Source organism: Eulemur rufifrons, chromosome 6, assembly GCF_041146395.1.
Source record: "Eulemur rufifrons isolate Redbay chromosome 6, OSU_ERuf_1, whole genome shotgun sequence".
NCBI classification, from domain to species: Eukaryota; Metazoa; Chordata; class Mammalia; order Primates; family Lemuridae; genus Eulemur; species Eulemur rufifrons.
Genome location: NC_090988.1, coordinates 104,063,710 through 104,131,377, shown reverse-complemented (window position 1 = coordinate 104,131,377; position 67,668 = coordinate 104,063,710). Strand labels below are relative to the sequence as shown.

General features: G+C 67.1%; 1 protein-coding gene across 1 annotated transcript; it reads right to left on the bottom strand.

The window, feature by feature from the left end:
- Positions 1–18,618: 18,618 nt before the first annotated feature.
- Positions 18,619–51,763, bottom strand: LOC138385049 (mucin-6). Its single transcript, XM_069470676.1, has 55 exons — positions 51,691–51,763; positions 50,187–50,261; positions 49,133–49,192; positions 48,616–48,877; positions 48,180–48,294; positions 47,642–47,732; positions 46,132–46,241; positions 45,801–46,014; positions 45,584–45,709; positions 45,260–45,377; positions 45,009–45,147; positions 44,141–44,251; positions 43,944–44,013; positions 43,727–43,864; positions 43,484–43,648; positions 42,922–43,016; positions 42,488–42,614; positions 42,131–42,386; positions 42,004–42,056; positions 41,614–41,714; positions 41,211–41,362; positions 40,823–40,961; positions 40,572–40,685; positions 40,322–40,501; positions 39,510–39,749; positions 38,988–39,144; positions 38,516–38,644; positions 38,191–38,353; positions 37,261–37,304; positions 36,983–37,171; positions 34,613–36,384; positions 34,290–34,517; positions 34,074–34,205; positions 33,775–34,013; positions 33,451–33,609; positions 29,983–32,549; positions 26,593–27,150; positions 26,136–26,335; positions 25,527–25,701; positions 24,907–25,157; positions 24,614–24,797; positions 24,047–24,254; positions 23,491–23,669; positions 23,057–23,144; positions 22,269–22,372; positions 22,137–22,168; positions 21,636–21,807; positions 21,329–21,430; positions 21,052–21,089; positions 20,409–20,531; positions 20,234–20,332; positions 19,943–20,062; positions 19,716–19,771; positions 19,515–19,667; positions 18,619–19,194 (listed from the first exon to the last, which is right to left on the bottom strand). Exons 1-55 carry the CDS (start codon positions 51,761–51,763, stop codon positions 18,930–18,932), a joined length of 12,210 nt encoding a protein of 4,069 aa, XP_069326777.1. The 3' UTR covers positions 18,619–18,929.
- Between the last annotated feature and the right edge of the window lie 15,905 nt (positions 51,764–67,668).

Genomic DNA, 67,668 nt, shown 5'->3' with positions numbered 1-67,668 from the left:
GCTCTGGGGGCCGAGCCCGCCCTGGAGACGCCAGCCCTGCCTACCTGCCGACACGGGCAGCTGGGTGTAGATGGAGTTCACGAACACGCCGCCGTCCGCCTGGATCCGGATCACCTGGCGAGGGGGAGGGCGGGGTCAGTGGCAGCGGACCCCCTGTCCTGACTGAGACGGGGTCACCCGGCGTCCCCCGCGGGGAGCCTGAGTGGGTTTTGGAACCGCCGCTCAGGGCTTGGCTTGTGGGGTTTGAGCAGGGCCGAGGCTCCGCCTCCTGCCCGGGGCGGCCCTCACCGTGTCCCCGCCGCCCAGGTGCAGCGTCACCGATCGCAGGCAGTTCTCGTTGTCCGTCAGGCCGCATTGCCACAGCTCGGCCAGCACGGTGAAGGTGTCGTCCGCGCATTTCTGAGGGGCAGACCCCGTGAGGACGTGGGACCCAGGGCGCCCATGTGGGGTGGCTCCGTGGGGAGTGGCCGCTGGCACCTTTATCCCCTGCCCCCCGCCCCGGCAGCCTGTCCCTAGGCCTGGGGCCCCGCGGCCGCGCACAGCCGGTGAGTGTGAGCCGGCGATCCCTCGCGAGTGGGGGCGTCTCGGGGCGGGACGGGCGTGGGGTGCCCGGCGCGGGGCGCACCTTGGACAGCACATAGCTGCAGTCACCGTGCAGGTCGTAGAGCTTCTCGTCGTAGGTGGAGATGTGGGCGCCGCCCAGCACGGAGCAGGTGCCGGGGCACGGCTGGGCCTGGCACTGCCACAGCCCCCCGGAGCAGGTGCTGGGGGCGGGAGCAGAGGGGAGTCGGGGAGCTGGGCCCCCCCTACACGCACCCCCCCGCCCCGGCGGGGGCTGCCGGAACCTACCAGGAGCTGCAGCTGGTGGTGAAGGAGTCCCCGGGGGAGTAGGTGCGGCCGCCGTGGGTGCAGGGACACTGTGCCAGGGCCAGGCAGCCGGAGTGCGTGACGTCGTCCAGCACGGTGCCTGCAGGGTGGGGGCATGAGCTCAGGTGGGGACGGCGAGGCACAGGGGGTCCCCTGCCCAGCCTCTGGGAAGACCCCCGCCTGGGGGACAAGCTGCCTCCTGTGGGAAGGGCCCCGGGCCAGGCTGCTGCCTGTGTCCTGAGACCCCTGCTGTAGGGGGACCCTGAGCGCCTCTGTGCCTCGGTTTCCCCTCCTGGCCCCCAGGACTCGTGACAGCTGGTCCTGCTGCCTCTGCCTACCAGCAGGCCCTGGCAGCCAGCGGCCACCTTCTGGGCTCTGGGGACCCCTGGGTGAGGCTGTGCTTCTGGGCCACCAGCTGGGGTGGGGGTGCACGGGGAACGGCCACGGCCGTGGTGCTGGGGGGACCTGCCTGGGGGGCAGAAGCAGCCGTCCACGCAGTGGTCCTCGCACAGCTGCGAGCGCTGGGGGTTGGAGCAGGTGTCCACGCAGGGCGAGCCACACTCCTGGTGCTCCGTGTTGAGGGGGCAGGTCTGGGCTGCGGTGGCAGGAGGCAGGGCTGGGCCCAGGGGTGGCTAGGCCCCAGCCCCGCTCCCCACAGTCCCCGTGCTGGCCCGTGCTGGCCAGCTGCCACCGGCTGCTCCCCACTTGCCGCCTGCCACCTGCCACCAGGGCCTCTGGACGCTGGGCCGGGGCCTGGAACAGCCCGGATGCCCTGGTCTTGGGTGGCCCCAGCCCCGGCCGTCTCCTGGGCGAGGCGCAAGGTGAGGGGATGGGGCCCTCTCCCCCTGCCACGCCCCCCATCCCCTCTCCCCGGCCACCCTCTGGCTCTGGCCCGAGGGGCAGCCCCTGCCCTGTCTCCCCCGCGCGACCCTGGCCCAGATGGGGGCACTCACGGCAGAGGTCGGGGCCCCTCCAGTTCTGCGGTTGGCCCCCGGCGTGGGCACACTGGCGGGAGTACTCGGCGAAGGTGGCGCACGGGCAGGTGGGGCAGCGGCACAGGTCTTGGGCACAGGCGGCCAGGTACGCGGAGGCGTCCACCAGCGAGTTGCACTGGGCGAAGGCCGGTCCCAGCAGGGTGCTGCGGCAGACGCCCTCCTGGGGGCACAGCCAGGGGGTCGCCAGGTGCACGGACCGGCCCCTTCCTGCCTGCGAGCCCTGCCCACCCCCCAGCCCCCGCCCGGCCGGGCCAGGACGTGCCTGCCCAGGTGGGCCCAGGGAAGGCGCAGACCCCGCCCCAGGGGCGGATCCGAGAAGGGGCAGTGGGAGGCGGCCGTCAGCCGTGGCCCGCAGGCTCAGTGCTGCCCCTTGGTGAAGGTCCTCCCCGCAGGGCCCAGGTGGGCTGCGTGAGGGGACAGGGACCCCAGCCTCGGCGACTGCAGCTCTGGAGGTCCCGGATCTTCCAGGCCACATCCAGAGGGGAGTCCTCCCCGCTCACGGGGGAGGTTCTGGTCCTGGGCTCCCTCGGCGTCCGCCCTCGGCCTGGCCTGGGCCCTGCCTTGTCGCGGCCCCCAGCACGAGCTCAGACCTCGGCCCGGCTGTGCCCGTGTCCGGGAGCAGACGCTCACCCTGTCCGTGCAGTTGCCGGCCGGCTCGGGCTGGGCGTCCGGGCACTGCTCTGTGGGCCCGTCCAGCTTCTGCAGGTTCCCGAACTGCAGGGGACTCAGCCTGGTGTCTGTGGAGAGAAGCACCCGTGTGGCGTGGAGGGCGAGGCTGGCCGGCAGGGGACCCCAACACCCCAGGGCTCGCCCTCCGGCCTCCCTCCCAGCCCCCCCTCCACCTCCCTGGGACTGTCCGGGCCACGGTGGGACGGGCACACTCGGCCACGGCCCCAGCTCTGGGCACACTCACTGTGGGCGTAGAACTCGTTGAAGGCCGGGAGGCCGTTGAAGTCCCCGCACAGGCCACAGGTCTGGTTCGCGTACTTGGGGTCCAGCTCGAGCTGGGGGCAGGGGAGGGGCAGCTGCTGCCTCGGAGCCTCTGCCCACCCCAGTCCCCACGGCCTCTGCCAGCCCCCAACCCCCTGGGCCCCTCCGGACAGGCCGGGAGGGGCTGGGGCCCCAGAGGCCCCCTCACCAGGACGCTGTCCTCTCCGTTCCACAGCAGGGTCAGGACCAGCCGGACGCTGACCTTGACGTACTCGCTGCTGCGCTCCACCAGGAGGCCGGCGCGGCTGTAGGGCAGCTCCTCCCTGGGCGGCAAGGTCTGGTTCTCCCGCGGCCGTGGGGCAGCGCCCAGAGCCCTCCCTGCCGCCTCAGCCCGGCCCTGGGACTGGGGCCAGGTGGGCCCGGAAGGCCGCGCTTACCGCTGCCCGTCCACGAGCACGGAGCCGTTGGACACCTCCAGCACCAGCCCAGGGGCCCGGAGCATGATGTGGGTGACCGTGGGCTGGGAGCCCGCCAGGCCGCGGCGCAGCTGGATGTTGAAGTCCTCGTAGGCGGCACCGCAGTGCGCGGACAGCACGTAGTTGCAGAGGCCGGGGAAGCGGAAGACGTCGCCGTCGAAGGTCTTGTAGTGGAAGTCGCCCCAGGCGCTGCAGACCTGCCCGTTGTGCGCCAGGTTCCGGGCTGCGGGGAGGGCGTGAGGGGCCGCCAGTGTCCAAGCCTGCCCCACGCCAGCTGCCCGCCGTGCAGCCCCCTCCGGGCTGGGTGCCCTGTTCTTGGCGTGAGGAAGCTGGTGGCGACCGGCCGCTGTCCCTGCCGGCTGCACCTGCCTGGCTGCCCGATGCCCCCGAGACCCCGGGCCCCCCGCCCCCCACACCTGTGCTCAGCCCCCAGAACTGCCCACAGGGAAGGCTCCGGCCCCCAACCGGCCCATGGTGCCGGCTTCACTGCACGTCGGGGCCCCCACCCCTCCAGGCGGGCAGGGCCGGCGTCACTCACCGCTGCTGGGGAGGACGGTGATGGGGGTGACGAAGCTCAGGTGCCGGGTGGGCGAGGACGTGGGCCGGGCTGTGGGCAAGGGCCGGACCACCGCGCCAGGTCACTGGGGATGCCCTCCAGGGTCCCCCCTCCCTGGCCACCCCGGGGCGACAGGGAGCCCAGGGCTAATGGACTGGCCTAGGGCAGGGCCGTCCTGTCCCCGCCTGTCACCCTGGAGCCTCCCGCCCTGGGGGTTCCCATCTGCGTGTGCACACGCGTGTATGCACAGGCGTGTGCTGCCTGTACATGTGAGCCTCTCCACTGTGCACCTTCTTCTCATTTAGACACCCCGTCCCCTGACGCCTGCACTGGCCTGCGGGGACCTGGGGGCTCTGTGTGGCGCGTGGCTACGTGGACTCCCCCAGCCCACTCGGTGCTCGGCCCCCTCCGCCTGGGCAGGAAACCCCACCGGGGCCTGGGCTGCGTACCGCCGTCCGCCCTGCGACTGTCCGCGGGGGGCCCTGTGCTCCCCCAGCTCCGCTCCGTGGGGGCCTGGGTCTCTGTGGGGGAAGGGCTGGGAGTCGGCCAGGGCCACACGGGCCGCCCGCCCACGCCCGCCCGCCGCGCACACTGTTTGCGTCTCTGTGCCCGAAGGGCCGGTGCCACAGGAGCTCGCTCTGGCCCGAGGCCTCCCGAGGGAGCCGGACGGGACTGGGTTGAGCAGCCCCAGCTCTGCCGCCAGGCGCCCCTCCCCTGCAGACCTGGGGGGCCGGCGCCTGCTCCCCCGGGCAGGGGAGGAAATGGAACCAGGAAAAGGCGTCACCGTGGCCACCTCAAGGAGGGGGCTCAGCCCCGTCCACACGTCCCTCGGAGAAGGACAAAGACCGGCTTTGTCGGGGAGGCGTCCAGGCGTGACGGAGCAGAAACCCAAGACTGGAGCCATCAGTCAGGCGGTGCCCGGGCCGCGGGGCATCGCCCGGCGTTGGGTTGGCGCTGGGATGGCGGCCCGAGGCCTCCAGGCTGAGGGTCCTGGGAAGGGGCATGTGCACCCCCAGCCCCCGGCCTCTCTCTGCCCGGCTCAGGCAGGGCCACTCCCTGCCTGTGGCCCTGGAGCTCCTGTGCTTGGTGGGCGGTGGGTGGTGGGCCGCCATCGCCGTGGCACAGGGTGGGCCAGCCCTGCCCCCACTCCTCAGCCCAGGTGTGGACACAGCCGGCCGAGCCGCCCGGCTCACAGCTGCACCACGGCGCCCACTCTCCCAGCCACGCCCACTGGCGTGTGAGGAGGCCGGGACCGGCTGGCGTGTGGCTCTTCTCTGGAGGGCTCGTTGCCTGCCTCTCCCAGGAGCGAGGCCACTCCATCCGTCCACCCCGACCCAGGACACAGCGTGGCCGCCACCGCCCGCTGGCCCCGCAGCCCCTCGTCCCCGGCCCCGTTCCCGTGGACACCCGCTGGGCGCAGGGCCCTCCTTGGGCCGGCAACTCGGGCTCCGTCACTCAGCCAGAGAAGTGCCCACTGCCGCCCGCCCGTCACACTGCGGTGGGTGCCCGTCCCCCGACGTGCAGCCCAGGGCCCCACGCAGACGCAAAGCCCCTCTGTGGGGCCCAGCCTCACCCCCACCGGCCACAGTGTGTGTCTGGCGGTGACAGAACCGGCCTCCTGCCTGAAGGCTCCGTAGGGGAGGACCAGGTGGGGCCCACAGCCCCCGGGGTTCACAGAGCCCTGGCCACGCCCAGTGCCACCAGGTGGGGGACACGGCCGTGCCGGGGAAACCAGCGTCCCACACCCACGGCAGGAGGGGCCTCCCTGCCCCAGCCCTGCTCACACCCTGGAAGGGAGCGCGGGCAGGGGCAGCGTGGGCAGGGGCAGCCGTGGGCAGGGGCAGCGCGGGCAGGGACAGCCGCAGGCAGGGGCACTTCCAGGTGTCGGCAGCGGCCCTGGGGCCACGGCTTTCTCTGTTGACAGTAAGTATTAGCGCTCACGGCTCCTCCTGGGACAGCTGACAGGCCAAGGAAACCGCTGGCTGCGAAAGCTGCCGTGGGTGTGGCCTGCGATGCCCGGCGGTGGCCCAGGGCACCTCGCCTGTCCCTGTGGCCCCGGCCCTGTCACCTGCAGGCCCCCACCCCATGTGGGCTTGTTGGGGTGACCTAGGGAGGTTGCTGGCGTGGACGCCTCTGCGGACGGGACAGTCTGGCTGTGTTCCGGGTGCCGAGGACGTTCCAAGCGTGGGAGGAACTGAGGACAGTTTCTCTCCTGGGGCGGAAGCTGCTCCGGGCCGCGGTCAGGAACGTCCAGCCTGCATGGAACTGGCCTGGTGCAATCCCAAATGTATGTTCCTATTTTGTCTTAGGCTAGAAATAGCTTTGCTGCGGTGAACGTGCACCTGGATATCTCAGCCTTCATCAGGGATCTCTGAGCCTCACCCGAATGCCGTGCACCTGCTACCGTGGTCTATTTGGAAATCATTAGAGCTCGTCTGCCTGCGGGATGGCTACAGAGCAGTCATGCCTGTATGATCTAGGATGATCTTATGGTCTTAGAATGAACAGACACGAGGGAGGAATTCCTCTCGGGACTGGTGGTCTGGAAAGCCTTGCGTCCCCAGCCCCACTGTTTCTCCGCTATTGTCTCGTTTGTTTCTCCTGCGCGATGCCCTGTCTTCCCCCCGACGGCTGTGGAATCTCCCGGCAGGGGCAGCCCTGCTCGCTCTGGTACCCGGCCGGGGGACCCCAGCACGGCCCTCGGCCGGCACCCACTCCCGTCCCACCCCAGGGGCCCTGCCCCGTGGCCAGGGGAGGACACCCCGGTCTAGCAGGGCCCCCTCTCTCCGTCTCTCGCCGGCCTCCTTGTGTGCAGATGCTGCGTCACCCCAAGTGCACACGGACCGAGGTCGGGGGCCGAGGTGTCGGGATGTCGCCATGAGCACGGCGTCCGGAGGGCCGGGGGCCTTACCTGCCTGCCGCGCCAAAAGCAGGGCCACGAGGGCCCACGCCAGCGCCCGGCACGCAGCCCTGGTGCCCATGGCGGGGCCGGCTGGGCGGGCGGCGAGGAGAGAGTGGCCGGTGCCTGCTGCCCCGGGGGGCCTCGGGCTTATGTAGCCGGTGGCCTTGGCCCGGCGCCCAGCTCCTGGCCACGCAGGGCGCCCTCCTCTCCCCGGAGCCTCCACGTGTGTTTGCTCTCAGGGAGGGGCCGTGGCAGGGAAGAGGCTGGAGGAGGAAGGATTTGCAGCTCTGGGCCCCGGGACCCAGGACGCCCCCACCCCCCGCGGCTTCTGGCTGTGGTCGGCGGGGGGAGGGGGCCGTCCCACCCTCGCCCGGTAATGCCAGTGCCATCCTCGGTGGCAAAGCCCCGAGGCAGGGCTGGCTCGACCACCCCGGCTGCAGGGACGTGGTCTCGAGCCCGCCAGGCTCCCGGGGGTGGCCGGCTGGGGAGAGGGGCTGACGGAGAGGAGGCTTCAGCCCGGGAGGGCCTGGGCCTCAGTACAGGCGCTCAGCACCCGTCCCATGGAGCAGGCGTCGTGCGCTGTGCCAGCACCGACCCCGCAGTGGGCAGCCCTGGGGCACCTGCGCAGCTTGGGGCTGTGCTTGGCTGGCACCAGGGCTGAGGACGGGTCTGTGTGTCTTGTGGGGTCCCGGGAGGAGGCTGCATGTCCAGGGACCCCAGCCCAGAGGGCAGAGCCCCTTGAAGGCTCTGGGAGGTCTCTGGGCTCCTCTGCATTTTGAGGTTCGGGTTCTAGGGGAAACTGAGGCCAGCGTGCTCACTGGTGCTCAGTGCTGCTCAGCCCACGCGAGTTGGGGCAAAGGAAGCAGCTGCTCCTGGGGGCCGATGGGGACCCCCGGGAGGGACCCCCGGAGGGTGCGGGCGGGGGCTTCCTGGGGCCACACGTCCTTCCCTGCCCGGCCACAGTCAGCGTCCACACACCCTCCTGTGCCACACGCCGTCCCCGGCGCTTCCCCGCCCGTCTGCCGTGCGTGTCGATGCCGTCCTCTGCTCTCGCCGACAAGCCCTGTCCCGGGCCCTGGCGGGACCCCCGTGCCCGCCTCTCCGAAGACAGATTCCCTAGAGGGGGAGTCGCCGCGGCAAAAGGAAGGCCCCTCGCAAAGGCTCTGAAGCCCAGCAGGACGGCTGCTGTCCAGCCAGCAGTGACAAGCTGGCAAGGGCACGGTGACACTGGAGCCCCGGCTGCTGGTGGGAATGTGAGGGCGCGGGGCGGGAAACCGGGCGCGGGGCGGGAAACCGCGGGGCGGGAAACCGGGCGCTTCCCCGAAGAGCTGACCGCTGAGCTCCGTGACGCTTCTGGCCTCGGCGCTGTGGCCCAGACCCGCGTTCTCGGGGGGCCTTGGTCACAAACGCCGCAAGGCCTGGCGGGTGCCTGGGGCAAGCGCGGCTGTCCCGCCTGGACGCTCACTCAGCCTTGGAGGGACGCCGGCTCTGACGCGGGCGACGACACACGTGAACCTTAGACGCTGCTCCGTGAGCTACGATTGCCGCAAAGGACGCACCGTGTGGCCCTGACGTGAGGTCCCAGAGTCGTCAGGCCTGTGGGGACGGGGAGTGGGTGGTGGCCGCCAGGGACAGGGAGGGGCGGGAGTGCGTGTGCAGCGGGGACAGGGCCTCGGTGTGGGAGGACGAGGCAGCTCTGGGGCGGGCGGCACCGTGAACGGCTGAGCCCGCAGACACAGCTGGGGCCGCAGGTGTTACGTGTTTTTGCCACGTTGATAATTTCAAAAAGGTTTTGACACGCTTTGCAAACCTCACCCTCCTGGTGGCTGTGGCAGGGCCGGGCCCCCGTCACGCGGGGCACCCTCGGGCCAGGTCCCAGCAGAGCTCGGACCCTGCTCCGGTCCAGGGCTCAGGCTGCCCCAGCTCCTCCCGCCAGGGGACGTTTCCAAAGCAAAGGGGGCCGGCGCCTTTGGTCCCCCAACTCTGGCGCAGCTGGAGGGGCCTGGGGGAGCGGCTGGGCCCGGGGACCTCAGGGGACGGTCAGCGGGGTGGGCCAGAGCCCCTGGCAGACTCTCCTCTCTGCCACCTTCCTGCCTGCCCCGGGCACAGGCTGGCAAACAGCTGGTGCTCAGTGACGCTGTGGCACCTGTCCCCTGCCCAGATCCCCTGGCCTGCGGCTCCCGGGTCCCCTCCTGGCGCCCTCTCCTCCCCAGTCCTGCCTATTCGGGGGCAGCCCCCTCACCCCGGCTCAAGCGGCCCAGGTGCCTGTGTTTCCTGTGGGGACCCCGAGGTGGCTCAGTGTCCCCTGGCCGTCCCTCTGCACCCCAGCCCGGAAAGGGAGTCCCACAGGCAGGGCCCTGCCACCGAGCACCTCCAGGGCAGAGGGCAGAGGGCAGAGGGCAGGACAGGGCAGACCCGGCGGGCCGAGGCGGTGGGGCTGACCGCCACGGTGGCCTGTCGGGTTGCGGCTGTTGAGACATCCCGGATGTGGCCGGGGAGGGCGGCCTGTTTGCTCAGCCTGTTTGCGGAGTCAGCTCTTCGCGACTGACGGTGCTGTCAACAGAGGGGGGGACAGCGGTTCCTGCCGGGAAGGGGGGCAGCGCCACAGCCTCCTGGGGCCTGGGGAGCCTCCTGCCCGCGTTCCCTGGAACCTGCCCTGCGGCTCTGCCTGGGCTGTGCTGGCCTCAGGCGGCCTGTGTGGGGCTGGTCCTGCCAGGACGACCCGCCCAGGACCCTCAGACCCCTCCCGGCCCTCCCTGCCTCCCGCCACAGCCGTGCAGGCTGGAGGACGGGGCCCTAGGGTCCGTGGGCCTTGCGCATTTATTGAGTGCTGGCTGTTTGCCCAGCTCCACGCTGGGCAGCACGGAGCCCCCGGGAGGCCCCGGGCATGGGCTGGCTGGGCTGTCGTCTGCCAGGAGCCCACCCTGGGCAGTGCTGGGGACGAGACATGGGGTGCCACACACCAGCTGCCTCCTGCACCCCAGGGGCACCTCCCCTCTGGGGCGGGGGCTCGGCGCCCTCATGCCCCTGGTGGGCTGAGGGGCCCCGTGTGTGCCCAGAGGGCCGTGGGCAGGGCAGGCCCAGGGCTGGGTGGGCCCCACAGGGAGGGTGGTCCGGGCATCCAGCCCCCTGTGCGGGTGGCCCAGCAGGCCCCGCCCTCCCCGGCACACTCCGGGGTCTCCTGCAAGACGCGGGGGTCTCGCACGATCTGGACACCGGGGCTGGTGCCTGGTGGGCCGTCACGGCCCAGACCCTGGCCTGTCCAGCAGCAGGGCCCGCTGGGTGGGCTGAGTCACCTGGCGGGGGGACATCCTGCCCCCTGAGCCACCGGGCTGTGAGGACAGCTGTGCCCACTCCCCAACCCCCCACCCAGGCTGCCAGAACGTGGGGCCCCCACCCCAGGGCAGCCGCTGCCTGTGCCCCCGCCGTGGCCCACCCACGGCTCTGCGGTCTCCTGGCCTTCGCACAGGTCCCGCTCTCTGCCTGCTCCCGCCCTCCCTGCCTGCCTTCTAGCATGTTCTGGGCGGCTAGCTGTCCTGGTGCTGCCCTGGGCGTGGGGCCTGACGGGGAAGGAGGGAGCCGCAGCCTGGGGGTCTGGGAGGTGCAGATTGGAGCACTGTAGGCGGGAAAACTATCGGGCGTGGTTTTTTTGTTGTGGTAAAAGGCACATGACAAGAAATTTACCATTTTCACCATTTCTAACTGCAGTTAAGGGGCATTAAGTACTTCATGATGTGCAGCCAGCGCCACCGCCCACCTCCAGAACTTTCTCACCCTCCCAGCTGACGCCCTGCCCCGTGGACACGAGCTCCCTGGCCCCTCCCCGGCCCCGCACCCCCATCCGCTCTGTCTCCATGGGACGGAGGACGGGGAGACCTCGTCGAGTGGAACCAGCCAGGGTGTGTCCTGTGTCTGGCTCTTGCGCTCAGCGCCGCGTCCCTGGGGTCCCCCACGCCGCGGCCACACTTCCCGTCCCGGCTGTGCCCCGGCCCCGGCTCCTCTGCGTCTCCACCAACGCTGGCTACTGTCCGCTCCCCCGACAGCGGCCAGCCTGGTGGCTGGGACGTGACATCTCACTGTGGCCTCCCGTTTCCCAGAGGCTGTGCTGGCTGATGCGTCTCCTCGGGAAAAACGTCCACGCGCGTCCTGTGTCTGAGTCTGAGTCGGTTGTTTCGGTTTTTTGTTGCTGAGTTTTAAGAGTTTTTTTTTTTTTGAGACAGAGTCTCACTCTGTTGCCCGGGCTAGAGTGCCATGGTGTCAGCCTAGCTCACAGCAACCTCAAACTCCTGAGCTCAAGCAATCCTCCTGCCTCAGCCTCCCGAGTAGCTGGGACTACAGGCATGCGCCACCATGCCCGGCTAATTTTTCTATATATATATTTTTAGTTGTCCATATAATGTCTTTCTATTTTTAGTAGAGACGGGGTCTCACTCTTGCTCAGGCTGGTCTCGAACTCCTGACCTTGAGCGATCCACCCGCCTCGGCCTCCCAGAGTGCTAGGATTACAGGCGTGAGCCACTGCGCCCAGCTGGGTGTTGAATTTTGGCAAATGCTTTCTCTGCATCAGTGGAGATGATGGTTTTTTATAGTCCTCACTCTGTTAATGTGGGCATTTCACGGATTGATGTTTCATTTCTCGAGCCATCCTTGCATCCCGGGAATAAAACCCGTCGATCACGGCCTATAATCGTTTTACTCTGCTGCCCACAGTTTGGTAGTGTTGTGCTGAGGATTTTTGCATCAGCGTTTATGAGGGATATTGATCTTGGGTTGCCTTTTCTCGTACTGTCTTTGTCTGGCTTTGGCGTCAACGTCACGCTGGCTTCGTAGAATAATTGGGAGTGTGTTCCCTGTCCTCCAGCTTCTCTGGAGAGTTTGCAAAATGCTGGTCTTAACTCTTTAAATGCCTGGTCGGATTCAGCGGTGGAGCCACAGTCCTGGGAGGGTCCTGGTCACCGATATAGTCTCCTTAGCTGTCATCGGTCTGTTCAGCTTGTCTGTTAGATCCTGTGGTTTTGGGAATTTGTATTTTTCTTCTAAGCTATCAAATTTGTTGGCATGTAAGTGTTAATAGTATTCTCTTATAATCATTTTTGTTTCTGTGAAATTGGCAGTAACATCCCTTTCATTTCTGATGTTAGTAATCTGAATCTCCTCTTTTTTTCTTAGCAAATCTAGCTAAATATTTCTCCATTTTATCGATCTTTTTAAAGAACCAGCTTTTAGTTTCATTGTTTTTTTCTGTTTTTTGTTTTTTTTTTTAAATTCTCTAATTTATTTATCTCTGCTGTAACCTTTTCTCTTTCTCCCTGGTGCAAGCTGTGGGTTTAGTTTTCTCTTCTTTTTCACCCCACTCAGGGCCAGGGCTTGGGCGGCTCACGCGGTGTGCAGGCGTGGCCCGGGCGGGCAGGTGGGGAGGATGTGGGGCGGGTGTGGGCAGAGGATGAGCCAGGTCCCCGCCATGTTTGCCCGGGATTAAGACAACACGGGGGGGAGCACATGGAGGGGCCCGCAGTGCCCGGCCGGAGAGCGCCAGCGGGCAAACAGGCCCCCCTCCCTCCAGGAACCCCAGTGTTGACGCAGCGCCCAGGGCCCGCGAGCCCCACACGCTGCCACCTTCCCTGGCGGCCCGGACCAATCCAGCCGGGCACCGCCCCCGGCCCTCAGCCTCCGGCCCTGCAGTGACGGGGCGGCCCAGGCTCCAGCGTGACCCCTCCCCCTGCCCAGGCACCGTCCGTCTGCGCAGCTGCCTGGCCAGGGCCCCCCCCCGGCCCCCACGTCTGGGACGGGCCCAGGCTCGAAAGGTACATGTGGCCTGAGCGGACCACGGTGCTCCTGGGGCCCGAGTCAGAGCTGCCCCGAGCTCAGCGGTCAGTAAGCTCTGAACTCTGGGCTGCACCCCAGTTCAGAGAAGAGGTGTGCCCAGCAGGCGTCACGGGTCAGGGTCGTCCGAAAGGCCCAGGGGACTATGTTTGTGGGGCCGAGGGGGAGATGGTCAGACCCAGGCCTCACCCAGCGCTGCTCAGGCGCCCTGGCCACAGGGACGCAGGGGCTGCCTCGCCCACGGCTGCCCTCAGAGCCCAGGGCCTGGCGGAGGGTGGCGGAAGTGGGTGGGGTTCCTGGGTCGGGGGGCTTCTGCCCAGGTGAACTGCCCGCCCGTTTCCAAGGCAGGGGCAGGACCCCCAGCCCAGGCGTCCACGTGTGCCTGGGCCCGGCTCTGTGGCTGCACACACACTCCCACGTGCAGGGTGGGCAGCAATTGCTCTAAATTCTCCAGAAACTGAGTTTGCAAAACCAACCCGGCCATCTCTGCTGCAGACACCAGCTGGCCCCGGGGGGACAGCCGTCTGGGACGTCGCTGGAGAAGAGGCCAGGCCAGGGCTCAGTGGAGCTGCCAGTGGCTTCCTGAGCCCGGCCCAGGCCCAGGGTCCCACTGCGGTGGGGGGGCTGCCGGGAGCAAGGCTGCGGAATCTCGGCTCGGGGCCAGGGCAGGTCCTGCAGCAGCGGCTTCTTCCTGGACCCCGTGGGGCTGGGGCCAACGTGTCGGCCACCAGCTGAGGACGGGGCTTGTTTGTGGCAGGGCCAGCAGGCAACTCGGCCAGCTTCCTGCAGGGACGGGCAGGGCAGGGCTGCCCTGTGGGGCACAGGAAGGGACCCAAGTCCAGGCAGCAGCACCTCCTCCTGCCCGTGTGGCAAGCTCTGCCCTCACAGCCTCTGTGGGGTCTGGGCCTGGGGTGGCACGTGGGGGTCGAGAGCAGAGAGAGCTCTCGGGAGGTGACAGGAGCTGCCCCCAGCAGCAGGGGCCTCCAGCACGGCCCAGAGCGTGGCGGCCAAGCTGCTTCCCTGCCTGTCTGGAGGGCAGAGCCAGTGTCCCGCACAGCTGAGGCCAGGCGCCCTGGGGGGCTCCGAGGGCTGAGGAACCCAGACTGGGAGAAGGGGGGCCGGGCAGGGAGGGTCAGGGGAGGCAGGTGAGATCGTGGTGAAGGGGGCAGGTCACCCTCAGGTAAACCGAGTCACTCTGGGTGACCGTGGAAGAAGAGAGAGTGTGAGAGGTGAGCGAGCGGGTCCCTCCCGCCTGGGCCGCGCCCCGAGCCCCATGCCCGCCCGCGGCCTCTCTGTAGACGCCCGCCCTCCTGCCGCCCAAATGGGCCTCGCGTGGGGCCTCGGCCCACGGCTCCGTCCCGGAAACCCGCCCGCCCCGTCTCTGTTCACCGCAGGGTCCGCCGTCTGCGCTTTCGGAACCTCAGTCGTAAATGCGTTTTTCTTGGGGCCCAGGACACAAGTGCTTTCTCACGGTTACTCTCAACGGTGTATTTTTTATTCTGTTTTGTGAAACGTAGAAGCCTGGCGCGGCCCACGAGGTGGACCGTATGGGCCGGCCGGCGCCGCCACGGCAGTGGCAAACACGCAGGGACCTCGCCGTGCCTCCGCTGGTCCCCACGGCCCCCACGGCCCCTCCGCGCTCCAAGTGATGCCTGGCCTGGCCGCCTGTGTCCAGCCACCCGGCGCCTCTGCCCAGGGCCGTCCCCATCCCGCCGTCCCCAGCGGACTCCGGACGCTGCACCCACAGTCCCAGCCGCAGCCCGGCTGCCAGATTCACCTCTTTGGCTTTACTTGGCCGCGTGGCGGCGGCAGGTGAAGTCTGCTCACCGCGCAGGGTGCACCGCTGGGATCAGGGTGAGTCCTCGGTGCCCAGGCCGGGCGCTGAGTCCCCAGGGGCCTCTTGTGTGCGTGGGCCCCCACTCGAGTGCCGTGTCCGCGCTGGCTGGGTGGGGAGCTCCCCGCTTGGCAGGGCGGTGCACGCCTGGCTCTTCCGCTCCGAGGGTGACCCGGATATTTGAGGACCTTCGTTGGTCCATGTCGATTCCACAGTGAGTTTGCCAACTTCCTCCGAAACCTCCGCTGCGGCCGGCCTGGGCCGTGTGGAGCGCAGAGCCCCGCCTGTGTCCCCGTCCCGGGCGTGGGCATTCTCTGCCCGGCGGTCATTCACCCGCGGCTTTGACGCAGCCGGAGCTGCACTGCCGCATTTGTGTGACGCTTTCCGGGTGCTCAGGGCGTGGGCAGACGGCAGTGATGCAGGCGGCTCTCGGGTCCGGCCGGCGCCAGGGGCTGTCTGCACCGGTTGGGTTTTCGGTATTGGTGGCCGTTTCTTCTGCAGCTTTCTGTTCTAGCCAGGTTTGCCACTGGCTAGATGTGCCCTGGGTCTCGCCCAGGGACCAGCCCACTGCAGGCACGTTGCCGTCCTGGAAGACCCCCTGGTCGCCGGGCACAGCTGGGGCAGGGCTGCGTGTCCCACAGTGGGGGCTGTGCCCAGGTGAGTGGTCGGCACCTGCCAGCACCCTGCTCCCCCCAGGCCGAGCAGCCCTCACCCTCTTGGCCCCTCTGTTCCCAGCGCCTAGCTGGCTGCCCTGAGGTCACTGCGTCCCTCTCTCTGTCTGGGCCAGGCCGGTGCCCGAGACACCTGGCTGCTCTGGAGAGGCCGACCTGCTGCCCAGGGCCCAGGTCGGTGCCTAAAGAGCTCCAAGCAGCCGCCTGTGTGCCCAGGACCGGGCTGGCCACTGGGGCCCGCATGGCCGGCCTCAGACCAGGCGGCCTTGCCCTGAGGGTCCGGAGCAGGGCGGGGCTGCAGGTTCCCACAGGGGAACGATGCTCGGTGAGAGGGCAGAGGTCAAGCCGGACCTGCACGCCACGGCCACAGGCTGCCCCGGGCCTCGTCTCCGGACCCTCCTAGTCCCTTAATCTGGGCAGAAGCTGGCCCAGCGCAGCCCCCAGGCATGAGGACGGGCACCGCGCCCCATCAGACGGGCAAGTTCTGGCCCGACACATGTGTGTGCAGCCCTCCTCGCGACCCTGGGGGGCCTCGGGACCCCTCCCCCAGCTGAGCCTGGCCCTTGGCCTCCTCCCACCAACCCCAGCGGGGCCGCCTGAGTTTGGGGCCACGCCCAGTTCCATGGCACTTTCTGGAAACCGGGGCTTGCATAACCCAGCTGGGGGTTGCGGTGGGGGTGGGGCGGCTGCTCCCACCAGGGACCCGCTCTCCAGTTTCTTCCTGCCAGGCAGGCGAGCAGGGCGGGGCGGGACGGCGCCCTCCCAGCCCTCTGGGGGTCAGCTGTGCTCAGCGGGGGGTGGGGATTAGTCGGCTGCGCCTCCCACCAGGGAGGAGGAGGCAGCTCCCCAGACACCGGATCCGCCCCGGGGGCAGCGAGCTGATTAGGGGTCAGTGGGCCAACCGGGCGCCGGGCGCTGGGGCAGGAGCCCCCAAGCTGTGCTTCCCACCTGCCCAGCGGGGGGGTGTGGTCAGGGGTCATGGCCGGGGAGCCCCCTGCCCCACCCGGTCACAGCAGGAGTCAGGCTCTGTGCAGCAGCGGCCGCTGGGGCTGGACCTGCCGGGCGGCCCCAGGCCTGAGCCCACACGCACGGTGACCTGCCCTCGGTGGAAAACCATAGCCTGGGTGGGCGCGGGGCCGGCTGTGCCCTCTGACCTGCCAGTGCCTGCAGGCGCGGACGTGACCCCCAGCCAGGAGGGACCTTGGGTGCCTTTGGGGACCAGCACCGGCCTGCACTTGCAGGACTGGCTGGACGGGGTGGGAGGAGGCAGGTCCTGCAGCTAAGCGCAGCCCCCGGCTGGTGGGCTCCCCTCACCCGGGACCCGCCCCAGGCCGCGGAGGTGCAGGGCCCGGTGGTGCTGCCACCTGGTGACGGCTCAGGGAACGCGGCTGCACTCGCGGAAGTGGGAGGTTGGTGCCGCCACCCCCACCGGCCCAGACTGCACCTGGCCTGGCCCAGGCAGAGGCTGAAGCACAGCCACCGGATTCCAGGGGGTGGGAAACTGCCCACCAGGCAGGGGACACCAGGCCAGCCTGCTACGGCCACCCTGCGACAGCCTTGATCCCCACCTGGTGGCCCCACACCCCTGCCCAGGCCTGCGGTCCCGAGGCCAGGCGGGACCCCGTGCGTCCCCAGGCGGCCGGCGCTGTCCAGCAGTTGGTGCCCGTCCCGCCGGCTCCTCTGCCTGGGGGCCATTTCCCCACCGGCCCACCCCAGCATTGGGCAGGGAGCTCTGGAACCCCTGGGCGTTCATGCGTGACCACAGCGTCCCCTGCCCCCTCCCTGCGCCGGCACTGTCCGGCTGTGGGGGCTCCCGGGATGCGGGGCGAGCGCTGCCCATCCTGGGACTCCGTCCTGCTGCTGCTGTGTGGCCAGGGCCCAGCGTGTCCCTGGGGGTGTCTGGGGCCTCCCCTGGGCCTCCGAGGATCAGGGGTATGGGGGTGGGGGTGGGGGTGGCAGTCACAGGGAAGACCCTGCCCAGCCCTGCAGAGAGACCCTGTGCCCACTGGGTCTCACTGGCCTCCGAGAACCTGCAGAGTCCACGCGCACAGGAGTCCACGCACACAAGTCCACACACACACGGCCACGCGCACACGAGTCCACACACACACAAGTCCACGTGCACACGAGTCCACGAACATGAGTCCACGCACACGAGTCCACGCACACACAAGTCCACGTGCACACGGCCACCTGCACACCCAGCTCGCTGCAGGGCCAGGAAGAGTCCAGAAGCTCCGTGGGCTCCTCACCAGGTGCAGCCCTCCTGCGCCAGACGCCCTCACCTGGGCGAGGTGCTGGGTTCCCACCCTGACGCCCGCCCTCCCCCCTCACCCACTCACTCACCCACTCACTCACCCACTCACTCACCCACTCATCCACTCACTCACTCACCCACTCACTCACCCACTCATCCACTCACTCAATCACCCACTCACTCACCCACTCATCCACTCACTCACTCACCCACTCATCCACTCACTCACTCACCCACTCATCCACTCACCCACTCACTCACCCACTCACTCACTCACCCACTCATCCACTCACTCACTCACCCACTCATCCACTCACCCACTCACTCACCCACTCACTCACCCACTCACTCACCCACTCATCCACTCACTCACTCACCCACTCACTCACTCACCCACTCACTCACCCACTCACTCACCCACTCATCCACTCACTCACTCACCCACTCATCCACTCACCCACTCATCCACTCACTCACTCACCCACTCACTCACCCACTCATCCACTCACTCACTCACCCACTCACTCACCCACTCATCCACTCACTCACTCACCCACTCATCCACTCACTCACTCACCCACTCATCCACTCACCCACTCACTCACCCACTCACTCACCCACTCACTCACTCACCCACTCATCCACTCACTCACTCACCCACTCATCCACTCACCCACTCACTCACCCACTCACTCACCCACTCATCCACTCACTCACTCACCCACTCACTCACTCACCCACTCACTCACCCACTCATCCACTCACCCACTCACTCACCCACTCACTTACCCACTCACTCACCCACTCACTCACTCATCCACTCACTCACTCATCCACTCACTCACCCCCTCATCCACTCACCCACCCACTCACTCATCCACTCACTCATCCACTCACTCACTCATTCATCTACTCATTCACTCATCCACTCACTCATCCACTCACTCATTCACTCACTCACTCATTCACTCACTCATTCACTTATCCACTCACTCATTCACTCATTCACTCACTCATCCACTCACTGAGCTCTGACCAGACGCCCCCTTGACTTGAGACTGCCACCAAGTCCTCAAAGGCCCCTGCAGGATCATGGTCACTTCCTGGGGACCCAAGATCAGGCCTGTGCTCCTCTCTGAGCTGACGGACGCCCTCCCACCACGTAGACGGAGGCAGCAGGTCCCCTGGTGGTCCTCGGGGCAGGGTCTGCCACCACCCTGTTCCTGGACTTCATGGACAAGCTCAAAGATGCACAGAGTCCAGGAATTGCAAAATGCTTAACGTATATTTATGGGACAGCTCGGCCATTTCCTGCGGAGGGGACACAGCCCAGGGCCGAGGTCGTGTGAGGCTCTACCTCCTGGTAGCCTCCGTGCAGCCGGTGGCCCTGTCACTGACAGTCATTCGTGAGACCCTCACGTGGTGCTTAAGTCCCGACACAGCAGGCTGGACCCGTGGCCAGAGGAGCCCCCAGCGGTTCCAGGTTCTGCCTGAGCAGGGTCCGCAGACAGGAGGGGCCGCCCAGCGATCGCCGTGGGGGACTGTGTTCCAGACTCGTCACCAGACAAGGGCCTTAGGAGCCAAGACCAAGGCCGCGGAGGACGTCATCTCTGGCGGGTCAGTGGTCCCCTGCTCGCCGGCTCCGGCCGCCCGTCTCCTGGCTGTGTTCCTCCTCGCTGCCCTCGGGCTCCAGCTCCCCCGCGTGGCTAGTGTCACCGGGCGAGGGGCAGCGCTGGCCCACGCAGCCACACTCCTCCACCACGGTGTAGCGGAAGGCCCGGCGGGATCCGTCGGCGCAGTGCAGGGTCACGTTCCGCAGCGACGTGCGCAGCTCCTGGCAGCACCTGCAGCTGTGCCGCAGCGCGCTGGCCTCCAGGGAGTACCTGCGGGCGGGGCCGTCAGTGCTGACGCCACGCGGTGGCCACGGTTGTGTCCCCACCCCCTCTGCCGGACGCCAGCGTGTGACGCCGGCTCCCGTGTGCGAGGTGCGAGGACTCCCCTCCGGGGCTGCAGCGAGTAGCCGAGGGGAGAGCCCGGAAATCCGGACCCGCGCTCAGCCCTGCCCAGACCTGTCCTGGGCCTCAGACCGTCCTGGGCCCCTTCCTGCCCCCAGGGCTCTGCCCTCATCTGCCCCCCGGCCCTGCGCCCCGGCCGCCTGCACCCGCTACAACCACGCGTCCGCCGGGTGGGGGGCCTCACGCACAGGGAGCCGGTGTCCCCGCAGTCGCCCTGGCAGTAGGCCAGGCGCACGGGCTCCGCGGAGCTGCAGTCCCGCTGCCGGATGAGCTGCTGCTTGTGGTGCACGGCGCAGGTCGACCCTGGGGAGGGGCATGGCGGGCAGGGATTAGGCGGCTCCCTGGACCTCGGCGGGCGGGTCAGGCCCCCTCCCGGCAGACACGGGCACTTACTGGGCTGGGGACAGAAGCGGCAGCAGCCGTCCTCGCCCAGCTGGGCCTGGTCCTGTGCCGGAAAGTGCCGGTCAGTGCAGGGCGGGGTGGGGGGACGCGCAGCAGCCCCAGCGGGAACAGGTGGGAGCCGCAGCCCCCACACGGGAGGTGACACCCCTGCTGGTGCTGCTGGGCTGGCCCCGTTGGGGACACACCCCGGCTGTGCCCGGGGCGCAGAACTCACCAGAGCACAGCTGAGTGGGGGACACGCCTTCCGTGTGGTCACCACCACCAGCCCATCCTGGCTCCTCTCACACTCGTGGGTCACGCAGTGGTTCCCAGGGTCCGACCAGGTCTCCCCAGGCTGTGAGGGAGCCGGGCCGTGAGTCCCCCGCGAACCTCCCTCCCTCCGTCTGTCCGTCCGCCCCAGCCCCGCGGTGCAGCTTCCCCAGAGCCCGGGGCGGGACCCGCCTGCTCAGAGCCCCAGCACCAGGCTGTGCCCGACGCTGCCCAGCCGGTGGCAGCCGCGACTCACATAGAAGAGGTGGGCGGGGCTGCCGCTGCTGTTGGCGACGCAGGCCACCTGCACGCAGGCGCCACAGCACTGCCCGCTCCGGGCCTGGTACTCGAAGCCCTGAGGGAGGGGAGGATGTGCAGCCTGAGCCCTGGTTGGCTGCGGGGCGGGGGCGGGGCAGGCAGTGGGTGCTCACCGTGGGGCAGTGGGTGTCGCAGATCTGGGTCTCACAGGTGACCACAGGTGTGTCTGCCTGGCGGCCACCGGCCACCTCACACCTGCAGGTTTCGCACAGGGTGGAGGAGACCACTGCACCGGGCTGGGGAGAGTGGGGGGCCAGGCGTTCGTGAGCCTGGCTGGGCGTGGAGGGGGGTCTGCCTCCTGTCCCCTCCAGGCCCCGTTCCTGCCAGGCTGACCCGCTCCCCTGGGGGGTCCCTGGCGGAAACTCCTGGCCCAGAGACCACAGCCCAGGGGCCCCGTGCTGAGGGCCAAGTGCACACTGCACCCCCAGCGAGATCACGCACTCCGGGCCCAGCTGGGGGCCTTGGCGCGTGCGGGATGGAGACGTGGTGTCCGGCCCGGCTGGCATGGTGGATGCTGAGGGGCGAGGGGCCCCGGGCCGGCCCTGGCACACAGGCGTCAGCCCTCCAGGGCTGTGGAGCCGGCCTCGGGCCTCGGCCACTCCAGTGTGCAGGCAGCACTCGCAGACTCTGTCCCCAGGGCCCAGCGGAGGAGGTGCCCGGCCACCCCCAAGTCTGCTCCGAGGGGCTGGCCGGGGAGCCAGGGCGGGCGGGAAGCTCAGCCCTGTGCTGTGGGGTCTGTGCCCAGCGGGCTCTCACCTGGTACAGAGTCCCGTTGACGCTGCAAACCGTCCAGCCTGCCCGGGAGAGACAAGCAGGCTGCGGCCAGCCCAGCAGAGACCCCCCCGACCCGCTCCTGCCACCTCCGGCGCCTGACGCCCAGCGCTGGGGTCCCAGGCCCCGCCCTGCCCAGGGCGCAGCCGCAGCCCAGCGGTGGGTGAGCTGCGGCGTTGCCTGGTTGAGCCCCGAAAGTTCGCAGCCTGGGTCCCCAGCCTGCCGCGCCCGACAAAGCAGGTGCCGGGCCGGCGACACTCACTGCAGTTCTGCGTTGGGCAGCAGGTCCCCTCCTCGTAGGTCAGGGTCGGGTGGGAGCCCTGGGGACACTCCGTGGGCCTGGGGCAGTGGCTGGCGTTGCAGGCTGTGGGCGGGAGGGGGGGTTGGGAGTCTGTGCCCCAGCCTGGCCCCGGGGCTCCCCGGAGTGCTGGCCAGCATGGGGCTGCGGAAGGTGGAAGGTTCCGGGCCAGCCTGGGCGGAGGGCCCCTCCCCCACACCGGCTCCAGGGACACCAGACAAGGCTGCGGGGTGTGGGGATGGGCCCTGTCCCCACCCAGCGAGCACCTTACCGCAGCGGTACTGAGGGCAGCACTGGCCGGCCCGAGCGGCCACCGGCACAGGCACCAGGCCGGGCAGGGGGCAGGCGGGGGGCAGCGGGCAGGGCTTTGTCCGGCAGGTCACAGTCCAAGCGGTCCCCTCGCAGCTGCACTCTTGGCAGTCGACGGTGACTGTCTGGCCCGGCTGCGAGCAGAGGACCCGGCACCTTCAGAAAGGCGTCCCGCGTCCCAGCAGGGCAGAGGGTCCGGGGCGGGGCAGGGTAGGCCTCAGGGTCAGCCCAGGCAGCCACCCCGGGGCGTCATCCCAAGGCAGGCTGGGCGCCCGGGACAGAAGCCTCCGGAGTCGCATGGGGCCTCCTGCGACCCCTCCTTCCCCGAGCCCGACACCCCGAGGAGGCCCCGCCCCCGCCCCACACGGGCCCCTTCTGGGGTCTTCGTGTCAGAGCCTCTCTCCTCAGGCTCCTGGGCCCTGGGGACGGGGACGGGCCGGGGCCGGGCTGGGCCTGCGCTCACCTCCATGGGCTCTCCGCGGGGCCCCAGGCACCCTGGGGGGGGAGAGGGACAGAGGTCAGCGCTGGGAGGACACTCGGGGACTGGGGCAGGCTGGGTCTGCCACGCCGCGCAGCCCACGCCCAGTCCACATACGGGGGCAGCCGGCGGGCACGCAGGCCTGGGTGCTGGCGCTGAAGAGCGTCATGCCTTGGGGACAGAAGCAGCCTTCCGTGATGGCCCCGACGTCCTGCAGGACCCTGCGGGGAGCAGAGGGTTGGCTGAGCCCCTGCCCCAGGGCGGGGCGGGGGGGGGGGGCGGGGCGGGGAGGGGGGCACGTACGCGGGGAGGGGGGCACGTACGCGGGGAGGGGGCACGTACGCGGGGAGGGGGCACGTACGCGGGGAGGGGGGCACGTACGCGGGCCGGGGGGGCGGGGCGGGGGAGGGGGGCACGTACGCGGGGAGGGGGCACGTACGCGGGGAGGGGGCACGTACGCGGGGAGGGGGGCACGTACGCGGGGAGGGGGCACGTACGCGGGGAGGGGGCACGTACGCGGGGAGGGGGCACGTACGCGGGGAGGGGGCACGTACGCGGGGAGGGGGCACGTACGCGGGGAGGGGGGCACGTACGCGGGGAGGGGGCACGTACGCGGGGAGGGGGGCACGTACGCGGGGAGGGGGGCACGTACGCGGGGAGGGGGGCACGTACGCGGGGAGGGGGCACGTACGCGGGGAGGGGGCACGTACGCGGGGAGGGGGGCACGTACGCGGGGAGGGGGCACGTACGCGGGGAGGGGGGCACGTACGCGGGGAGGGGGGCACGTACGCGGGGAGGGGGGCACGTACGCGGGGAGGGGGCACGTACGTGGGGAGGGGGCACGTACGCGGGGAGGGGGGCACGTACGCGGGGAGGGGGCACGTACGCGGGGAGGGGGCACGTACGCGGGGCTGGCGCTGTTGTTCCCGTAGCAGTAGGTGGGGTCGGCCGGGCCACAGGGCTGGTACACCTTGCCGGCCGGGCAGGCGAGCGCTGCAGGGACAGGGGCCACGCCTGAGGGGGCTCCGCCAGGAGCAGCTCGGGCCTGGGAGCACTGGCGCCCACTCAGGAGCTGCCGCGGCCACTGCGGTCCCACTGGGGACCCCTCAGGCTCCACGGCTGCCTGACCCGACCACCGCACCCCACACCCCAGGCCGTGGGTGCCCCGACTTTCTCTCGGGGGAACCGAGTGTGCTCTGCCCTGGGGTCGGCCCTCCTCCCCCTCCAGGAAGCCCACCCTGACCACCCAACCCCACGCTGACCGTCTGCCCAGCGTGCCTGTCCCCTCACAGCTGGCATGACCTGAGGGTGGTGGCGGCCACCGGGCCAGGGCACTCACGGCACGTGTGGTTGGTCCGGCCCCTCCAGTCGATGCACACGCCGTAGGTGGCGCACAGCGACGCGTACAGCTCCAGGCCAGAGCACACCACCTCCGGCTCGGTCGCGTGGCACTGGTCGAAGACGCAGCCCTCGTAGAACGGCCACGGGGGGATCGCGGCGTGGCACAGCTCGAAGACCCTGTGCAGGGGAGGACGGGGCGGTGGGCGCAGCCCCTGCCAGGCCCTCCCTGGCCTCAGCCCCTCCGCCCTGGGGGCCTCCAGGTGGTGCAGTGGGCGCGACGCCCCCTTGGGGGGCCCCACGGGCAGCGGGCTCTGGGCCTCTCAGGAGGACAGGGAGCGTCCACAGGGCCTGTGAGCACGGGGGGGGGGGCCCGGCAGCCCCCGACGTCCTGCACACCTGTGCTGCTGGCGCAGTGACTGGCGCCCCCACCGACAGGCGCGAGACTGGGGGACCGAGCACCCACCGGGCGCCCAGGGACGGCCCCTGAAGACCCGCTTCTTCCCACCAGCCCTTGGAAGGGGGGGTCGGTGGGGCCACCCCTCGCTCCGTCTCACTTGCTCAGAATGAGCTGGCAGAGTGGGGACGGCGGGCACGTGGCAGACGGGGGTGGGGGCCCCACGGTGGTGGGTGCCCGGCGGGGCCCGTGGCAGGACGGCTGGTCAGGGTTGGTCACGTTCCAGAGGCCGGACATCTTGGAGCAGGAGGTGGCCACGGCGCCCCCGGGCAGGCGGCAATCGTCCTTCTGGTCATTGGTGCAGGTGCCTGGCCAGACGCAGCACGGGTCAGGCCGTGGACAGCAGGGCCGGCTCCCCCCGGGGTCCACGTCCCCGCACTGGGGGATGGCCCTGGCGCCCCAGGGTCACCCTCCACCTGCACGGACGCCCCACCGCGAGTGCCGGCGGGGACTGGGCTCCTCAGGCCCCACGGCTGCCTGACCCGACCGCGCTCCCCGGCACCCCAGGCCGTGGGTGCCCCGACTTTCTCTCACGGGCACCGAGCGCGCTCTGCCCTGGGGTCGGCCCTCCTCCCCTGCGGGAAGCCCACCCCGACCTCACAGACGAGAACAGTGTCCCGGGCCAGACTCGTGCACGGCGCTGCCCGGGGGCAGCCCGGGGTCTCACCGCACTGGCCCTCGGTGTTGTTGGCGAACTTGCTGAACGGCACCTCCACCGAGAAGATGAGGCCGCTGAACATGACCTGGACGCCGATCGCGGGGATGGTCACGTACATCTTGATGCCGACTCGCGAGACCTCGATGCCGTTCTTCCGGAAGCCGGGGCTCACCACCTCGTCGTCAAAGATGACCTGGGTGCGGCACGGCGGCGGGAAGACGGGGCCGGGCGCTGTCAGTGCCGCCAGGGCCCCCAGGGCGGCCGCGCCCTGCCCCGCCAGGCACACGCGGGGACGTCCTCACCTCGTTGGTCATCACCCCGCCGACGGGCCTGCGGGTCAGCACCACGCGGTCCCGCCCGTGCTCGACGATGATGGACTTGGGGCAGGAGAGCCCGTCCTCCGCGCCGCAGAAGTAGTTGTCGATGAGCACGCGGAAGTGGCCGTACACGGGCACGATCTGCTGCACCAGCACATACGTGCAGTTGTCCAGGAACGTGTAGTAGGTGCCGTCGAAGGTGATGTAGTGAGGGTCTCCCCAGCCGCTGCACACACCTGCCGGGCGCCAAGGCGGCCTTATGGGGCTTTGCGGCCTCCCCCGCCACGGCCCCCCACCCCCGTCTTGCCACACAGGGAGCACGTGAGACCCCCACGGCATCGGAACACACCCCTCTGTCTGATAGGTTCCCGGCAGGGCCTGAGGGGGACAGGGACAGCCCCCTCCCCCGTCTCCCGCCTGGCAGGCCCGGTGCTCTGGGGGCTCGGGCGGGGCTCCCCTCGGCACCCTGGGGGTCCTGCCACCCTGGAGCCCCACCTGCTCCTGCCTTGATGCTGGAAGTCCTGCCTGGCGTCCACCCAATTCCACCCCGCTTTGGCCGAGCCCCTCTTCTGCCCCGGTCCCCGCTTCACCGGCCCCCAGCTCACACTGGCACTGGTAGTGCTGGCAGCAGCCGTCCTGGTCGGCCACCTTCAGGGCCGGGTAGCCGTTGGCGCAGGTGGGCTTCTCCACACTCGGGCACGGGCGTGGGTGCAGGGAGATGACGTTGCCGCCCTCGCAGGTGGCCTGGGAGCAGTTGGGCATAGCCCAGGTCTCCCCTTTCTGCAAAGCACAGGCAGCGGCAGGGTCTGAGCCCTCCCCAGCCTCTGGGGTCCCCTCGAGGGGACGAGGGAGGACGAGGGACCACGGCTGTGCTGCCGGGACCCCCATTCGAGCCCCCGGTCTCCTGGCCACCCCACCCCCGCCACCTGCCAACGTCCAGCCCGGAGCTGGCTGGGGGTCTCGGGTGGGAGCCGCATCCCCCTGGATGCCCAGCCAGGACTCAGCACCCCTGCCCGGGCACCCGGCCTGGCTCCCTGCCAGGCAGGCCCGTCCGGAAGGCCCAGGACGAGATGCCCCAGGCTGGCACACGGCCATCTCTGGGTCGGTGGGGCCAGTGACCGTCACGAGACCTTCAGGTGCAAGCCCAGTTGCAAAGACACTTGAGGTCCCACAGGAGCCCCCGAGTGTCCGGAGGGGCCGGAAGTGGGCGTTACCTTTCGTGGGGGAACCGCATGTGGGCAACCCTCTGCAGGGACGGGCTCAGAGGTGGCGGTGGAAGGGGATGTCACCGGGGACAGGGGCGGCGCGGTGGAGGGACAGGCACTGTCAACCCCTCTGACCACCTGGCAGTCCCGGTTGCACAGAGCGTAATAGCAGTGGCCCGCAAGGTCGGCCTGGCGGTAAATGACAGACCCTGCGGGAGGAAGGGACGCCATGGCCGTGAGCTCAGAGAGAGCGCCGCCCTCGGCGAGCCGGTGGTCCCGTGGCCAGGGACCCCTCCCACCCATGTAAACGGGAAATCACTGGACAGAAGGACTGCGGCCGCTGAGCACGGACCGTCAGCCTGTGCCGCGAGCAGGCAGAGACCTCAAGCCCATGACACGGTGGCTGCCCACGAAGGGAGAGCCGCGGCCGGGGCGCGGGGACCAGCCCTGCAGGGGACACACACACCTGCCGGATACAGCCGGTCGCCGACGCTGCAGAAGCAGGTTGGGCTGGAGGGCGCCACAGAGCTGGACACGGCAGAGCTGGACAGGACAGCAGGTGACGTCTCGGCAGGGGGAGTCGTGCGGGGGGTCACGGGGCTCAGGGCGCAGCCGTCAGGGGTCCGGCAGCACAGCACGCGCACCCGGTAGTTGAGGCACGTCTGCGCCCCCGCCTGGTCCCGGTTCCTGCACACCAGCCCCACGTCGCGGCTGCACCGCACCGCCTGGCCCAGCGCCTCCAGGCCCACGTCGGGGTGGTTCTCTGCGCGGCACTCGAGCCCGCTGATGTCCCCGGGCCGGTGGCAGATGCTCTCCCCTCTGCTGATGATGTGGTCGTAGGTTTCGACGTCTCCACCGTCGGGCCCGGGGGCCGGATAGTCCACGTCGAACCACTTGGTCCACGCGCACCTGGGCTGGCAGTCCCTGGGCTGGGAGGGGAGGACGGTTGTCCAGGGAGTAGGGACATGGACTGTGCTAGTCAAAGGAGCAGAGGTTGTGCTGGTGGTGGGGACAGGGCTGGGAGGAGTTATAGAACCAGAGGTGCCACTAGGTATGGGACCAGAGGTGCCACTGGGTATGGGACCAGAGGTGCCACTGGGTATGGGACCAGAGGTTGTGCTGGCTATAGGACCAGAAGTGCTACTGGGTATGGGAGCAGAGGTTGCCCTGGTTATAGGACCAGAGGTTGTGCTGGCTATAGGACCAGAGGAGCCACTGGGTATGGGAGCAGAGGTTGCCCTGGTTATAGGACCAGAGGATGTGCTGGCTATAGGACCAGAAGTGCTACGGGGTATGGGACCAGAGGTTGCCCTGGTTATAGGACCAGAGGTTGTGCTGGCTATAGGACCAGAGGTGCCACTGGGTATGGGAACTGAGGTTGTGCTGGCTATAGGACCAGAGGAGCCACTGGGTATGGGACCAGAGGTTGCCCTGGTTATAGGACCAGAGGATGTGCTGGCTATAGGACCAGAGGTGCCACTGGGTATGGGACCTGAGGTTGCCCTGGTTATAGGACCAGAGGTTGTGCTGACTATGGGACCAGAAGTGCTACTGGGTCTGGGACCAGAGGTTGCCCTGGTTATAGGTCCAGAGGTTGTGCTGGCTATAGGACCAGAAGTGCTACTGGGTATGGGACCTGAGTTTGCCCTGGTTATAGGACCAGAGATGGTGCTGGCTATAGGACCAGAAGTGCTACTGGGTATGGGACCAGAGGTTACCCTGGTTATAGGTCCAGAGGCTGTGCTGGCTATAGGACCAGAAGTGCTACTGGGTATGGGACCTGAGGTTGCCCTGGTTATAGGAGCAGAGGATGTGCTGGCTATGGGACCAGAGGTGCCACTGGGTATGGGACCTGAGGTTGCCCTGGTTATAGGAGCAGAGGTTGTGCTGGCTATGGGACCAGAGGTGCCACTGGATATGGGACCAGAGGTTGCCCTGGTTATAGGAGCAGAGGTTGTGCTGGCTATTGGACCAGAGGTGCCACTGGGTATGGGACCAGAGGTTGCCCTGGTTATAGGACCAGAGGATGTCCTGGCTATAGGACCAGAGGTGCCACTGGGTATGGGACCAGAGGTTGCCCTGGTTATAGGACCAGAGGATGTGCTGGCTATAGGACCAGAGGTGCCACTGGGTATGGGACCTGAGGTTGCCCTGGTTATAGGACTAGAGGATGTGCTGGCTATAGGACCAGAGGTGCCACTGGGTATCGGACCTGAGGTTGCCCTGGTTATAGGACCAGAGGTTGTGCTGGCTATAGGACCAGAGGAGCCACTGGGTATGGGACCTGAGGTTGCCCTGGTTATAGGACCAGAGGTTGTGCTGGCTATAGGACCAGAGGAGCCACTGGGTATGGGACCTGAGGTTGCCCTGGTTATAGGACCAGAGGTTGTGCTGGCTATAGGACCAGAGGTGCCACTGGGTATGGGACCAGAGGTTGCCCTGGTTATAGGACCAGAGGATGTGCTGGCTATAGGACCAGAGGTGCCACTGGGTATGGGACCTGAGGTTGCCCTGGTTATAGGACTAGAGGATGTGCTGGCTATAGGACCAGAGGTGCCACTGGGTATCGGACCTGAGGTTGCCCTGGTTATAGGACCAGAGGTTGTGCTGGCTATAGGACCAGAGGAGCCACTGGGTATGGGACCTGAGGTTGCCCTGGTTATAGGACCAGAGGTTGTGCTGGCTATAGGACCAGAGGTGCCACTGGGTATGGGACCAGAGGTTGCCCTGGTTATAGGACCAGAGGAGCCACTGGGTATGGGACCTGAGGTTGCCCTGGTTATAGGACCAGAGGTTGTGCTGGCTATAGGACCAGAGGTGCCACTGGGTATCAGACCTGAGGTTGCCCTGGTTATAGGACGAGAGATGGTGCTGGCTATAGGACCAGAAGTGCCACTGGGTATGGGACCCGAGGTTGTGCTGGCTATAGGACCAGAGGGGACACTGGGTATGGGACCCGAGGTTGCCCTGGTTATAGGACGAGAGATGGTGCTGGCTATAGGACCAGAAGTGCTACTGGGTATGGGACCAGAGGTTGCCCTGGTTATAGGACCAGAGGATGTGCTGGCTGGAGGACCAGAGGTGGCACTGGCAATGGGACCAGAGGTTGTACTGCCTGTAGGCCCAGAGGTGGCACTGGGTATGGGAACAGAGGTTACCTTGGTTATAAGACCAGAGGTTGTGCTGGTTATAGGACCAGAGGTGCCACTGGGTATGGGACCAGAGGTTGTCTTGGTTATAGGACCAGAGATGGTGCTGGCTATAGGACCAGAAGTGCTACTGGGTATGGGACCAGAGGTTGCCCTGGTTATAGGACCAGAGGTTGTGCTGGCTATAGGACCAGAGGGGACACTGGGTATGGGACCAGAGGTTGCCCTGGTTATAGGACTAGAGATGGTGCTGGCTATAGGACCAGAAGTGCTACTGGGTATGGGACCAGAGGTTGCCCTGGTTATAGGACCAGAGGTTGTGCTGGCTGGAGGACCAGAGGTGGCACTGGCAATGGGACCAGATGTTGTGCTGATTGTAGGACCATAGATGGTGCCGGTTTGTGGCGAGGAGGTTGTGCTGGCTGTAGGACGAGAGGTTGCCTTGGTTATAGGGCCAGAGGTTGCCTTGGTAATAGGACCAGAGATTGTGCTCGCTGCAAGACTGGAGGTGCTGCTGGTTTGTGGCGAGGACGTTGTGCTGGTTTTAGGACCCAAGGTAGTTTTCAATTTATGCCGAGATGTGGTGCTGGCCGTGGAAGCTGAGGTTGTCCTGGTTATAGGACCCGAGGTTGTGCTGGCTGTAGGACCAGAGGTGGCACTGGCAATGGGAGCAGAGGTTGTAGTGCTTGTAGGACCAGAGGTGGCACTGGCAATGGGACCAGAGGTGGTGCTGGTTTGTGGTGAGGAGGTTGTGCTGGTTATAGGACCCAAGGTAGTTTTCAGTTTATGCTGAGAGATGGTGCTGGCTGTGGAAGGTGAGGTTGTCCTGGTTATAAGACTTGAGCTTGTGCTGGCTGTAGGACCAGAGGTGGCACTGGCAATGGGACCAGAGGTTGTGCTGATTGTAGGACCAGAGATGGTGCTGGTTTGTGGCGAGGACGTTGTGCTGGCTGTAGGACGAGAGGTTGCCTTGGTTATAGGGCCAGAGGTTGCCTTGGTAATAGGACCAGAGATTGTGCTCGCTGTAAGACTGGAGGTGCTGCTGGTTTGCGGCGAGGACGTTGTGCTGGTTTTAGGACCCAAGGTAGTTTTCAATTTATGCCGAGATGTGGTGCTGGCCGTGGAAGCTGAGGTTGTCCTGGTTATAAGACCTGAGCTTGTGCTGGCTGTAGGACCAGAGGTGGCACTGGCAATGGGACCAGAGGTTGTTCTGGCTGTAGGACCAGAGATGGTGCCGGTTTGTAGTAAGGAGGTTGTGCTGGCTGTAGGACCAGAGGTTGCCCTGGTTATAGGTCCAGAGGATGTGCTGGCTGGAGGACCAGAGGTGGCACTGGGTATGGGACCGGTAGTTGTGCTGATTGTAGGACCATAGATGGTGCTGGTTTGTGGCGAGGAGGTTGTGCTGGCTGTAGGACCAGAGGTGGCACTGGCAATGGGACCAGAGGTTGTGCTGGCTGTAGGAGCAGTGGTGGCACTGGCAATCAGACTAGAGGTTGTTCTGGCTGTAGGACCAGAGGTGGTGCCGGTTTGTAGTAAGGAGGTTGTGCTGGCTGTAGGACCAGAGGTTGCCCTGGTTATAGGTCCTGAGATTGTGCTAGCTATAGGACCAGAGGTGCCACTGGATATGGGACCAGAGGTTGCCCTGGTTATAGGTCCAGAGGTTGTGCTGGCTATAGGACCAGAGGTGCTACTGGGTATGGGACCAGAAGTTGCCATGGTTATAGGACCAGAGGTTCTCCTGGCTATGGGACCCGAGGTTGCCCTGGTTATAGGACCAGAGATGGTGCTGGCTATAGGACCAGAAGTGCTACTGGGTATGGGACCAGAGGTTGCCCTGGTTATAGGACCAGAGGTTGTGCTGGCTATAGGACCAGAGGGGACACTGGGTATGGGACCAGAGGTTGCCCTGGTTATAGGACTAGAGATGGTGCTGGCTATAGGACCAGAAGTGCTACTGGGTATGGGACCAGAGGTTGCCCTGGTTATAGGACCAGAGGATGTGCTGGCTGGAGGACCAGAGGTGGCACTGGCAATGGGACCAGAGGTTGTACTGCCTGTAGGCCCAGAGGTAGCACTGGCAATGGGACCAGAGGTGGTGCTGGTTTGTGGTGAGGAGGTTGTGCTGGTTATAGGACCCAAGGTAGTTTTCAGTTTATGCTGAGAGATGGTGCTGGCTGTGGAAGGTGAGGTTGTCCTGGTTATAAGACTTGAGCTTGTGCTGGCTGTAGGACCAGAGGTGGCACTGGCAATGGGACCAGAGGTTGTGCTGATTGTAGGACCATAGATGGTGCCGGTTTGTGGCGAGGAGGTTGTGCTGGCTGTAGGACGAGAGGTTGCCTTGGTTATAGGGCCAGAGGTTGCCTTGGTAATAGGACCAGAGATTGTGCTCGCTGTAAGACTGGAGGTGCTGCTGGTTTGCGGCGAGGACGTTGTGCTGGTTTTAGGACCCAAGGTAGTTTTCAATTTATGCCGAGATGTGGTGCTGGCCGTGGAAGCTGAGGTTGTCCTAGTTATAGGACCCGAGGTTGCGCTGGCTGGAGGACCAGAGGTTGCCCTGGTTATAGGTCCAGAGGTTGTGCTGGCTATAGGACCAGAGGATGTGCTGGCTATAGGACCAGAAGTTGCTCTGGTTATAGGACCAGAGGATGTGCTGGCTGGAGGACCAGAGGATGTGCTGGCTGGAGGACCAGAGGTGGCACTGGCAATGGCACCAGATGTTGTGCTGATTGTAGGACCATAGATGCTGCTGGTTTGCGGCGAGGACGTTGTGCTGGTTTTAGGACCCAAGGTAGTTTTCAATTTATGCCGAGATGTGGTGCTGGCCGTGGAAGCTGAGGTTGTCCTGGTTATAAGACCTGAGCTTGTGCTGGCTGTAGGACCAGAGGTGGCACTGGCAATGGGACCAGAGGTTGTTCTGGCTGTAGGACCAGAGATGGTGCCGGTTTGTAGTAAGGAGGTTGTGCTGGCTGTAGGACCAGAGGTTGCCCTGGTTATAGGTCCAGAGGATGTGCTGGCTGGAGGACCAGAGGTGGCACTGGGTATGGGACCGGTAGTTGTGCTGATTGTAGGACCATAGATGGTGCTGGTTTGTGGCGAGGAGGTTGTGCTGGCTGTAGGACCAGAGGTGGCACTGGCAATGGGACCAGAGGTTGTGCTGGCTGTAGGAGCAGTGGTGGCACTGGCAATCAGACTAGAGGTTGTTCTGGCTGTAGGACCAGAGGTGGTGCTGGTTTGTAGTAAGGAGGTTGTGCTGGCTGTAGGACCAGAGGTTGCCCTGGTTATAGGTCCAGAGATTGTGTTAGCTATAGGACCAGAGGTGCCACTGGATATGGGACCAGAGGTTGCCCTGGTTATAGGTCCAGAGGTTGTGCTGGCTATAGGACCAGAGGTGCTACTGGGTATGGGACCAGAAGTTGCCATGGTTATAGGACCAGAGGTTCTCCTGGCTATGGGACCCGAGGTTGCCCTGGTTATAGGACCAGAGATGGTGCTGGCTATAGGACCAGAAGTGCTACTGGGTATGGGACCAGAGGTTGCCCTGGTTATAGGACCAGTGGTTGTGCTGGCTATAGGACCAGAGGAGCCACTGGGTATGGGACCAGAGGTTGCCCTGGTTATAGGACCAGAGATGGTGCTGGCTATAGGACCAGAAGTGCTACTGGGTCTGGGACCAGAGGTTGCCCTGGTTATAGGATGAGAGATGGTGCTCGCTATAGGACCAGAAGTGCTACTGGGTATGGGACCAGAGGTTGCCCTGGTTATAGGACCAGAGGTTGTGCTGGCTATAGGACCAGAAGTGCTACTGGGTCTGGGACCAGAGGTTGCTCTGGTTAGAGGACCAGAGATGGTGCTGGCTATAGGACCAGAAGTGCTACTGTGTATGGGACCAGAGGTTGCCCTGGTTATAGGACCAGAGATGGTGCTGGCTATAGGACCAGAAGTGCTACTGGGTCTGTGACCAGAGGTTGCCCTGGTTATAGGTCGAGAGATGGTGCTGGCTATAGGACCAGAAGTGCTACTGGTTATGGGACCGGAGGTTTCCCTGGTTAAAAGACCAGAGGATGTGCTGGCTATAGGACCAGAGGTGCCACTGGGTATGGGACCAGAGGTTGCCCTGGTTATAGGACCAGAGGTTGTGCTGGCTATAGGACCAGAGGAGCCACTGGGTATGGTACCAGAGGTTGCCCTGGTTATAGGACCAGAGGATGTGCTGGCTATGGGCCCAGAGGTGCCACTGGGTATGGGAACAGAGGTTGCCCTGGTTATAGGACCAGAGGATGTGCTGGCTATAGGACCAGAGGTGCCACTGGATATGGCACCAGAGGTTGCCCTGGCTATAGGACCAGAGGTGCCACTGGGTATGGGAACAGAGGTTACCTTGGTTATAGGACCAGAGGTTGTGCTGGTTATAGGACCAGAGGTGCCACTGGGTATGGGACCAGAGGTTGTCTTGGTTATAGGACTAGAGATGGTGCTGGCTATAGGACCAGAAGTGCTACTGGGTATGGGACCAGAGGTTGCCCTGGTTATAGGACCAGAGGTTGTGCTGGCTGGAGGACCAGAGGTGGCACTGGCAATGGGACCAGATGTTGTGCTGATTGTAGGACCATAGATGGTGCCGGTTTGTGGCGAGGAGGTTGTGCTGGCTGTAGGACGAGAGGTTGCCTTGGTTATAGGGCCAGAGGTTGCCTTGGTAATAGGACCAGAGATTGTGCTCGCTGCAAGACTGGAGGTGCTGCTGGTTTGTGGCGAGGACGTTGTGCTGGTTTTAGGACCCAAGGTAGTTTTCAATTTATGCCGAGATGTGGTGCTGGCCGTGGAAGCTGAGGTTGTCCTGGTTATAGGACCCGAGGTTGTGCTGGCTGTAGGACCAGAGGTGGCACTGGCAATGGGACCAGAGGTTGTAGTGCTTGTAGGACCAGAGGTAGCACTGGCAATGGGACCAGAGGTGGTGCTGGTTTGTGGTGAGGAGGTTGTGCTGGTTATAGGACCCAAGGTAGTTTTCAGTTTATGCTGAGAGATGGTGCTGGCTGTGGAAGGTGAGGTTGTCCTGGTTATAAGACTTGAGCTTGTGCTGGCTGTAGGACCAGAGGTGGCACTGGCAATGGGACCAGAGGTTGTGCTGGCTGTAGGAGCAGTGGTGGCACTGGCAATGGGACCAGAGGTTGTTCTGGCTGTAGGACCAGAGGTGATGCCGGTTTGTAGTAAAGAGGCTGTGCTGGCTGTAGGACCAGAGGTGACACTGGGTATGGGACCAGATGTTGTGCTGGTTATAGGACCAGAGGATGTGCTGGCTATGGGACCAGAGGTGCCACTGGGTATGGGACCAGAAGTTGCCCTGGTTATAGGACCAGAGGATGTGCTGGCTGTAGGACCAGCGGTGGCACTGGCAATGGGACCAGCGGTGGCACTGGCAATGGGACCAGAGGTGGCGCTGGCAATGGGACCAGAGGTGGTGCTGGTTTGTGGTGACAAGGTTGTGCTGGTTCTCTGCCCAGACAAGGTGCTGTCAGTCCGGCTGGTGACGCTCTCACTTAAGGTGCTGAGGACTGTGACAGGGACGGTGGTCCGGGCGCAGCCGTCAGGGGTCCGGCAGCACAGCACGCGCACCTGGTAGTTGAGGCACGTCTGCGCCCCCGCCTGGTCCCGGTTCCTGCACACCAGCCCCACGTCGCGGCTGCACCGCACCGCCTGGCCCAGCGCCTCCAGGCCCACGTCGGGGTGGTTCTCTGCGCGGCACTCGAGCCCGCTGATGTCCGCGGGCCGGTGGCAGATGCGCTCCCCTCTGCTGATGATGTGGTCGTAGGTTTCGACGTCTCCACCGTCGGGCCCGGGGGCCGGATAGTCCACGTCGAACCACTTGGTCCACGTGCACCTGGGCTGGCAGTCCCTGGGCTGGGGGGTGGTCACCGCGTGAGTGCTGTGCCCGGTCCTGGCCGGCGTGGCCACCGCTGCGGAGCTCACCGCCGTGTGCCGTGTCGGGGTCACGGGGACTGCTGTTGTCGCCGTGGCCTGCGTGTCGGTGCGGGTTTCGGGCGGCGTGGGCGGCGTGGTGGCCGCGGTCGCGGGCGCCGTGGTCCCCGGGCGGCAGGCGTCCTGCAGGCGGCAGCACTGGATGCGGATCTCGTAGTTGTAGCAGATGGGCGGCAGCTGGTTCCGGTTCAGGCAGAGCAGCCCCTCCTTGGCGTTGCAGGTCACGTCCTGGCCGAGCTCCGCCAGGGGCGTGTCGGGGAAGCCCTGCGCCCTGCACTCCACGCGCCTGGGCCTGTCGCAGAATTTGTATCCTTTTGCTCTCAAGTTCTGGAACGTGTCAAAATCTCCACCGTTCGGTTCGGGGCTAGGGTAGCTGCCGTCGATCCACGCGGTCCAGCTGCAGACCTCCCGTCGGCAGCCCTGGGTGGGCTCAGGGGAGGGCGGCTCGCCCGTGGCCCCTGAGGTCCCAGAGGGTGACACAGGGCGTGTCAAGGCTGTGGGCCCTGGCGTCAGGCTGGGGGTCAGCACGGCTGTGCTAGTGCCCGGGGCAGGTGTGGCGCTGACTGTGGTCCGTGCCGTGGCAGCCGTGGAGAGCGTGGCCGGGCCGGCTGTGCTGCCGGGGGCAGGGGAGCCCGAGGCCTGGGTCTCCGCGGTCCTGGACTGTGCCGTGGCCGTGGTCTGGGTGGGGCTGCGGGAGGTGGGACAGGCCAGGGGCGTGCAGCACAGGACCCTGATCTGGTAGTTGTCACAGAGCCCGGACGCCTGGTCCTTGTTGTGGCAGGTCAGCCCCAGCGCCGGGCTACAGTCCACCCGCTGCCCCAGCATGTACAGCGGCACCTCGGGGGCGTCCTCGGCCCGGCACTGCACCTCCCTGGGCGCGAGGCACACGCGGTACCCGTGGGCTCGGAGGTTCTCCAGCGTGTCGAAGTCACCGCTGTCGATGCCCTGTCCGGGACGGCTGACGTCCAGCCACGGCGACCACAGGCAGTCCTCCCCGCAGCCACGGCGGGGCGGCACAGAGGCTGAGGAAGGCGCCGTCCTGGGTGGGGTGCCCGCGGCTGTGGACTGGGCACTGCTCGGAGGGCCCGCGTGCGCCGTGCTCAGGCCGGGGCTGGGGGTCGGCCTTGAGCTCACGCCTGTGGGCAGAAGAGAGGTGCCAGGCTGAGCGTCAGGGCCCGTCCTCGGGCGGCTGCACCTGGCCCTGCCCCGTCCCACCCTGCCACCCCCATCGGTGGCCTGGGCCTGCCGGCCTGTCTCCACCCAGGCAGCTGCTCAGCGCCTGCCTGGCCCGGGCAAATTTGACAGACGGGCAAGTTGACCTTGCTTAGGGGAAGCGAACTCCCGGACCGTGCCCTGAGCAGAACCCACACGCCGGTGCCCCTGGGAGCCGGTGTGTCCCTGTCCGAGGAGCCCAGACGATGTCTCAGGGGCCCCGAGACATCTCCCCCAGACGTGGGTGGGGATGTGGGGGGCAGTGGAGGGTGAGCGCTCCCACCCCCCAAGGGCCGGTCTGGGGCTGCCACGGAGCCGGGCGCCCTCCCACTGCGGGGCCAGGTGGGGAGCTGGCAGGCCATCGCTGTGCCCGGCACCCCACTCCGGGCCTTCCCGACCTTCAAGGGCCGCCGGTGCCCAGAGCGGGGCGCAAGCCCGGCGCCCAGCGAGAAGCCGTGCCCGTCAGCGGGCAGAGGGACAGATCCCAAGGCCGGAGCCCTCTCGCGGCAGCGGCGCTCTCACCCCGTGGGGCCGTGGAGAAGGAGAAGGTGGTCGGGGGCGGGGGGCTGCTGGGGCTGCAGCTGTGGACGCTCCTCTGGATGGTGCCGTTGGCCCCGCAGTGGGCGGAGATGCAGCCGCCGGTGCCGTCCGTCGTGTGGTAGATGACGTCGCCGGGACGGAAGCGCCGCCCGTCGTAGGTGCAGACGCAGGCTGTGGGGCAGAGCGGCCGGCCTGTCAGGGGCTGGGGCCACGGGCAGAGACCCCCGAGCCCCCGGCCCCCTGAGGCTGCAGCCGCTCACCGCTGGCGTTGTAGGAGCACCGCACGCCGCTCGCGCCGCACACGCTGGGGAGAGGAGGGAGGGCGGCTGGGCGTGGGGGGCCGGCACCCGCCGCTGGGCACCCACCGTGCAGGGGCCGGGCGGGGGCCGCTCCCACAGGGGTGTCCACGGGTGTCCCGGCCGCACCACACCCCGGGCGGGGGACACAGGCCCCACCCGGCCCCACAGGCCCCGCTGACCTGAAGTCACCCTCTCCCTGCCTCTGAGCAGGCGCAGTGGCCCCACCTGCCTGCAGCTTCCCCACTGCCCCCCGTTACCTGCCCTGTACCCTACGGCCCCCCCGTCACCGCCCTGTGCTCGGCCCCCCTGGGCCTCAGGACGTGGGGCTCCTGGCCCCGGCAAAGCTCAAGTCACACATGCCCACGGCATCGACTCCAGCAACAGGGAGGTCCCTGGTCCTACAGCTCCTGGCCCCTGAAACCGAGCCTGTGGACACCCCAGCACCCCTAAAACCCTGGCTGTGGACACCCCAGCACCCCTAAAACCCTGGCTGTGGACACCCCAGCACTCCCTAAAACCCTGGCTATGGACACCCCAGCACCCCTAAAACCCTGGCTGTGGACACTCCCAGCACCCCTAAAACCCTGGCTATGGACACCCCAGCACCCCTAAAACCCTGGCTGTGGACACTCTCAGCACCCCTAAAACCCTGGCTGTGGACACTCCCAGCACCCCTAAAACCCTGGCTATGGACACTCCCAGCACCCCCTAAAACCCTGGCTATGGACACCCCAGCACCCCTAAAACCCTGGCTATGGACACCCCAGCACCCCTAAAACCCTGGCTATGGACACCCCAGCACCCCTAAAACCCTGGCTGTGGACACCCTGCACCCCAATACCCAGGCTGTGGGCCTGAACCCGCCCACATCCCTGCAGCTGGGCAGCTCACCAGGACTGGCAGTTCCTGTCCGAGGGCACCGGCGCTCCGGGCTGGTACGACTTCCCCTGGACGCGGCAGGGTGGTGGCGGGGGCGGGGCCGGGCACTTGGCCACACACTGCATCTTGTCCTCGTCAAAGATGGGAGCCTCCGCTGGGCACGTCGGGTAGCAACCTGCCGCCAGAGAGGCCTGAGTCCCCGCGTCCCACCCAGACAGACCAGCAGCCCCACCCGGGAGTCCTCGTGGGCCCCGTGGCGGGGCTGCCGGCAAGAGTGTGGCCTGGCGGGGGGCCCCAGGGGACCCAGGACAGCCCTCCCAGGCTGCGGGCAGCCCACCTTCCAGGCGGCGGGCGTCGTGCAAGCAGTCTCCGCGGGGGTTCCGGCAGGTTCTCAGGCAGGGGGCCCCACAGGGCTGGTAGTGCCACTCACAGTGGCCCACGGGGTTGTAGTAGTCGCAGAAGAGAGCTGCGGGGGGAGGCGGCTCAGCGGCCCCGGGCACCAGCCCAGGCGAGCGCGGCCCCCGTGGCCCCCACAGCCCCCTGAGGTCTGCAGCCTTCCCCACCCTGTGCCCTCAGCCAGCAGGGCGGGCGTGCGGGGGGCGGCCGGGGTGGGGTGCTGAGGGGCCCCGTCGGGCTGGGGTCTGCAGCCAGCGCAGCTCCCGGCCATGCCCTGCTCCCCTGGCTCCACCTGGGCCGGGCTGGGGCACTCTGCTGACCTCCTTCTGGAACGTTCTACCACCTCTCCTCTGTATTCTATTCCCAGGCACATCGGCCTTTCCCGCTCTGCCCCGCAGCCCCCGTGCACTCACGGCAGACGTCCGGGGTCCTCCAGGCCACGCAGAGCCCCACATGGTGGCAGGCCTGGGCGTAGGCGGCCACGGCCGTGCAGAAGCACTCACAGTCGCCCCCCGAGTCGCAGGCACACGCGTCGCTCACGCAGGCCTCGTAGTACTTGGCCGGCTCCACCTGAGGGACACGGGGCCTCAGGCTCCGGGGACCCCGCACTACATGGCTCCCGGGCTTGGGGCCACGCCGGCCTGTCGACCTGGGCCAGCTCCCGCCGGGGCTCGGGGCGGGGGGCAAGCGCGTGAGCTGGGTGGTCCCGACTCAGGCCTCAGGCTCTCGGGCAGTCTTCAGAGGTGACAGTCCCCACGGCCCCCAAACCAGCCCGGGCCTATTCCGCGTGGCCACACCAGCCCCTGAGGCCCGACTGCCCACGCCCTTGGCTCTCGGCTGTGTCCCCCAAGCCCCTTCTCCCTACTGGGGCTCCCAGGCGTCACTGCGCCTCCCCGTGGCCCAGAGAAGCCCCCCGCCCGGCCTGGCGGCCATACGTGGGCGTGGCAGGCGGCGAAGGTGGCGCCGTTGATGATGCTGCACTGCTTCTGCGCCCAGGACTTGCGGTGCGGGTTGGCGGCGCAGGGGTCCCTGGGCGCCAGGGCGTCCGGGCAGTTCGGGGAGAACTTCCAGCTGTTCCCGAACTCCAGGGCGTTTCCCGCCACGGACTGGCTCCGCGTGGTGAAGTCGTTGAGGGCGTTGCCGTCGAAGTTCCCGCACAGGCCGCAGACCCTGCCCTGCGGGCACAGAGCGAGGGGGATGGGCACCGCGCGGCGGCCCTGCCCCCACCCTCCCCGCCACGTCACACCCGGGGTCCCGCGACACGGCAGCCTCTCTCTTCCCTCTGGGGAGGCCTGGGAGCGAGTCCCCGTCACGCCCCAGGGCCCCCGAGAGCCTCTCCCGGAGAAAAGGGAGCTGAGCCCGCATGGGGGGAGGGGCGGAATGGCGCCCCGAGGGCACGCTCGGGTCTGACCCTGGGCCTGCAAGGGGTCAGGAAACAGGGTCGTGCAGGAACGAGGTCGTGCTCAGTTTGAGTGGGCTAAACAATGGCCGGCCCTGGTAAATAGAGGGAAATCTGGACACAGGCACACGGGGGGCGGAGACGGCAGTGACGCGGCCACAGCCGAGGATGCCTGGAGCCCCAGGAGTGGGAGAGGCCAGGGAGGGTCCCCCAGAGCCTTCAGAGAGAATTCTTTGTCTCTCTCTGTGTCTCTGTGTGTCTCTCTCTCTGTGTCTCTGTCTCTGTCTCTCTCTGTCTCTGTCTCCCTGTCTGTCTCTGTCTCTCTGTCCCCGGCCCCTGGCGCCTCACCTTGAGCTCGGAGCTGAGCTGCACGGAGATGCTGGTCTTCCGGTCCCAGAGCAGCACGAGGCCCACGCTGGTGTCCACCACCAGGAAGACGCCCATCTGGCGGATGGAGTAGGGCGCCTCCTGCCCGGCGCCGTCCCCGATCACCTCCACCTTCCCGGCGCTCAGCTTCAGCTCGTAGCTCTGCGCGGCAAGGGGCGGCTCAGGGCCTGGGCGAGGCCCCCGGCCCTGCTCTGGGACCCCCGACACTCACCCCCAGGAAGAGCTTTATGGCCTTGGAGCAGGTGGTGCCCGTCGTGCCGCAGGGGACGTTCTCGGTGACTACGCGGAAGGCCTCCTGGGCGCCGCCGCTGCCGCCACAGTCATCCTGGGGAGCAGAGGCCGTCAGAAGCCAGGCCGTCGGGGACCCTCGGGGACAGGCGGGCCGACCTGCACCCGGGGCTGTCACCTGTGGGGGCTGCGGGGACCGTGGGGGGACCGCGGGGGCCGGGCAGCGCTGCGCACCTGCACGAGCGTGTACTCGCAGTCGCCGTTGAAGCTGTAGCGCTGCCCGTCGAACGTGAGGTAGTGGCCGTCCCCGTACACGGTGCAGGTGGCCGGGCAGGGCTCGTCCGTGCACCGCCACAGCCTTCTGTCGCAGGTGCTGGGTGGGGCAGCCGGGAGTCAGGCCAGAGCCCCCCCCCACTGAGACCCAGGACGGGGGGTGGGATGGGGGTGGGGCGTGCGCGGCCTTCCCGGGGGCTCCCGTCTGGTGGGGTGCGGCCGCCCAGCCCCCGGAGGACCCGGCACCACAGATGCCGCCCGGCCTCGCTGGCTGGGTTGTGGGCGTCCAGCCCTGTGTCTGTGCCGAGTGTCACCCAGGACGGGCCCCGCGGCGAGCGGCCGAGCCTACCAGGTGTTGCAGCCCACGCGGATGGTCTGGCCGGCCGGGTAGCTGGCCTCGTTGTGCACGCAGGGGCAGTCCTCCGCCGCCACGCAGCCGCCCTCGCCGTCCGCCACCAGCCCGTCGGGGCACACGCAGCCGGGCACGCACTGGGAGCTGTACTGTGGGGCCGCAGACACTCGGAGTGACGGGCGGGGCCATCCCAGGGACAGACCCGCCGCACCATGCTGGAGGGACCTGCCTGGGATCCGCCAGCCGTGGGCAGGGCCACCGGGCGGCCTGGGCCCTCCTGTCATTCGGGAGCTGCCCCCACCCCGGGAGCAGCCGCGCGGGGCGGAGGGTCTGCACAGGGGCCCTCCGCGGGGGTGTGGGGGGCTCTGGGCTGTCGGGAGTCGCCGGTCGGGGGGCTTACGCAGGCCATGTCCAGGGTGTGGCAGCTCTTCTGGCAGCCGGCCCCAGCGGCCCCGTTTGTGGCATTGCGGCAGTCGACGTAGACCATGGGCGCGGTGCACACTGGGGGCAGGGGGCCGTCAGGGACCCGCCAGCCCCGCCAGCCCTGCCCAAGGGACACGGGTTGCCCCAGTGCCTGGACCCACGCGTGCAGGGAGGCGTGTCTGTGCTGTGTGCGTGTGGGGCCCCCACACCCCGCTGTCCCCATGGCTGAGCCCAGGGCTCACACCACGCCTGACACACAGAAACCAACCGACACCCCAGCCCCGTGCGCTGCGGTGGGGCCAGCCCCGAAGCCATGTCTCAGGCATCTCAGGGACACTGAGGCCAAGGCCGCGAGCCCCCGACTCACCGGACGCGAGGACGGGGCCCCCGATGCAGCTCAGCGCCCCCCGTGTGCAGGTGCTGCGCGGAGAGGGCGGTCAGGGCGGCACTGCTGGCCGGAGCTCTGGGCACCCCCCGCCCAGCGAGGTTCTTACCAGAGGGCCCCGCCGTCGTGCACTGACTCCCCGCTGGGGACCACGGAGCCCCTGTGGTAGCAGGGACAGCCGGCGGCCTCCACACACTTGCCGGCGTCGTCCAGGAAGGTGCCCTCGGGGCAGGTGCAGCCGTCCACGGGCACAAAGGACACGTGGCAGGTGACATCCCCCTCGCTCAGGGCGCGGCAGGTGGGCTGGCAGGTGCTGACGTGGTAGCGGTAGGCCATGGACTCGGGGCAGGTGGTCGTGGGCGTGGCTGCGGCGTGGCAGGAGAGCACACTCAGGGCGCTGGGGTCCGGCCGGCGCCGGCCTCCCTCCCCGCTCCCCTCGGCCCTGGAGCCCGCGCGGGCCCCTCACCGCAGACGCCGTCCCTCCAGTCATGGAGCGTGATGCCCTTGGCGGCGCAGGCGTGCGCGTAGGCGGACAGGGCGGCGCACAGGCAGTCCTCGGTCCTCTCGCAGTTGCACGTGTCGAACAGGCAGTTCTGGGGCGGGGCCGCAGGCGTCAGGGCCTGGTCCCCCGCGGTGGGCGGCCCATGGCCGGTGGCCCTGACCTGTGGCCCCGCCCTGCCCTCCCCGGTCAGCTCAGCTCCAGGCCCGGCCAACCACCCGCCGTGGGCTCAGCCCTGGGCCTGGCGAAGGGCCGGGGCTCCCCAGGGACCCGGTGAGCGTGGGGAGGGCAGGCGGGTGGTGGGGACGGACTGAGGCTTGGTCCCAGCCCCAGCGCCCCCCGCCCTCAGGGCAGCCGGGAGGCCCAGCGTCAGGACTCCACGGAGGAGGGGGCGGCGTTACCGAGTGGTAGGTGCCGGGGCTCACGGCGGCATGGCACCGGGCGAAGGGGCCGTGGGTGTCCGTCAGCTGCGAGCACCAGTGCTGGGCGTACTTCTCTGTGGAGGAGGAACGGCCGTCAGCGGCTCCCTCGCCCAGCTCCACGGCGGCCTGGGGACCGGGCGTCCGGCTCCCCTGGGCAGGCGGGTGTCGGGGCAAACCCTGCCGCAGGCCGCGTGGTCCCCACTCAGCCCCCAGGGCCACCACCTGCCAGGGGTGCTGGTGGCCACCACCTTGGGCAGAAAAGCAAGGCCTTTCCGGCCCCATCTGGGCACGCAGACCCCGCGTCCTGGGCCACAGGCAGAGGGCAGGAGGCCGGGCCGAGCCGAGCCGGAGTCCCCCTCGCGCCACTGCCCAGCCAGGGCCAACGTGCAGGGTCAGAGGTAAGTGCAACAGCCTCGTGCCCTTTCTTCTGCCCTCGAGCGGGGGCCCAGGTTCAGGACCTCCGGGGAGGGCAGGTGGCGCCGGCTGCCAGCCTGGCCCTGGAGACCCCTGCTGTCCCCCTGGCCCCGAGTGGCACACGCACCGTTCTCCACGCTCAGGGAGCAGGGGTCCTCGAAGCTGTTCCTGACGTTGGGGCAGGCGGCCTGGGTCTTCCAGGTGTTGGCAAAGGCCGCGCCCGTGCCCTCCACCAGCCCGCTGAGGGCCGTGAAGTCGTCTGCCTGGTTCTGGTTGAAGTTCCCGCAGAGGCCTGGGGGCGGCAGGCGGTGAGGCCCCGCGCCCCGACCGGCGACGGGGGCGCAGGGACCCCGGCGGCGGCACCTCTTACCGCAGGTCCGGCCGCGGAGCGCGGGGTCCAGCCGCACGAACAGCTGCATGAGGGGCACCAGCTGCACCTCCAGCTGCAGCCCCAGGCCCGTCTGCGCCACGATGAAGAAGGTGGAGGGTCTGAAGATGGTGACGTTGGCTGTGGACAGACGGGCAGGGTTTGCCGGGCAGCGGGGTTGGGCCTGGGCGGCGCAGGGGCTGGGGGAAGGGCGCCTCACCTGCAGAGACCGGCAGCTGCGTGTAGATCTGGTTCACGAGCACGTCCCCGCTGGCCGTCACCACGACCACCTGGGGCGGGGGGGGGACAGGGCTAGGGTGGGGCCGGGCCTCCACTGCCCCCCGGGGGCCCTGAGGGACACCCCACTCCCCGGGGCCCCCCACCCCGGGCTCCCCCAGCCCCGCCGGCCTCACCCACCGTGTTCGCCCCGCCCAGGCTCAGCGTCACGCTCCTCAGGCAGGTCTCGCTGTCCGTCAGCCCACACGGGCGCAGCTCGGCCAGCACCGTGAAGGAGCCGCTGCCGCAGGGCTGGGGGACGGCAGGGCCCTCACGCTCCGCCCGCCCGGCCGCCCGGCCCTCCCGTCTCTGGGCCCCCATCCCGCCACCACCTGGGGGCTTTGTCCTTGTAACCCCCCCGAGGGGGCTCTCAGACCCCCGTGGGGACACTGGGCACACAGTGACAAATCTGAGAAGGTGGCGCTGGGCGACGCCAACCAGTGACCGTGCGGGGAGGGCGGAGACAGTTGGCGCCTGCCGGGTGGGGAGGGACAGTTCTGTGTGACCCTGCCATGTGGACCCCGGACACCGCACGTCTGTCCAAACCCACGGAGCGCGCCACGCCGAGAGCCAGCCCTGGCATCAGCCACAGGCTCCGGGCGGCACTGGCGTGTCGGTGCAGGCTCACGGACGGTGACAGTGCCCCGCACACGGCTGGGTCGCTCACAGCAGGAAAACCGTGGAGGGGACGCAGGTACGTGGAATTCTTGTGCTTCCTGCCCGGTTTGTCTGTAAGCCTGGAATTGCTCTAACGACTATCCACGGAAACCCAGGCTGCAGAGCAGTCAGGCAAGGCGCTGGCCGGGGGTCCCCATGTGAGCCTCCAACCAGCAGCCTCGGGGACACACACTGGGGAGCCGGGCGTCTCCTCGCGGTGTCAGCATCACAGACCCCCAGAGCCCCCTCGGGTGCGGCAGCCACAGGTGGCCGGGGCTGGAGGGGCCAGGCAGACCCTCAGCCGGCTCCGTCCCTGCGGGGGCGTCCCAGCCCCGGGCGTCCCAGGCCATACCTTGGCCAGCACGTAGCTGCAGTCCCCGTGCACCGTGTAGTGCCTCTCGTCGAACGTGGAGAAGTGGGCGCCACCGAGCACGGAGCAGGTGCCGGGACACGGAACCTCCTGGCAGCTCCAGCGGCCCCCGGAGCAGGTGCTAGGAGCAGCCAGAGGCCCCCGCTGAGTGCGGACCCCGAGCACCTGACGAGTCTCGGCCAGAGGGCGGGGCCAGGGCATGACCGGGGGGCGGGAGGAGGGGCCAGACCTACCAGTTGGTGCAGTCTGTGGCGTAGGCAGCGCCCGGAGCGTAGGTGGTCCCATTGTACGTGCAGGCGCACTGGGACGCAGGGACACAGCCGGTCTGCCCGATGTCATCGAGCACCGTCCCTGCGGGGAGCAGCCGTGTGACAGGTGCCAGCGCCATGTCCACACCGTGGCGTGTGGAGGGGCCGGGCTCTCCTCCCTCAGTGCCCCTGCCGCCGGGCCGGGGTCTGTTCTCCAAGGCCGGGCCATGGCAGCGCAGCCGCCTGGCACCCAGGACGCGTCCGGGAGTTTCCCAGGGCCTGCCCGGCGGCGGTGGGGACACGCCTCACCCTCGGGGCAGAAGCAGCCAGCGGCGCAGTGGTCCTCGCAGGCGCGGGAGTGCTCCAGGTTGGAGCAGGTGTCGGCGCAGGGCGAGCGGCACTCGTGGTACTGCATGTTGTCGGGGCAGGTCTGGGCTGCGGGGACGGCAGGGAGACGGGGCCTCGTCACGTCCAGCCGGGCCGGCAGGGGCAGGACGGTGGGCAGGGGCTGGGACGGAGCACTCACGGCAGAGGTCAGGGCCCCGCCAGTCCGGGGGCAGCCCCCCGGCGTGTGCGCACTGCCGCGAGTACTCGGCCAGGGTGTCGCAGGCGCAGCTGAGCGGGTCGGCGCGTTGGCAGAGGCACAGGTCCTGGCGGCAGGCGTCCACGTAGCTGCCGACGTCCACCAGGGCTGCGCAGCCCGCGAGCAGCCGGCCGCCCAGCAGCTCCTCGCAGATGCCCTGGGGCGGAGGCCGGGCCCAGCTGAGTCTGGGCTCAGAGCCACACGCAGGGACGTCTGCAGCGTCCCCGGTCACAGCCCTTCCCCACCTCCCGGGCCTGTCCGCCCCGAGCCTTACCACGCTGGCCGAGCAGTTCTCGGGGGCTGCAGGGGTGGCGTCCGGGCACTGCTCCGTGGGGCCGTCCAACTTCTGCAGGTTCCCGAACTCCAGGGGGGTCAGCCTGGCGTCTGCGGAAGCACAGAGCCGGCTCTGCCCACGTGTCCCCGTCCACGCCGCCGGGGGACATGAGGGGCCAGCACAGGGGCGTCCAGGGCCACAGGGTGGTGGCCCCAGGAGTCAACTGACCCAGGACCCAGAGCCACCTGGCTGCTGGGCTGGGACACAGCAGGGGGCCCGGAGTGCGAACCCCCAACCTCCCAGCCCTCGGAGACGCCACCCCGCGCTGGGCCCGCCTGGCCAGGGGCTGCAGGAGGCTCGGTGGCTCCGGGCCCTGTGGCCGCACACCCTGCGTGGGGCCTGTGGGGGTTTCTGGGCTTGGCCCAGGGGAGCTGGGCTGGGGCATGTCACATTTGCAAGGCCACTGCTTGGTGGCAGACAGACTCAAGGACCAAGAGGGTGGCAGGTCCGCAACTTCAGGTGAGGCTGTGTGGTCAGGGGCCGCTGCCCAGACCAGCCTCGCTGAGAGCCTTGCTTTGCTTCCCCCCGCAGCCCGGGGGCCTGTGGTGCCGGCATTGTGTGTGTGCGGATGTGTCTGTGCGTGTGTGTGTAGTGTGTGTGCGTGTGTGTGTGTGTGTGTGTGTGTAGTATGTGTGTGTAGTGTGTGTGCATGTGCGTGGAGTGTGTGCATGTGTGTGTGCATGTGTGTAGTGTGAGCGTGTGTGTGTGTAGTGTGTGTGTGTAGTGTGTGTGCATGTGCGTGGAGTGTGTGCATGTGTGTGTGCATGTGTGTAGTGTGAGCGTGTGTGTGTGTGTGTAGTGTGTGTGTGTAGTGTGTGTGCGTGTGTGAGTGTGTGTGTAGTGTGTGTGTGCATGTGCGTGGAGTGTGTGCATGTGTGTGCATGTGTGTAGTGTGAGCGTGTGTGTGTGTGTGTAGTGTGTGTGTAGTGTGTGTGTAGTGTGTGTGCATGTGCGTGGAGTGTGTGCATGTGTGTGTGCATGTGTGTAGTGTGAGCGTGTGTGTGTGTGTGTGTAGTGTGTGTGTGTAGTGTGTGTGCATGTGCGTGGAGTGTGTGCATGTGTGTGTGCATGTGTGTAGTGTGAGCGTGTGTGTGTGTGTGTGGTGTGTGTGTAGTGTGTGTGCATGTGTGTGGAGTGTGTGCATGTGTGTGTGCATGTGTGTAGTGTGAGCGTGTGTGTGTGTGTAGTGTGTGTGTAGTGTGTGTGCGTGTGTGTGTGCATGTGTGTAGTGTGTGTGTAGTGTGCGTGCGTGTGTGTGCATGTGCATGGAGCGTGTGTGTGCGTGTGTGCATGTGCGTGGAGCATGTGTGTACGTGCAGGTGTGTGCATGTGTGCACTGTGTGCATGTGTGTTCGTGTGTGTGTGTGCGTGTGCGCACAGCCTGGGACTTGGGGACGGGAGCCCTCCCGGGAGCGGTGCGATCGGCCGGCGCTGGCGCCAAGGTCCTTACTGTGGGCGAGGAACTCGCCGACGGCCGGCCTGCCGTTGAAGTCTCCACATAGCCCGCAGGTCTGGTTGGCATACTTGGGGTCCAGCTCCAGCTGGAACGGGAGGAGACTCAGGCGCCATCCCCGCCAGGGTGCCCGGATGTGCAGGACCCCCGGGACCCCAAGGAGGCTCATGGAGGGACGCAGCCCTGGGCCCCTCCGGACTGCGCGGAGCGTGAGCCGGAGCAGGGCTGGCCCCTCCTGCAGGCGACGCCACGGGGCCCCCATGAGGGGCGCAGACCCCAGGGCTCCTGCCTGCTGTGGGGGGTGGGGTCTGCACAGCCCCCTCTGCAGAACACGCGCTGCCCTTTCTGGAGCGGCCGGAGGGCTGGAGGGGGTACCTGGCCCCCCAGTCTCACCAGGAGGCCCCATCCCCTGTCCCCACCCTCTGTCCCCCTGCCCCCCGTCCTCCCCCCCCTCCCCCCCCCCCACTGTCTCCCCACCCTGTCCCCACCCTCTGTCCCCCCACCCACATCCCCCCGCCTCGTCCCTCTGCCTCACCAGGAGGCTGTCGTCCTGGTTCCACGTGAAGACCAGGCCCAGCCTGGCCACCACCCTCACGTGGCTGCCTCTGCTCTGGACGAGGACCCCAGAGCGGCTGAAGGGCAGCTGGACCCTGCAGAGAGAGGCCAGGTAGAGCTGCTCAGGGCACAGCCAGGACAGGGGCCCCAGGCGGGGAGGGTCCCTATGGCCATGGCTGTGACCTGTGACACGTTCACCGTGACCATGGGACGGGGATGGGGGCCCTGGAGCTTCATGTCATGAAGGGCGAGGCGGGGGCAGAATGAGAGCCAAGGCTGAGGGGAGCCCCCCGGACTCTCGGGGGCTCACCCATGGCCCCACGGCCCCGCCCTGGACCGGGATGCTCCGCTGGACCCCAGCACCGCCCGGATGCCAACCCCACCCGGCCCCACCGCCCGGCGCGGCCCTGACTCACGGGCGGCCGTCGACCAGGACAGAGCTCTTGGTCAGCTCGACCACCAGGCCATCGAGCTTCATGGTGACCCTGCCCAGGGTGGTGGCGTTGGACTCCCGGTCGCGGCGCAGCTGGACGTTGAAGTCCTCGTAGGCGGCGCCGCAGTGCGCGGACAGCACGTAGTTGCAGAGGCCGGGGAAGCGGAAGACGGCGCCGTCGAAGGTCTTGTAGTGGAAGTCGCCCCAGGCGCTGCAGACCCGCCCGTTGTGCGCCGGGTTCCGGGCTGCCAGGAGGGCGTGAGTGGCCTCAGGAGGTGCCATCCGCCCTTGTGCCCCACACACCCCGCCCGGCCGTCCCCGGGGTTCTTGGGGTCCTGGCTGCGCTCAGGAAGCCCTGGGAATGTGCTCCCTGAAGCTTGGGACCCTTTCTCAAGCCTCTGCAGTGTCCCCCAGGACCTGGGACCCCCGTTTCCACTGGCACCTCCGGTGGAGGGAGCGCAGCAAGCCACACCCTCCCCCGCCGCCCCGGGTTCACTCACCACGGACCACGGGGACGGCCTTCAGGGGCAGGAAGGTCATCACCCTGCTGAGTGTGTCACCTGCAGAAATAGGGCTCCTGAGTGCCCGCCCGGCTTTGGGTGGGGGCCCAGGCGACGTGTCGGGGGCTCCCTGTCTGACCGTCATCTGCGGGGGCCGCCCAGCATCTGTGACTCTAGTCCCTCTGCGCTGCTGCCTGGAGAGAGGCCTGGGGCTGGCAGCTCACACACGCCCAGCCCCGGGGCCCAGAATCAAAACTGCGGAGTCAGGCGGGCACAGTGGCCCGCCTGTAATCTCAGCACTGTGGGAGGCCGAGGCAGAAGGATCCCCTGAAGCCAAGAGTTCAAGACCAGCCTGAGCAACATAGCAAGACCCCATCCCTAAAACCATACAGAACTTAGCCGGGCGTCATGATGCAAACCTGCAGGACCGACTACTGGGGAGGCTGAGGCAGGATCTCTCCAGCCCGGGAGTTCCAGGCTGCAGTGAGCTGTGATTGCGCCACTGCGCTCCAGCCCCGGTGACAGAGATATTCTGTCACCAAAAGGAAAATAAATGCCTGAGTCAACATCACATCCCAAGATAAGCTCTTGGGAGCTGAGATTAGGCTCGGGGCCCTCCCTGCTTGGCCCAGTTTGGGGAATACACCGGGTTTGCCCCTTGGCCCCTCGCCCACCCGCCGAGGGCTGTGCCAGGGAGGAGCAGCCAGGCGCCAGGCCCAGAACACGCATGTCAAACGGGGAGAGAGGAAGGCAGGAGCCAGGCACCATGGCACCAGTGCGTTCGCTGGCCTCGCAGGGGACGTGGGCGCCACCAGCCTGTGTCCCCTCCGCAGCTCCCTCCGGGCCTGGCCCGAGCCTCAGTGGCTGTGGGCACTTTGTGCGGTGGGGATGCAGAGCGCAGGCGCTGGGGCCAACGGGGACGTGTGGAGTGTCCTCCTGCCCCTCCGAGCCCCGGCCCCTCGGCGGTGGCTGGCTGAGGAGCCGCTCCAAGACCAGAGCCCTGGGGACCCTGCGCCACGCTGGGCAGGGACCGGGGCCAGACACTGAGACTCACTGGGTCCCCAGGGCACAGGGGTGAGGTCCGCGTGGTGCTCATAGCTGCGCTGGGATGAGCCGTCCTGGGCGTGGCCTGCGGGACGAGGAGCTGGCCTGAGCCGCAGGCACCCGGCACTTCGGTCTGCCACAGACAGCGCGGGCCGGGGGAGGGACAGAGGGCCCGGGGCGAGAGGGGGTTGCTGGGGCGCTGGGGGACCCCTGTCCACAGAAGCCGGGTGTCTGAGGTTGCGCCCCGGGCCCCCCCAGAAAGACTCTCTCGTTCCCATTCGTTCCCTCACACCGAGCGTCTCCATGCCTGGGGGCTCCTGCCCGGGCAGCAACCCCCGAGGGATCAGATAGTAAAAGCCACGGTCGGGCACAGCTTGTCCCCAGGTGACCAGGGCTCTGGGGGGAGCCCCCAGCGGGTGGGGGACCTGCGGGCCAGCTGTGGGGTGGGGCGGGGGACGGGCGGTGTCAGAGCCACGGCTGACCGGGGCACCGGCTGGGAGGCAGGTTCCGGGGGCCGCAGAGCCTGTGCCGCAGGAGCAGGGCGTCTGCAGACAGCGGCCCCGCCCAGCCCCCCGCAGAGCCTGCCTGGCAGCAGGTGCCCACCGCCCCCAGGGGACCCTGACAGGGGGTCTTGGGCCTCCACCTGGAGCCTGAGCTTCCCAGTTCTTGTGCCTGTCTCTGGGGTCCTCGGGCCAGGCTGGAACCCCGGCCCCCGTGCTCCTGTCCCCAGCAGGGCCAAGTACCTGGAGCCAGAGGATGGCCCCTCAGCACCTGTGAGCCCCAGGGTTCCCCAGGGTCATGGGCTGCCCCACCTCCCTCACCCCTGCCCTGGCCCTGCCCCACCTGCCCATGCTGGGTGCAGCCCTGGGGGAGAATTCCAGCCGGAGAGGGAGCCGGGCTGGGCCGGAGGAGAGCGGCTCCCAAGGAGGGGGTGCGGGCAGCACCCCACCTGGCCTTGCAGCTCCGGTTGGGCCGTGGCTCGGATCACACCGAGCAGACAGGGATGGGGTCCTCATGGCTCTGAGTCTGCCCAGCACAGGGCCGGGGGCTGGGCCAGGGCTGTGCCAGCCAGAGTGGGGGGAGCCCAGGTGCCTCACCCCACCCCTGCGTCTCCTCCTGGGTCCAGGGCCCAGCTGCCTGCTGGGAGCAGAGGCCACACCGTCCCACCTCCCATGCAAGGCAGAGACCCCGGGAGACTCCCACTGAGGCTGTGGTGGGGAGTGTGGGCTGGAGAGCCGGGCATGTGTGGGGTGTCCCAGGGCAGGTGCCCAGGGGCTGCGAGCCCCTCTGGCCAGGCCGAGATGGGGGCTCTTGCCTTGCCCCTCGGGGCCCTGCCGCCCGAGGGTCCCCCAGCCTCATGGGCTGGAAACGGCTTGTCGGGGGCTGAGCCACAGGCCGGGGCTCAGAGCCTGGGAGCCTGGACGCACGAGGCCTGCCCAGGGCCCAGGGCAGAGGCCGAGCTGCCGACGCCCACCCGGCCGGGCCGTGGCGAGTGGCTGGGGCTCCTGTCCTACCTGTGTGCTGGGCGCAGGCCAGGGCGAGCACCAGGCCCCAGAGCGGGGCCAGCTTCCTCCTGCCAACGCCCATGTGGGTCTTAGGAGGTGTCCGGCCACTAGGAGGGACCCAGGTGTCAGGGGCCTTTTGTAGCCCAGGCCGGCCCCAGCCCTGGGCCCACGTGTGTGGGCGGGGCCGGGCTGCGGTTCCCCTCGCCCAGGGGCAGAGAGGGGTGTGTCTGCGGGCAGGGCCTGGTTTCCCAAGGGCCCCGAGTCCTGGTCGGCAGGCACCCCCTCCCCGGGTCCCCAACCCAGACTTGCCCTGGGCGCTACCCCTCTCCTGCAGCCTGGTGCCTGGAGAAGCCACGGCAGCCACGAGGATGCCAGGTGCTGCCCGAGGGTCCCCCGCCTGGCCTGGCTGGCCGACCTCACCCTCCGGGAGGGGGCTCAGGGGCAGCAGGCGACAAGACCCCTCCCCACAGCAGCCCCCAGCCCAGCGCTGTGCAGAGCTGGCTGAGCTTCGGCTCCTGGCCCCAGGCAGGCGTGGGGGGCAACTCAATCCACACAGCGGCCTCTGGCTGCCGGGGCTGAGGGTGCCCAGGCTGGGGAGCTGCTGGCTGGCCCCCCGCCCGGAGACGTCCCGCTGACAGAGCCTCTGCCCCTACGGCTCCAGCGGAGAAGGCCCCGCCGTGTGATGAGCGCCTGCCCCAGACCCTGGGTGTGGACTTGCCCTCCCCAGGGGCCACGCAGCCCCAGCCAAGGCCAGCTGGGCCCCACCGGGAGGAAGGGCAAGAAAGGGGAGGGGGGCTGGGCCTCTGCCCCCAGGGAGGGCTGGGTTGGGGAGGCCCTGGAAGCTGTTGTCAGCCTTTGCTTACAGCTCTCCTGGGGCCCGTCCCCAGCTCCTGATTGACATCCAGTTCTCCACTGCCCTGTCCCCCTCTCAGCCCCAGTGCCTGGGGGAGAGGGCGCTCTCGACGTAGGCAGGAGTGCGGGGGCAGGAGCACTGAGGAGGGAGGGAATGAATGAGTGAGTGGGTGAGTGAGTGGGTGGATGAGTGAGTGGGTGGGTGAGTGAGCGGATGAGTGAGTGGGTGGGTGAGTGGATGAGTGAGTGGATGAGTGAGTGGATGAGGGGGTGAGTGGGTGAGTGGATGAGGGGGGGAGTGGATGAGTGAGTGGGTGAGTGGATGAGTGAGTGGATGAGTGAGTGGATGAGGGGGTGAGTGGGTGAGTGGATGAGGGGGTGAGTGGGTGAGTGGATGAGTGAGTGGGTGGGTGAGTGGATGAGGGGGTGAGTGAGTGGATGAGTGAGTGGGTGGGTGAGTGGATGAGTGAGTGGGTGGGTGAGTGGATGAGTGAGTGAGTGGATGAGTGAGTGGGTGGGTGAGTGGGTGAGGGGATGAGTGAGGGGGTGAGTGAGTGAGTGGGTGAGTGGAAGAGTGAGTGGGTGGGTGAGTGGATGAGGGGGTGAGTGAGTGGATGAGTGAGTGGGTGGGTGAGTGGATGAGTGAGTGGGTGGGTGAGTGGATGAGTGAGTGAGTGGATGAGTGAGTGGGTGGGTGAGTGGGTGAGGGGATGAGTGAGGGGGTGAGTGAGTGAGTGGGTGAGTGGAAGAGTGAGTGGGTGGGTGAGTGGATGAGGGGGTGAGTGAGTGGATGAGTGAGTGGGTGGGTGAGTGGATGAGGGGGTGAGTGAGTGGATGAGTGAGTGGGTGGGTGAGTGGATGAGGGGGTGGGTGAGTGGATGAGTGAGTGGGTGGGTGAGTGGATGAGTGAGTGAGTGGATGAGTGAGTGGGTGGGTGAGTGGGTGAGGGGATGAGTGAGGGGGTGAGTGAGTGAGTGGGTGAGTGGAAGAGTGAGTGGGTGGGTGAGTGGATGAGGGGGTGAGTGAGTGGATGAGTGAGTGGGTGGGTGAGTGGGTGAGGGGATGAGTGAGGGGGTGAGTGGGTGAGTGAGTGGAAGAGTGAGTGGGTGGGTGAGTGACTGACCCCTGGGAGAGTGAGCACTACACTGTGGGTAAGTGGCCCAGCCAGCTGGTGCCCCAGAGGTGTGACCCATCAGGCACAGCCAGGGCTCCCGCCTGGCCCCGGGGTGAACACCAGATGCCGGGGCCGAGGCAGCAAAGGGCCCTGAGGACCCCCCGGGGACAGTGGACCCACTAGGGACAGGCCCAGCAGGTCGCTGGCTACGGAGGGTTGTGCGGCCTTTGTGGCCAGCATGGCGGGGCCGTGGGGGCGCCAGGAGGGTCCGCAGGTGGTGACCAGGACCCAGGCCAGGTGAGTGTGAGTGGCCCCAGCCTGCCTCACACCTGGGAAAGGCAGGGAGGTGGCGGGTCAGCCAGTGTCCACGCCGTGGCCCCTGACCTGCCTGAGTCACCGGCCTGGGCTCAGAGCCAGGACACCTGCATGTCTGAGGCAGGGGCTGAGCCCAGCTGTCCCTCAGCCGCCCAGACCCTGCAGCCCCGGCCGTGGCTGGCTCCCCCGGCGCGTCCCCCACCAGCTGCCACCAGGGCCGCTGCCGCTGCCGGGGTCCAGGCCAGGAGCGACTGCCCCCGCGTCAGTGACCCCCTGGCCGTGCCAGGCTTCCTCGGATCCTCTGGACGTGGGCCATCGGGTGACCACATGGTCCCATGCGAGTCCCTCCCAGGCCAGATGCCTCGGGGGGTGGGGCCTGTGGCTCCAAACAGGGTTCTTCGGACTAGAACTTTCCAGAAAGCCCACCTGGCCTTGTTTCTGAGTCCTGTAGGAGCTCCCTGTGTGTCCCCGGGAGCCAGTGAGGTCCTGGTGCCCCCAGGCACCCCGAGCCGTGCAGTCCCCGCAGGCCACCGGGGCAGGGGTCCTGCCCAGGGGTGCAGAGGCAGGGCGAGCCCAGCTGCCTCGTCCGCCCAGGACCCTCCTCCATGGCGCGTGGCCCACCCTGCACACGGCCCCTCCTGCCACCCCCTCGGGTGGAGCCATCCCAGCCTTGGGGGCTGGAGTCAGCTTGAGGCCAGCAGCCAGGACACTGCAGGGCCGTGACTCGTCCTCAAGAGTCAGGGTCACTGTCCCCCTGAACCCCGAGTCTCTTGGCCGCCTGCCTGCAACGCTGTCCCCTCCGTGGGCATGGCCAAGGATGAGCTGCGGGACTCCCGGCAGGGCTGTGGCAGGGCCTGGGGCCGGCAGCCCGAAAAGCAGGTGCGTCCCGTAAAGCAGCCCCTGCCCAGCCCCCCGCAGGGTGGGGTCCACCCCCACCCCGGACACCCCACGCTCAGGTCAGAGGCGCCTGGGGAAGCGCGTGGCCTGCGACCAGCTGCCTCTCGGAGCCTCAGTTTCCTCGTCTGGGAAGTGGGTCTGTGAAAATCCTCCCAGGAAGAGGCTCCCGGCAGGGACTGTGCCAGCGGGTGGGGCCGTGCCCATTGGGAGGACGCCCCGCGCAGTGCTGCACGTGAGCCCCCAGGTCCCGGCCCACCGCTCTGGCCGGGGTGTCCCCTCCCTCCCGGATGTGACCGCCATGGTTTGCTGGAGCCCAGGAGTGGAGGGCGTCCGGGAGAGGCGGGGTTATGGCCCTGACAGGGTGTCCCCAGGCGTTGCCACGGAGACGGGAGGAATGCGGTGGGGTCAGGAACAGGTGGGGCCGTGTTTCAGGCCAGCGACCCTGCCTGCCCACTTCCGACTTGGGATGGGAAGCAAGGTCAGGGCCCTGCGAGCCGTGTGCCGCGGTCACTGTGCTGCTGACTCAGTGGAGATTAAGCCCAGGCCGCCGGGACCCGCTGGGGAAGGGCCGAGATGTGGGGCAGCAAAGGGGCTTGAACCCGCAGAGTGGGGGGCTCGACCCGGGTGTCAGGGAGCTCCACAGACCCCCCCCCCCCCGACTCTGTCCTCAGACCCCATCAGGGAAGAAAGTGGCCTCCAGGCTGCCGGGAACACAGGCCCCGCCCAGCCTAACCGCAGCCTGACCCAGCCCAGCCTGACCACAGCCATGACCCCCCCAGACCTGCTGTCACCGGCCACAGGGACCAGGCTGGAGACGCTGGACCCCCAGTGCCGGGACCACCCACCCGCTCAGTTCCTGGGCACGGTGGGGTGACTGGCAGGGCCGCTGGGCTCAGTGGCTCTGGCTGGCGGGACCTGGGTGCCCCGTGTGACTCTCAGGCCGCTGGAGCTCAGCCTCCTTGTCCTGCAGGAGGCTGCCGGGGTGGGGGCCTCGGGCTCTGCCCTGGGGAGGCTGGGTGGGGCCGGTGTTTTCCCCTAGGCTGTGGTCCCCCCACCCCGCTATGTGCCCTGGGCCAATGCATCACCCTCTCTGAGCCTCAGGGCTCTCCTCTGTGAAATGGGAAATCTTGGGACCTGCTGCCCCAGGGTGATGTAAGCCATGTGTCAGCTGCAGCATCCTCTGAGCGGGGCTGGTCCCCAGGACGAGCTTGGAACCAGCCGCCACCCCGAGCACCTGGGGGCCAGGTGAGGGGGGCCCTCACAGAGCCCCCGCCCCATCCAGAAGCAGGTGCTGCCGCCACGTCCTGCCGACCCTGTGACTTTCTTGCATCTGACCTCGCGCCCGGCAGAGGCTCTGTGGGGGGCAGGGGCCGCGTGTCCGCCTTGACTGGTGTCCGAGAAAGCCGGAGAATGATTCCAGGAAGAAGGAGGCGGAGGCCCTCGCGGAGGGAGCAGGAAGTGGGCTCCGGCTTTGGGGGAGGCCCCGAGGGCTGGGTTGGGACAGGGACGCTGACGGGAACTGTCACTGCTGTTGACAGAAGGAGCAGGCTGCGGTGCCTCTGCCACGCCAGGAACTTCTGGGATGGGAGGGAGGCGTCGTCAGCGTCCCCTGCTTTGCCCGAGGGCCTGAGGGGAGCAGTGGGGGGCAGGGCCCGTGGGGGTCAGCCAGCCACTGCCCGGGGAGCTGAGACCCTGCCTGGGTGCGCTGGGCGGGGCTGGGGCTGCGTCCGAGCACGGGGGGATGGGGGCACAGCAAATTTGACTTTCTGGTGGGGCGCTTGTTTGTCTTCTCTGAGTCACTGGACACACGATTCCGCCCAAGCCCTGGCCCGAAGGCTGGTCCCGACACGCACGGCTCCGGCCACAGGGTCGGCTCCCTGCGTGTGCACAGCGAGGACCACTCTGACCGCTGCGGGCGGCTGCTGTCCCTGCACCCCGCGTGCCCGTGATGCTGTGAATAATTTTGGGGTGGGGGCCGCAGGGTCACAGACCCCAAAACCCCCTCCGAGGCCAGCGCGGTGTCCTCGGCCCTGCCTCTCCCACAATCCCAAGCCCCGAGGGCCCATGACAGTCGGGGACACTGTTGCCGTCACCTCCCCAGCTCCACTGCCCATGTGCCGCTCCCGCCCCAGGCCCGGGCACTGGCCAGGCTGCCTGCCCTCTCTGGAGCACCACCCGGGTTGGCTGGGGGGAGAGAGGACGGGGCCCTCCTCACTGCGGGTCCCGGGAGGCCAGGCCTGAGTGGGCGTTGGGGCACAGTCAGTACCTCCGCCCCAGGACAGCAGGGGGGACCAGCGTGGCGGGGGGATGGCCACCAAGTGGGGTCATCACATTTAGAAGGTACTGGCACCTGTAGTCCCAGCTACTCGGGAGGCCGAGGCAGGAGGATCGCTTGAGCCCAGGAGTTGGAGGCTGCAGTGAGCTAGGCTGACGCCACTGCACTCCAGCCTGGGCGACAGAGCGAGACAGTGTCAAGAAAAAAAAAAAAAAAAACAGGCCCTGCAGGCCTGTCCCAGCAGCGCCCGTGGTCCCTCTGCCGCAGGGCTCAGCCCAGCCCCTCGCCCGCAGGGGCTTCAGCTCTGATCTTCCTGGTTCATATAAAATATGAGTAAACCGGCCACCGCTCCGGGGACGCTCACAAAAGCATCGGCCGGAGGGAGTTGAGCCACGGGGTCTGGGCTGGGGCTGGCACCCCCCAATCCTGGGGCGAGGGCTGAGCCTCCCAGGGCCAGTGCTATCCCAGCCCCAAGAGCAGGCAGCCCACGGCATGTCCGTTTTGGGGTAGAAACACAGAGGTGCAGGCCCCACCCTGCCCGGGGCCCCCACCCTCGCAAACACGACCCAAGTGTGCGCAGCTCTCGGCCTGGAATCTCTGAGAAATGCGCAGGTAAACACACCTGCTCCGAACCACTGCCCCAGGCCCCCCAGGGCCCCCCAGGGCTGGGCTCTGCTCACCCCGCCCGGCTCAGCTCAGACCCCGCACGGCACTCACGGCACATGCCGCACGGCCCCCACGGCAGGGCAGGCACAGGCCACCCAGGAGGTCACAGGAGCGGGGTCCCTGGCAGCTGTGGTCACTGGTCCTGGGAGAGACGCCTGCCGGATGGCACCGTGCGAAGGAGGCAGCGCACACTCGCCCGCACACAGCGCGATCTGTGACCAGGGAGAGGAAACGCAGCACAACGGGGCCGGCTCTGGGGTCGGAACTGCAGAAGCTCCCTCCGGACGAGCCCACAAACCAAAGGACCCGAAACATGGGAGCAGCGTCAGTCCACACACGCACACACACGGCCCCCACAGACACAGCCACGCAAGCACACTCAGCCATGCAAACACACACACAACCCTGCAAACACACTCAGCCATGCAAACACACACACAACCCTGCAAACACACACAGCCATGCAAACACACTCAGCCATGCAAACACACACAGCCATGCAAACACACTCAGCCATGCAAACACACACAGCCATGCAAACACACTCAGCCATGCAAACACACACAGCCACACAAATACAGCCACGCAAACACACACAGCCATGCAAACACACTCAGCCATGCAAACACATACACACAACCCTGCAAACACACTCAGCCACCCACACATACACACGGCCCTGCAAACACACTCAGCCATGCAAACACACATAGCCATACAGACAACCCTGCAAACACATACACACACACACCCCTGCAAACACACACTGATATGCAAACACACTCAGCCATACAAACACACACAGCCACACAAACACACTCAGCCATGCAAACACACATAGCCACACACAGTCGTGCAAACACACATAACCCTGCAAACATACACACACAACCCTGCAAACACAGACACACACAGAGGGGAGGCCGTGAGCACGGACTCCCAGGTCTCCAGGTCTCTGTACCACAGAGCTGGCCGTGGCCCTGCCCCAGGGCCTCACCCCAGGCACTCTACAGCCTCAGCCGCCGGGCCCCCTGCCCTGTAGAGGCGGGCACTGCAGAGGGGACATCCTAGGGACCCCCATGTGCTCCCTGGCGTGCCTGAGCCTCTGGCCTGCACCCCAGAGGCGGAGCAGGAAGCATTTGGGGAGCCCTAGGTGCAGCGGCAGCCCTGGCACCCAGCTCCCCGCCCAGGACCAACGTCCCCTGAGACCCGGGCTGGGCCCTCCCTGCAGCCCCCTGTGGGGTGGTTTGGGGCTCAGGCAGGGAGGCCAGCGGGAGGCACACAGGACAACACGCCCCGTTGGCACGGGAGGGCCACGCAGCCCCTAGAACAGCCTCCTCTCCGGAGCCTCATCCCTCTGAGCAGGACGCCCACCCGACCTGCGCTGGGAGGCGACAGACCCAGATTCACCCAGGCTGTTGTGTGTACTGAGAGTTTGCTGCCTTTTATTGCTGAGAAATGTTCACGGTGCGGATGGACCAGGGTGTATTTGCCGCCCGGCTCCCCATGGCCTGGTGGGCTGTTTCCAGCTGCGGCTGCTGCGAGGGAAGCTGCTGTGGACGCTGGTGTACAGGCTTCTGCGTGGACGTCACTTGGCATTCGTGGGGGACAAATGCCCGGGAGCGTAGTCGCTGGGCTGTAAGTAGTTGCACGCTTAGGTTTTTAGGAAACCGGCAAACCGTTTTCCAGAGGGACTGCCGGTGATCCGCCCCCACCTGTGTGCCAGTGTTTGGCGTTGTCACGGCTGTCTAGCCCGGCCAGCGTGACAGGTGCGAGGTGACATCTCTGTGCACTGAAGCAGCGCTCCCCACGGTCACGGGCGTGGAGCTCTGTTCACGTGTGTTTGCGGCGCTGGCACCGCGGAGCCGGCTCCTCCCGTCTGCTCGCCGCCTGGGCGGAGTTCGACGTTGAACGCCGAGCGTTGAGAGTTGGTCGCGTGTTCTGGACACGAGTCCGCGGTGGGATGTGTGGTTTGCTGCTGTTTTCTCTGCGTCTGCGGCTCCTCACCTCGCGCGCAGAGCAACGTCGCGCACAGAGCACAACGTTTCAGTTTTGACGCGGCCGCGCGGCCGTTTTCCTTCTGTGGATGGTGCTTCTGGCCTCAGAGTGCTTTGCCCGGCCGCAGACCCCAGAGACGCTCTCCTACACTTTCCCTGAAAGTTGCACGATTCCACATGCTACATTCCAGGCCCTGGTCCACTTGGGGCTAATTCTGCAGGAGGCGTGAGACTCGCTGGCGGCCCTTCTGTCTCTGGGCACCCAGAGGCTCCAGCGCCGTGGAAAAGACCACCTTCTCCCGCCGAGGCGCCGTGCGTTTTCGCCGGCAGCCGGACGGGCGCGTCTGTGGCGCATTTGCCTGCGTGTCTGGGCCTCGCGGTCCTGCTCCCTCGGCTCCGCGCTAAGCCTGGAACCAGGCTCCCGACCCACCGGTCCCTGCTCGGTGTCTCCAGCTTAGCGGGGTTTCCGTGGGATTGCGTTAAACTTGCGTGTTAATTTGGGGGGAATCGAGTTTTCCTACATCGAGTTTTCCACGGCACGAGCACAGCAAGTCTCTCCACAGACCTCCGACGTCTCCCATCAGCGTCTTCCGGTTCTCAGCACACGCGAGTCCTCTGCGTGTCTGGTCAGATTCATGCCTAAGTGTTTCACGGCATTGGAGCAATTGCAAACGGAGGCGTGTGCTCAACACAGACGGCGGCGTGGCCGTTGCCACACACAGAGACAGCTCGCTGTTCCACATGTGTCCTGTGTCCATTCTTTCTGAACAGACCTTGGGTCTTGGAATTTTTTAAGAGTCTTTGGGATTTTCTGCACAGACGTCATGTCATTTGAGAGCAGGACAGCTTTGCTGCTTCTGCACTGCGACTTTTGTCCCCTGCTCTTGCCCCGCGGCGGGGCCGGGGCTCCCGGAGGACGTTGTGTCAGTGCGGACAGGGCACGTCCTCGCCTCGCTCCCCGTGGGCGGAAAGAATTCGGCGTCACCACTAAGGACACGTCAGCAGTCGAGTTTTCCTGGTGTCGGTTTTTCTTTTTTGTAGATGTTTGAAACTGCCCTTCAATGACGGGGTGCAAGGCGAGGACTGCAGAGAGGGCCTCGCTAAAAATAATGATAATAATTAGGAACTGTCCCCTGTCATCGCCACCTGGAGCCACACAGCTGGGGTTGTAAAGATTCTCAACTTTCTCGGCAGATAACATCACCTTTCCGGAACCTAAAGGCAGTTTTCAAGGCTTCTTAGGGCCCCGCGTCCCAGTGGACTGACTGGCCCCCTCCCTGACACCGGCGGCCCAGACCGCGAAGCCGACTCAGCCGGAATCGGGACCCCAGGGAGGGGAGCGGCACAGGACGCTGGTCCCCACACCCTGAAATTCTGCCCCAGTTAACGAACCTAATTACCTAATCCCCAGCCTGCTAAACTATCCTTCAAAACCCTGTGTCCCTAGTTCTCCGGGAGGCGGATTTGAGAAATGCCTCTGTCTCCCCACTTAGCGCTGTGTGGAATAAAGTCTCCGCTGCGAGCCCGAGCCTCCGTGCATGGGCTGTCCTCCCCGCGGTGGGCGGTACCTGCTTTCCGTCTCGTTGGGGAGACCCCCCGCACGCCTACTTTCCTGAGAGTTTGTGATGAACGCAGGTTGAGTTTTGTCACACGCTGTTTCTGCATTAATTGATATGTGATTTTTCTTCTTTGGTCTGATAATATGGTGGAATACATTAATTTTCTGAATATCGAACCAGGCTCGCAAACCAGGAGCAGACCTCATTTGGTTAGGATGTATTCGTTTTTATATATGGCTGGGCCAGGCAGGTGGCTCACGCCTGTAATCCTAGCACTCTGGGAGGCCGAGGCGGGAGGATTGTTTGAGCTCAGGAGTTTGAGACCAGCCTGAGCAAGAGCGAGACACCATCTCTACTAAAAATAGAAAGAAATTAGCCAAACAACTAAAAATAGAAAAATTAGCCAGGCCTGGTGGCACATGCCTATAGGCCCAGCTACCCAGGAGGCTGAGGCAGGAGGATCGCTTAAGCCCAGGAGTTGGAGGTTGCTGTGAGCTAGGCTGATGCCACGGCACTGTAGCCTAGGTAGCAGAGCAAGACTGTCTCAAAAAAAAAAAAAAAAAAATTGGTATATATGGCTGAATTCTATTTGCTGCCATTTTGTTACAGATTTTTGTATCTATGTTCATAAGGAATGTTGATCTGTAGTTTTGGTTTTTTACTTGTTCGTTTGGTTCTTTTGTGTGTGGTTTTTTTTTTTTTTTTTTTTAGTTTGTTTTTTGTACTGTCTGGCTGATTTTGGTATCTGGGTAACACTGGCTTCTCTCCTCTTCTACTTTCTGGAAGATATTGTGTAGAATTGGTGCTAGTTCTTCTTTAAAGATTTCATAAAATTCTCCACTGAAATCATCTGAGCTTGGAGACTTCTCTGGAGTCTAACACGCTGACTGCCACGTGAGTTGCATTTAACTCAGGCTGGTTTTGACCTGGGGCCTCGTGTAGCAAAGCCCTGAAACTGTTTCCTAAAAATCTTACCTGATATTCTTACTGTTACAGTTCATGTTGACAATTGGACTCTAAAAACGTGGCTTGCGTTGCGTTGCATATCACTCACGCACAGAAAACAATAAGAAGAAATGACAAACTGGCAAGGATCGTTTTGTTTTAATAAAACGCCCTGGCCCCAGGGAAAAATTTTTTTCCAGTGTGGCCGTCAGTGTGAATTCGATTTTCATAATCGCTGACCGGGCCACCGAGCTATCTACCTTGGGCCAGCGCGTCGGTGTGGGCGTCGTGGGCAGTCTGTGTGTGGTGCTCCCACCCCGCTGCCGCCCGCGGGGTCTGTGGCCACCGGGGGGCCCCGCTGTGTCCCAACGTCGGCAACGTGTGCCCTTTTCTTTGCCGTCTTCCCGTGTTGGGTGTCGTTGACGCCTGCGCTGTCTCCAGTCCTGCCTCCCTCCCGCCCGCTTTGGGTTCGTTTGGCTCCTTTTCCGGTTTCTCCTGAGGACGGGGGTCCCGTCCACCTGGTCTCCAGGAGCTGCTGCCCTGAGGGAAGGAGGGGCCCGCGGCCCCCTGCTCTGCCTGCTGGGACCCGGGGGTCTGCGTCTTCACCCCGCGCCCTTTTCCCCTTCCCGCCTGCCCGTGGGGCGGGGCTGTCTAGACAGCAGGGGCTCCCTGTCCCGGCTTTTGTCCCCAGAGTGCCTGGAGCCCACGATGAGGCTGCAGACAAAGGGGTGTTTGCCGCCGCCCTGGCTCCAGGCCAGTCGCCGGGTCCCTCTGCGCCGCAGCCTGGGGACGGGGGACACGTGCCAGGGAGGGCTCCGCAGGGCAGGCCTCTGAGGAGTGGCCGCGGGGCTGAGACCCACAGGCAGTGAAGAGGCAGGAGCGGGACTGGGGCTGTCCTGGCCCTGGCGGTCTCGGGCGGAGCCAGGCCTGGCTGTGCCTGGACACAGGTGGGCCCAGCCCGGGTCGCCCAGCTCCACCCCCACCCCGTGCGTCTCCAAATCACCCGGCCCTGGGTCCCTGCTCCTCCCGGATGGCCATGGCCAGCCCGGCCGTCACCGGCACTGTTCCTGCCCCAGCTCCCCTCCCCCGCGCCCTCCCAGCGCCACCCGCGTCCCCCTGTCTGGGTTTCTCTCACCCAGTCTCTTCACTGCCTAGTTTTGTTTTTCGGTCCTGTGTTGTCGTAAGGTGCCCAGCCTGTCTCGGGGTGAGCTGTGCTCTGGGAACACGGCAGCCAAGTCCCCAAGACTCGGTTTCCTCATCTGTAAGCAGGGATCCTGGGAACCGGCCGGGCGGCATGAAGGGGCACTCTGTCCGGCTGCACGCCTTGCCCTGCGGGGCCTGAGGCCCGTCCCATGGGGCCCCCAGCTGAGCTGGGCCACCCCAGAGCCCCTTCACCTGCCACCCACACCTGAGGCTCCTGCACGCCCACAGCAGGTGCGGGCAGAGACCCCACCACCTCCTGGTCACGGGTGGGAGCCGGGCAGAGCCACGTGTTGCTGGCCTGGAACGCCCACCTCGCCTGGGCCAGCCCAGCTCCACCTGAGACAACATCCTGGCCCGATAACCCTCCTCGCACCTGAGGGCACACACCGCTAATCCCATCGTCTGCAGGCGGCAGCCGCACCCAGGAGGAGCTCACAGGGCAAGATAAGGGACAGGCGTGGGGGGCTGCTCTGCTGTCCCAGCCGGCTACCCACCCCCCCGCACCCCACATCTGCAGGGCTCATTGGGGGGCCATGTCCAGCCGCAGCACAGCTGTGCCAGGGGCCGGCCTCCCCCCAGGCGGCAGCGGGGCCCCAGCTCTCCGCCTGGCGGTGGGTTTGAGGCCTGCTCTGCCGGGACCTGCGGGTGACGCTGGACTCCCCGGCGGGCAGCGAGAGGTGGGGCAGGTGCAGCAGCCCCTGGGCCCCCCCGAGGAGGCTCCAGGCTGGCGAGGGCGCTGGCACCTGCAGGGAGGAGAGGTGGAGAGAGAGGGCACAGGGGCACCGCGCAGCCCCTGCAGGACCGAGGCCCTGGACCCCAGGAGTGCCGGCTGCCGGGGGCAAGGCTGGCCCTGGGGGGAGCCGTCATCCCACCCCCACTCTGCGGAGCTGCCTCACCCAAGGCCACAGCCCGCTGCCCTGTGCGGGGGATGGGGCCCAGCTCGGACACCCCCCGGCCCCCCGAGGCCGCCCCGCTGCAGAGCCCTGGGCCTGTGCGTGAGCAGCTCGGCCCACCCCTCCCTCAGCTGGGGTCCTCAGAGCCCCCACTCACCCCACCCGCAAGCCTCAGGGCAATCTGACCCTGGGGCCCCCCAGGCTGGAGAGTGGGGTGCATGTGGGGCCACGGGGGGCACGTGGTGGGCAGGACCCCCAGGCCTGGCCCACGCTCTGGAGCCCCCAGGGCCTCAACGGGTGCAGGCAGGTCAGAGGGCACCTCACACTGGCGGCTCCCTCTGAACAAGGCGGGAGCAGATTGGGGTCGACAGTTGGGGGGTCGGGGGTGGGGGAGGGTGGGGTGGGCAGAGTGAGTGGCACACAGGGGGGCTGGGGCCATCCAGCCCGGTGCCCTGCCCGGGGGGCGGCCAAGGAGGCCCTGCACGCGTGGACTGTGCACCGAGGCGCAGCCCTGGCCCCTGAGCAGCCCCGGGGGTCGGCCCCCCAGCAGTGGACCCCGCCGTAGGGAGTCTCTCCGCGGAGGGGGCGGCAAACGTCCCGGTTCCCACGCCGGCTGTGCCACTTGTTTGTCTGCCTTGAAGCTGTCAGAGAGCAAACACGCCACAGGGACGACGCCCAGGGGCTTTGTCCCAGAGCGGGGAGCGGGGGCGGCCGGAGTCCTTCCCGCGGGGGGCAGGGGCTGGCGTCCAGCGGGGAGCCCCCAGGTGCCCGGCCTGTGGGAGCTGCAGCAGCCGCCCGGCCGGTGGGTCCAGTGTGGGAGCAGGACTTTCCTGGCGGCGCCCCCCGTGCCTGGGCACCCCAAGTCCTCAGCGACCCCCCGGCAGGGGTGAGATGCCCCCTCTGCCCCAGGGGCAGCTCTGTCACTGCGAGTCCCAGCAGGTGTCTGGCAAGGAGGTGCCGCGGGCAGAGGGGCCCCCAGGGAGGAGCCCAGTCCCAGCCCCCCTGGGGAGGAGCACAGATGAGTCCAGGGTGTGGCGGATCGTCCTGGACCCCCCGGCTGGGCCTGAGTCCGCAAGGGTGTCCTCTCGAGAGAAACACAGATGCAGCAGGAGGACCTGTGAGGACCAGGGATGCCTGGAGCCACCAGGAGTGGGGACACGCAGCGAGGGCCCCCCCCCGGCCCTCCAGGGTGAACACTTCCGACTCCTCGAATTCCGACTTTGGCACCTGCATCGAGACGCTGCGTTTCTGCTGTTTTCCAGGCACCAGGCTTTGGTCACTGTACACGGCCCCGGGAGACCCCCAGGGCAGCCAAGGTCTGGCCGCGGGGCGTGGCCTGGGGGTCCGTGGGGGCTGACGTGGGGTCGGCCCTCCCCTAGGTGCAGCCCCACTGCGCAAATGCCCTGCCCAATGTCCCTGTCCTCTGCCCCCCTGCACCAGGCAAAGGCCCCCAGACGGCGCCAGCTCAGAACCTGGGCCGAGTGAGCACGTGTTGTCTGTGACGCCCCAGGCCCTGGTCCCGCTGTGGCAGCAGGAGGAGGACGAGGACGAGGTCCCGTGGGCCCCTCTGCCGTGTGGGGACGGCAAGGGACCCCGCCCGAGACGGAGCCTGTGCAGGGCAGGAGAGGGAGAGGGGGGCTGGCGGTGCCTCCGGGCCCCTTGGGTGCAGCTGGACGGCTGATCCTGGGGACACAAAGGCCAGGCTTCGGTGGCCCCCAGTGCCGATGACACGGCAGCCTGGCTGGGGCTCAGGATTCAGCTACGCCTGGGACCCCTCCCCGGTGCGCCTCCCTCCAGCCCCCTCTGCTCTGGGGATCTGGAGTGGGCCGGGCACTAGGTCCGAGGCCGCCAGTCCTGGTGCCCGGCGTGTCGTGCTGGGGTCTGGTGACGCCACAGGGGGTTGTACCCGGGGCCCAGCACCCGGGTGCGGCGGGGCTGGGGGCTGCCTGACGGGCCCAGAGGGGTCGGCTCGTGCACGCAGAGCTTCGGTGGGCTCAGGCCAGTGCCACCGCGGTGCAGTCGTCCTGAGGAAGTCCCCACCCCGTGGGGCCCCCGTGAGGCCTCAGGCATGTCTGGTGGGATCTCAGGGCCCGCGGTCACTGCCTCGGCCCGCACCCTGCCCAGCGGCACCGTCCTCCTGACCAGGACGCCGCCGCAGCCCAGCGTGACCCCCGGCGATGGGGAAGCCACGTGCAGCCCATCCGCGCAGGGGGACGTCACTGAGCCTGGGGCAGCAAGGAAATGGGACAGGCCACAGCATGGAGGGGCCCTGGGGACATGTGCTCAGTGGCAGAGCCGGACACAGGACACAGGTTGGGATTCCACTCGCACGAGGGCCCCAGCGTAGAGCCAGAGAGTGGACAGTGGTCACCAGGGGCTGGAGGGGACGGGGACTTAGTGTGTGACGGGGACAGAGCTCCAGTTTGGGAAGACGAGGAGGTTCGGGGGCTGGGTGGTGGTGGCACAGCACCGGGATGTGCTCAATGCTGCTAAACTGCACTTAAACACGGGTGAAACGTGGCCGGGCGCGTGGCTCCCACCCGTGGTCCCAGCACCGGGAGGCCGAGGCGGGGATCGCTGGAGCCCAGGAGGTGGAGGCCGCAGCGAGCTGCGAGGACACTGCTACACTCCAGCCTGGGCCACAGAGCAAGACTCTGTCTCAAAAAAAAGGTTGAAATGGGAAATTTCCCCACCTCTCTCTTTTTAACAACACATTTTTATTGTGGCAAAATATACATAACGTGAAATCTGCCATCTCGGCCGTCACGGGACCCCCCACCCCCCGCGCCGTCTCCGTCGTCTCCAGGGCTCCGCGCTCCTGTGTCCGACACGGAGGCTGGTGCCGCCGCAGCGCTGGACACACGTCCTCACGGGACCGAAGCCTCTGAGGCAGAATGTCACGGGGATGGCGCGAAGGGACAGCCCGAAACGCTGTCAGAGCCTCCCGCCGACGCTGTCACGCCTGCCTCGAGGTCGGGGTCAGGGGGGCTGCTGGATGAGGGAGGGGCAGGGGGGAGGGTCTGTGGCCGACACGGAACCCGCCGTCCACCACGGAAGGACTGGACCTCGTGGCCACCCGAGCTAGAGGACCAGGGCTTCCTGGTGGCGATGTCGTCAGCAAGTGTCCCCTGAGCTGCCCGTGCTCCCCTGTGCCCTGGGACGGTGCTCGCCCGGTGGCGTGACGGCCTGGCCAGCCCGGGATGCTGCTTCCCCGACGGGCAGTCCGAGGACAGGCCCAGGGTGACCCAGGCTCCGCGTGACCCGGGGCCAG

Bases quoted from the DNA above. Each gene is read 5' to 3' on its own strand.
- LOC138385049 (XM_069470676.1), bottom strand. From the start codon at position 51,763: ATGGGCGTTGGCAGGAGGAAGCTGGCCCCGCTCTGGGGCCTGGTGCTC. The intron at 40,962-41,210 runs GTAGGCTCGGCC...TGCCCCACCCAG, and splicing joins CGCGTGGGCTGCAACACCTG to CACCTGCGACAGAAGGCTGT. The intron at 25,158-25,526 runs GTGAGCTGGGGG...GGCGCCCGGCAG, and splicing joins CCAGCACTACCAGTGCCAGT to GTGTGTGCAGCGGCTGGGGA.